Below are 70,305 nucleotides of genomic sequence, written 5' to 3'. Positions count from 1 at the left end.
AACCTCCTACAAAATTTTGTTGGAATTCAAGAATTCCATCACTGGACAATGGGAAGGGCCGGCAGAGGTGAAACTGACTGGTCAAGGTTATATGTGCTTACTTACAGGTACTAGAGTGCGTTGGGTACCAAGCAGATGGGTTCGACCATGGAAACAAACGCCTTTAAATGTGGATTCACAGTGATAATATTTCTGATACAAGTATTTGGTTTGGGAGATTGTACTGATTTATTTTATTTTAGGCTGATTCCACCAGATTTTAGTAGTAATAGTGTTTTGGTTTTTAAAGTTTTTGGTAGGTGTTGTTAAATTTTTCTCATATTGGTAAAGAGTACGATAGATTCATAAGAATGTTTTTCAGAGGCCGAGAAATGCTGCGGAGAGAAAGAAATTCCCCCCCCCGACTCTTTCCCCCGCGGCTGCTTTTCAACCCCCCTTCGTGTGCCTGGCGATTGCTGCCAGCAAGCTTGCTACAGCTGCAGGTGCTGCCTCTGCCCCCGCAGATACTGTAGCTGTGAGCCCTGCTGGGAGGGGGAGGAAAGGACACCACATAGCCTCATTAAAAAGACAAAAAAAGAAAAGTTTCTCTAATGCCTTCTGAAAGGTATGAAGCAGAAGTGGGAAATATTTTTACATAGTTCTGGGCATCAAATGTCCAGGCCTGAATTTTGGTAGGCAGTAACTTGAGGGTTACCTGCTACTCATGAAAGATACTGGTATTTTCTTTTCTTTGAAAGGAGATTTTCGCTATCCATGAAATAGAAATAATTTGGCTTCAATTAGGTTGCGTCACTACTCTGCTTTTATGCGAACTTCAGATATTTTAAAACAACCTACTTTGATGGGCACATTGGTTATAATTTGATCTATTATTTAGGAAAAGAATTTAAAAGATGCTCAAAGCCGCATTGTATACTGTATACTGTGCAAGGGTGTGGTGTGATCGAAAGAAATTTCTTCAAGTTTAGTTTGAAACCATTAGAATACATGATTCGATAATAAAACTATTTTCATTACAATAAAAAAAAAAAAAAAAAAAAAAAAAAAAAAAAAAAAGAAGGAAAGACAAGGGAAGAGCATATACCCCTATGAGAAGAAAAAAGAGCATGACCTCATGATGAGAGCACTAATGAGTTATCAATAACATTTGTGATCAAACTGGTCAATGCAACAATTAGGCCTAGAAAACAAGGGAAAGTTTGAAATTTGGGTTTCTTGCTGTTTCATTTGTATCACACATAGCAAGAGGAAAAGCCTTTGGTAAGAACTGATAAAAATCATAAAATATACCAGTTAGCTTGTTGGCTTACAGATTTAATTAGGCAAGGCTTATTAGTTATATATGTTATTATTGCTTTTATATTACTAGTATGTTATTATTGCTTTTGCATCAATATATATGTTATTATTGCTTTTGCATTATTGGTATGCTGGTTATGACAATATATCATTAGCATGTTATCTTATGTAACGAAATAAGTCAGAATTGCTCAAAAAACAAAAAGGGGAATATGTTGGGGAAACAGTTCAGAAATATACAGGTTGTGAGCAATCCTGACTTACTTCAACTTAGGCTACATTGGGTTAATACTTATTGAGGCCTAGTTAGAGGCTTTCTGAGAATGAGCTACTGGGAAAGAGATAACTTAATCGGCAACAGAGGAGGAAAATAATTATGTGGGAAGAAGGTCCCGTGAGAATGGTATGTGTGGTTGGAGTACAAGGCCACCTGCATGATAAGATGATGTAAACAAGGCTTCTCTATATAAAGTGAGTGCAAGCTGCTAATAAACGATTTTCCTGCAATCATATTGATGCGTACATGGAATCCTTAAGCCTCCGCAGATTGCTTTCCCACAACCGAGGGCTGGTATAGTCGAGGCTTTTTTAAAATGGAAAGATGTAGCCTGATTGTTGGTAGTGCTGTTGGTAGGGATCTATATGAGGGTCAGACCTAGAAAAAGCTTTCAGTGGTCTCTCTTTGCATTCTTTTGCCAGTTCCATTCATTTGAAGTTTTGGGAGCCCTAATTAAATAACAGTGGGAGAGTTGCTGCTGAGGGGTATTATTGTCGAGGTTTTTGGTAAAATGCAAACCTTTAGGCCAATTGTTGGTGGTGCTGTGGGCAGGGTTCTATAAGAGGGCTAGGGCTGGGAAATATTTCAGTGGTCACTCTGCATTTTTTTGCCTTTCCCATTTGTTCAGGTTTTTGGGAGCCCTACTGAACAACAGTGGGAGAGTGGATGCTGAGGGCTGGTATATTCGAGGTTTTTAGTAAAACGCAAACCCTTAGCCCGAATGTTGGTGGTGCTTTGGGTAGGGTTCCATGTGAGGGTTAGGGCCGGGAAAAGTTTTCAGTGGTTACTCTTTACATTTGTTTGCCAGTCCCGTTCATTCAGATTTGTTGGAGCCTTATTGAGCAACGGTGAGAGAGTGGCCACCAAGGGGTGGTATAGTCGAGATTTTTGGTAAAATGCAAACCTTTAGCCCAATTGTTGGTGGTGCTGTGGGTAGGGTTCCATGTGAGTGTTAGTGTGAGCAAAATTTCTGTGTGGTGACTCTTTTCATATTGTTTCAAGTCTTATTTGTTTGAAGTTTTGGGAGCCTTATTGAACAACAGAGGGAGAGTGACTGCTGAGAGGTGGTATAGTCGATGTATTTGGTAAAATGCATAACCAAAGCCCAGTTGTTGTGGTGCTGTGCGTAGGGTTTCATGTGAGGTTTAGGGCCAGCATAAATTTTCAGTGTTCAGTATTTGCATTTGTTTGCCAGTCCTATTTGTTTGACGTTAGTGGAATCCTACTGAGCATCAGTGAGAGACTTGCCGTCACAAGGTGGTATTGTCGAGGTTTTTGGTAAAATGCAAACCTGTTACTCCATTTTTGGTAGTGCTGTAGGTAGGGCTCCATGTGAGGGTTAGGGCCAGCAAAAGTTTTCAGTGGTCACTCTTTGCATTTTATTGCCAGCCCCATTTGTTTGGAGTTTTGGAAGCCCTATTGAGCAACAGTGGGAGAGTGGCTGCTGAGGGGTGGTATAATCGAGGTTTTTGTAAAATGCAAAGCCGTAGCCCAATTGTTAGTGGTGCTGTGGGCAGGGTTCCATGTGGTTTTTAGGGGCAGCAAAAGCTTACAATGGTCGCTTTGCTTTTTTTTTCCAGTGAAGATCCTGTGGAGTTCTGGGGGCCTTATTAAGCAACAATGGGAGAGTGTCCGACGAGGTGTGGTAAAGTCAAGGTTTTTGGTAAAATGCAAAGCCATAGCCCGATTGTTGGTGGTGCTATGGGTGGGTTCCATGTGAGGGTTAGGGCCAGCACAAGTTTTCAGTGGTCACGCTTTACATTTTTTTTCCAGTCCTGTTTGTTCAGAGTTTTAGGAGCCCTATTGAGCAAGAGTCAGAGAGTGGATGCTGAGGGGTGGTATAGTTGAGGTTTTTGGTAAAATTCAAACCTGTAGCCCAAATGTTGGTGGTGCTGTGGGTAGAGTTCCATGTGAGTGTTAGGGCCAGCAAAAGCTTACAATGATGACTCTGCAATTTTTTGCCAGTGAAGATCCTTCGGATTTTTGGGAGCTGTATCGAGCAACAGTGGGAGAGTGGCTGCCGAGGGGTTGTATATTTGAGATTTTTGGTAAAATGCAAACTGGAAGGCTGATTGTTGGTGGTTCAATGGGTAGGGTTCCATGTGAGGGTTAGGGCCAGAAAAGTTTTCAGTGGTCACTCTGCATTTTTTTTACCAGTGCCATTCGTTTGGAGTTTCGGAGCACTATTGAGCAACATTGGGAGAGTGCCGCCGAGGGCTGGTATAGTCAAGGTTTTCCATAAAATGCAAACCTGTAGCCCAATTGTTGGTGGTGCTGTTGGCAGTGTTCCATCTGAGGATTAGGGCCATCAAAAGCTTTCAGGGGTAACTCTTTGCATTTTTTTTCAGTCCCGTTCCTTCTGAGTTCTGGGAGCCCTAGTGACCAACAGTTGGAGAGCTGCAGCTGAGGACAAGTATTTTCAAGGTTTTTGGTAAAATGCTAAGCCGTAGCCCTATTATTGGTGGTTTTGTGGGTTGGGTTCTGTTGAGAGAGTTTTGGAAGGAAACGGACGTGTGAGCAATCCTGACTATTTAGCTTTAGCCAGAGTGAGCTAAGGGCCTTGAGGCCCAGATGTAAGATTATTAAAAGATCAGCTACGGGCAAAAGATAATGGAGTTGGTAGCAGAAAAGAAGAATAACAGGATAGGAAAGCATCACATAGACAGCACATAAACAATTGTATTTAACCAGTTAAATAGTGCCCTGTGGCATATGAAAAATGTGTTACCAATCAGCATTATGGTTAAATAATATTATCAGCCTGACTGTGTATAAAATGGCTGCTGCTACTCTCAATAAACGGCAATACTTTAATTATATTAATCTGCGTGTTGTCCACTAGTGCTCACCCTGACGAATGGTGGCCAAATGGGGACTCTGAATTGCTGGTAGTTGCTTCACACGACAGTTTATCTGGACATCGGGAAACACGGATGGGGTAGGCGCTGCTTGGAAGTTGCGGCAGGAGCTGGAAGTGAGCTGGCCACTCACCCCCGTAAGGTAGGCACTGCAAACCTGAGGGAAATGCAGGCAGAGGCAGCAGTGCCGTTACTAGGTAGTATACTCGCTAAGAGAGGGATTCCTAGTAATCTGAAACAGATCCAGGAGCTGTGCTTTAACCATATTGGTGTTTGCCACAGTCTCCATTTTTGTGCTCTTCCCGGCGAATCATCAGGAAACATGGATGGGAGTTGGCCCTGCCTGGCAATCACAGCAGGAGCTGGAAGTGAGTTGCCCACTCAGCCCCGTAAGTTATCGACAAATGCTCAAAATATGGACTCAACCTCTAAACAGTTATTTGAGACACCTAAAGAATTCAAGTAAAAAAGGGACCGAAAAGCAAAACCAAAAGTGACTGAGAACACAACCACAATCAACGGAGGGAGAGAAGCTGGAGAGTATGAGCATATCTCGGAATGCAGACCCACCCCCTCCTGCCCGCCTGCCATGGCTCCCGGCGGCTATGCCGCCACTGCCTTTCTCTCCACCTCCACTGCCTGATTTATCTTCTCGACCACCAGAAGATAAATCTTACCATCAAACTATCCTCTGCTTCACCTGTCAACACCAGCAATGCCTGCTATAGAGCAACAACCAGAGGAAGAACTGGAACTCAGACAAGCAACTAAGGGAACTGCTGAAAGAACTGAAAGAACTGGAGACCAAGGATGAGTATACCCCTGGAAAAACCCCTAATTTTTGCTCCAGGGAACATCCCAAACAACTCAGGAGCACTAATCCATTTTTACCCCCTGATCCGCTCCCTATTCCTGCTCCTACTTCCCTTAACCCTTTAACACCCACTGCTCCACCTCTTCCAGATCCAACATGGGGAGGGGAGGTTGGGGGTGGGGGTGGGAGTGTGGATCCAGTAACTAGATGGAAGGGAATTATTTGAAATGCTATAGGTGAAGGAAAAATGGTTCCCAACTTGGGTTCGATGGCTTTTCCAGTGACTGTGGTGTAGAGAAACAAGATAAACCAGGTGCCTCGAGTTGCCAAAGAGTGGGTGTGAGTCCACCTGTGCCTGGTTAGGGCAGGCCCCATATTGGGCATGAGCAAGACCAGGGGGCCAATAAAGGTGGGACCCACACATGCACAGAGAGAAGCTCACTCTTGTGTGAGGCAATGGAGAGGCCAGCAGCTTGTTGAGCCTCAGGAGCAAGAAAGGCTCCTCCCGCTACAATTGGTGGAGAATGCAGGCAACTTGCAGAAAACTTGAGTTGAGGAGCTGGCAACAGGAACTGTAACGGGAACATTCTCCCTGATTTGAAAAAAGTGCCTGGGCTAAGACTCTTCCTGAAAGGTATGACCAGCAAGCTCTTTGGATTGGAAACCCCTGAGCAGAGGGAAGCCAAGAGAAGAGCAGATACAGGAGGGAGAAGAACAACTTAAGTCGGAAAGGCAGAGACTTTGTGAAAAGTGCCTGGGCTGACATCGAACGGTTTGCCTGGGCTGCAGCAGTATGTTTGTAAGCTAGGGTTAAATCCCGTAAGCTATAATTGTATGTTTATGTATGTTTGTAAGCTATGACAAAGGGTTAAATCCCGTAAGAGAAAAAAAAAAAAGGGGGTGGGGGGGAGGGAATGTAGAGAGACAAGATAAACCAGGTGCCTCGAGTTGCCAAAGAGTGGGTGTGAGTCCACCTGTGCCTGGTTAGGGCAGGCCCCATATTGGGCATGAGCAAGACCAGGGGGCCAATAAAGGTGGGACCCACACATGCACAGAGAGAAGCTCACTCTTGTGTGAGGCAATGGAGAGGCCAGCAGCTCGTTGAGCCTCAGGAGTGAAGAAGAGAGTGGATCAGGCCAAACTGTTTATGTGAATTACTTAATGAAAAATTAAGACTTGTAATATATGCTAATGAATTTGTGTTCATAACTACTAATAATTCAGGGTTAAACTGAGAAAGAAGCTAACAAAGCAGCCGAGACATTTCACTTTCCCATACAAAGCAGCTGAGACATGTCATTTTTCTACTAGAACAATGTAACCAATACAAGGTCCTAACGGGATTAATTTCTAGCTAGCAAAATAATTAAAGTGTAAGTCTTTTTTTCTGTAACTCTTTTCTTAAAACAAGTCTTGTTCTAAAAGCAAGGTACTGCCAAGGCCAGCTGGACACTAAAGGATGTGAACATCCGCACAAGAAAGACTATAAAGATATCATCACCAACGGATAAGAAGAAATTATGGCTGGGGTCTTGTAACAATATTGCTTTGTAACAACCTAATGAAGTCAGCAAGAACTAAGAATGTAGTATTGTTGTAACCTCCCCCTTTTACTGTATAAATACCCTAACCCCTTTTCCCTTAACCCTTTGGAACTCTTTGTCCGGCGCAAGCTGGGGGGTTCCCCGGATCCGAAAATAAATACCTTTGCTGTTTAAAGACTTAAACTCTGTCTCTAAACAGTTTTGTTTGGCCTTTTTCGGCTTCAGGAGCAAGAAAGGCTCCTCCCGCTACACTGTGGGAGGAGGTTAATGGATTGCAAAAATGCTCATTAATACTCTGTTAACTCCTTCTCAACAGTTTCTATTTCATCATAAATGACAAATACTGTGTGAAAATGCAGCTGTGATTCCTAGACAGAACACCGATGTATTATACAGAGTGCAAGCACAAATGTTACTCAGTGCTTGCTCTTTTGTACATGCAGATTTGCAGGAATGCTTTCAAACTGAAATGTTAGAACTTTCACAAGACATGGCATATAAAGCTTTGCAAAATGTGCATGATCCTGCACAAGCAACACCCTCTTTTATGAATATTAAGCAGGGGGGAGCAGAGTCATATTCAAAATTTGTGGACCACTTATATTCAGCGATAACATCACATCCGGATTTGTCGGAAGAGATGAAAACAAGATTTTTTGATACGTTAGCATATGACAATGCTAATGAAAAAACTAAACATACATTAGGACTACTCCCAAAAGGTGCTACAGCAGCTCAATTGTTAGAAGCTTCTGAGCAAATGCTAGAAGCAGATAAAGCTGCTTAAGAACCATCATTGCAATATGGTCCTCAATATTGATATATATTGTGGTGCATGGTGCACTGGTGTTTCATACAGAGATAAAAAACTTGGTTGGTAATTACACTGCAGTTTTGGTTTGGAAGATTGTACCACTTCATCTTAATTTGGTCTGACTCCACCAGATTTTAGTAGCAATAGCATTTAATTTTTGAATCTTCTGGGGGGTGTTGTTAATTTTTCTCATATATTGGTGAGGAGTAAGACAAAAACCACAGTCATGAGAATGAGTATGCCTTTTTGGAGGCCAGGAGTTGCTGTTTGAAGGGTGAGAGCTGCCCCTGGTACAGAGAGCATCCCCACTCCTGCCTCCGCAGCCGCTTCTCGCCCACCCTCATGCAATGGCACAACTCAGATATGGCCGGTGAGCATTGCCAGTGTATCTGCTACAGATGCAGCTGCTGTCTGTACTCTCACAGACACTGATGCTGAACAGAAAGTAAGCCCTGCTGCAGACAACACAGCAGAGAAAAAAAAAAGAAAAAAAAAAAAAACAACCAACGGGGGGGGAAAGAGCATATACCCTCATGACCTCATGAGAGCACTAATAACTAAACATTTTCAATCAAAATGCTCAATAAAATTGGGCACAGATTGTAATGACAAACTTGAAATTTGGGGTACAGCAGAAAGGGTTCTTGCTGCTTCATTTGTACCACACGTAGCAGCAGGAAAAGCCCTTGGCAATAATTGAGAAAAATCACGAAATACACAAACTAGCCTGTTGCACTGCAAAGCAAATGAACTTCTGGTATTTTAACACAGATGCTAAAAGATGTTGATAGTGTCAGACATGCAGTTTTACAAAATTGTGCTGCCACTGGCTTTTTATTGTTAGCTTTTAGGTCATGTTTGTGAAGACTTTGATGGAATATGTTGCATGAACTTGTCCGATCATTCAGAGTCAATTCACAACCAAATACAATTAAGATAACATGAAAAAATTAACTGTTGCATATTCTGGGTTAGATGAATGCTTAAACTGCTTAGGGATATGGGGATAGCTTAGAGATTTAATTTAAAAAAGGCTTATCAATTATATTTGTTATTATTGCTTTGGTATTATTAGTATGTTGTTTATGGTAAGGTATCATTAGCATGTTATCTCGCATGATGAAGCAAGTCTGGATTGCTCAAAAAAAAAAAAGGAGGGATTGTGGGAGAATCTTTGGAAGAAAATGGACATGTGAGCAATCTTGACTAATTAGCTTTAGCCAGAGTGAGATCAGTGTAGTGAAATGAGGCAATCAGGTGCCACTAATTGCCAGGTAGTAGGCATGAGCTTGTGGGCATGAGCCAATAAAAGGCCCCTTAATCCTGCTCATGTACAGTTAGGGCCCGCCTTAATCAGGCACAGGTGGGCTTAACACAAGCTCATGCCCACTACAGATAGGTGCCTTGAGGCCCAGCTGCAAGGTTATTAAAAGATCAGCTATGGGCAAAAGATAAGGGAGTTGGCAGTAGAAAAGAAGAATAACATGACAGGAAACCATCTCATAGACAGCACATAAACAATTGTATTTAACCAGTTAGATAGTGCACCGTGGAATGTGACAAATGTGTTGTACTAATCAGCAATATGCTTATATTATGTTATCAGCCTGACTGTGCCCCTTATTTATTGTTGTTGTTGTTGTATATTTGAGGTTTTTGGTAAAATGCAAAGCGGAAGGCCGATTGTTTGTGGTTCAGTGTGTAGGGTTCCATGTGAGGGTAAGGGCCAGCAAAAGTTTTCAATCGTTACAACTTGCATTTTTTTGACAGTCCCATTTGTTTGGAGTTTTGGGTGCCCTATTGAGCAACAGTGAGAGAGAGACCTAAAATGGTGCTATATTCGAGATTTTGGTAAAATGCAAACCCGTTGCCTGATTGTTGGTATTGCTGTGGGTAGGGTTCCATGTGAGGGTTAGGGCCAGCAAAAGTTTTCCATAGTCAATCTTTGCGTTTATTAGCCAGTACCGTTCATTTGGAGCTTTGGGATCCGTAATGAGGAACAGTGGGAGAGTGAGGGCCGAGGGGTGGTATAGTCAAGGTTTTTGGTAAAATGAAAACCCGTATACCAATGATTGGTGATTCTGTGGGTAGGATTACATGTGAGGGTTAGGGCCAGTAAAAGTTTTCCATGGTAACTCTTTGCATTTTTTTGCCAATCCCATTCGTTCGGAATTTTGGGAGCTATATTAAGCAACAGTGGCAGAGTGGCCGCCTAGGGGTGGTATATTTGAGGTTTTGGTAAAATGCAAACCTGTAGCCTGATTGTTTGTGATGCTGCGGGTAGGGTTCCATGTGAGGGTTAGGGCCAGAAAAGCTTTCAGTGTTCACTCTTTCCATTATTTTGCCAGTCCCATTCATACAGAGCTTTTGGAACCATATTGAGCAACAGTGCAAGAGTGGCCACAGAGGAGTTGCATATTCGAGGTTTTTGGTAAAATGCAAAGCCGTAGGCCGATTGTTGGTGGTGCTGTGGGTAGGGTTCCATGTCTGTTTTCTTCCAAAAACTCTCCCAACACGTAGCCCAATTGTTGGTGGTGCTGTGGGTAGAGGTAAATGTGAGGGCTAGGGCCAGCACAAGCTTTCAGTGGTCACTCTGCATTTTTTTGCCAGTGCCGTTCGTACATAATTTTGGGAGCCCTATTGAGCAACTGTGGGAGAGTGGCCACTGAAGGGTATTATATTTGAGGTTTTTGGTAAAATGCAAACCCGTAGTCGGATTGTTGGTGGTGCTATGGGTAGGGTTCCATGTGAAGGTTAGGGCCAGCAGAAGTTTTCAGTTGTCACTCCTTGCATTTTTTTGCTAGTACTGTTTGTTCAGAGTTTTGGGAACCAATTTGAGCTATAGTGAAGTAGTGACCTCCAAACGGTGGTATATTTGGGGTTTTTGGTAAAATGCAAACCCGTAGTCCAATTGTTGGTGATGCTGTTTGTTGGGTTCCACGTGAGCCTAACAGCCAGGGAAATTTTTCAGTGGTCACTCTGCATTTTTTTCCAATCCTTTTCATATTGAGTTTTTGGAGCCCTATTGTGCAACAGTGGGAGTGTGGCTGCTGAAGGGTGGTATTTGTGGTATATTCGAGGTTTTTGGTACTAAAGCAAATCTGTAGCCTGATTGTTGGTGGTGCTGTGGGTACCGTTCTATGGGAGTGTTATGGCCAGCAAAATTTGTTTAGTGGTTACTCTTTTCCTGTGATATCCTGGTCTATTTGCATCGAATTTTGTTGTCAATGTATTAGACAGCCCACTTCCCACTGGGCTGCTCTACCTTTGTTGTGTAATTGACCTGCAAAATTTTATGTAATTTAGCCTAACTGCTAAGCACAAATAATGATCACCAAAACTCCATCTGGCCCTTATCTTCTCAGGGAACCCTATCCACAGAACCACCAACAATCAGGCTGTAAGCATGCTTTAGTACATAAAACCTGAAACGTTCAACCCCTTTTTTACTCTCCCACTTTTGTGGAATTTGTCTCCAAGTTTCCAAGAAAACAGGTGTGGCTCCCAAATGCATAGAGTGACCATCGAAAACTCCTTCTGGCCCTCATCTTGCCATGGAACCCTACCCACAGCAGCACCAGCAATTGGGCTTCGGGTTTGCTTTAGTACTTAAAACCTCAAATGTTCACCACCCCTCCCTCCCCAGCCTTGGTCACTCTCTCACTGTTGCTGAATTTGGCTGCAAAGTTCCAAACAAATTGGCCTGGAACCCAAATGCAAAGGGTGACCACCCAAAACTCCTACTGTCTCCAACCCTTCCAGAGAACCCTACTCTAAGCACCATCAATAGTCTGGCTAAGGGTTTGCTTTAGTACCTGAAACCTCAATAGTTCGACACCTCTCTCACTCTCCCACTTGTGGAGTTTGTTTCCAAAATTCCATGCAAATCGGCCTTGCTTCCAAACACAAAGAGTGACCATGAAAAATTCCTGTTGGCCCTCACCCTCCCATAGGGCTGTACCCACAGCACCACTAACAATTGGGCTACGGGTTTTCTTTAGTACCTAAAACCTCAAACATTCAACCCCTTGGCTGCTCTTCGACTTCCATGTAATTCAGCTCCAAAATTCCATGCAAACAGGCCTTGGTCCCAAAAGCAAAGAGTGATTACTGAAACCTTCTGCTGATCCTCACCCTCCCATGGAGCCCTACCCACAACACCAACAATTGGGCTATGCAGTTGCTTTAGTACATGAATCCTCAAATGTCCAACACACTCCCCACAACCTCAGCCACTCTCCCACTGTAAAGAAATTGAGCTCCAAATATTGCACACAAACAGGCCTGGCTCCAAAATACAAACAATGAACATCGAAGACTCCTGCTGACCCTCACCCATTAGGATGCATTTTATTTGCTTCAGCATAGGTAGCATTGTACTTTTTTTTTTTCTCTCAGCTGAATTTTTGATCTTTCTGCTTGTGTTCAGATTTTACACAAGCAAATTTTACGCCTGCAGAGCTCACATCTTGTGTCAGGAAGCTGGGAAGGCAAAGTTTAATGTTCAGCTTAGATAGCAATCTCATTTTTTTTGTGTTTGTGAGTGAACATCAGACTCCACTCTTAGCTGCTTCTGTAGAAAGCGTACTTTTTCTGCTGTGGGAAGAAGGAATGAATGGCTTTTGGTTAGAGCAGTTTCCACAAGCATGTCCTGGATAATGCCAATCTCCCTTTTTAATTCAGTGTTCTGAAAATAGCTCCTATCTGTGTACTTACACAGTTCAGCTTCATATCTTTCAGGCTATTCCTACTGTCCTTTCAAGGATCCACACTCTACAATAGTTCAGTGGCACTTTCATTTGATCTTCTTCCACCACCAGTGTCTGTTCAAGTATCTTGAGGGAAACAGAGGTGAAAACCTTGTCCTTCTGTCCTCAATGGTTTGTTTAACTTCTTGCTATTACTAGTGTAAACAAACTCTTACCACAGACTGTGAACCTGGGAGCAGTCATGGAGGTTTACTAGTGCTTGAAGGCTTAGAAGCTATTGCCTGGGTTTTTTGTGGTGGATTTTTTTTTTTTTTTTTTTTTTTTGTTTTGATTTTCTTTGGGGGGGGGGGCTTTGTTTGTTTTGGTGTGGGTTTTATTTTGTTTTGTTTTTTTTTTTTTATATTGCCAAGCACTCCATCATAGACTGAGCAATAATATTTACAACATAGATATCCCTAATTGCTTGCTATTTGTCAAAGTTGGCCACATATCACATGCATTTTTACCAAAAGTTTCATATAACTAAGATAAATGTGAGATGTGTTTCATAGCTCATAGAGAAGAAAGGAAAGGAAGGGAAAGGGACATACATACATGTATACATCACCTCCCGTCACCCTTAGAGAGCCTCTGCAGGCAATCTAAGCTCCCTCCCCATTTTGGCCAGCTTTTGTTTTCTTAGCTAATTAAATGGAAGTATGAAATTGCACCTGAATCAGTAGATCTTCACAGAGAGATCTCCACTGGCTCTCATTTTATTTTCATCTTCAATGTCAGAACTCTAGGCAGATCCAGGATGATGACGTAAAGCAGGTGAGTTTTGACATACTTTAGAAGAACAAGAGTTTGCTGATCAAATCTGCATAGAGAACCACACTGCTGCGTAGCATTTAAAAAAATTTTTGCTTCTGTTACTTTAAGGCAAGTGTTGTCGAGTAACTTCAGAAGAAATTTTAGGCTTTTTTTCTAAGCAACGACTTGTCACTCAACTTGGGAGAAGAAACCAGTCCCCACTTCGCTACAACCTCCTTTCAGGAGTTTCAGTTCTCCCCTCATCCTCCTTTTTTCCAGGCTGAACAACCCTAGTTCCCTCAGACACCCCACCAGCTCCCTAGCAGGGGGCACCCCCTTTGTCTCCAGCCCCACGCGGCGCCTGGTTCCCTTAGTCAAGATGGCTTCCCTGACGCTGCCGCCTCGCCATGCTTGGTAGGGTCACGCCACTTCCCCTTCTTCAGAACGGCGCCAGGGATGCCCTTAGCCGAGATGTCGGCAGAGCCTCACGGAGGGGGGCGGGGCGTGCGGGTGCTGCCATCTTGATTAAGGGCAGCTCCTACCGCTGAGCTGGCTCTGCCGGCCGCGCGGGGCCTGCCGGGAGAGAGCGGCGGAGGGGAGCGGCGCGGCGTGGGCAGGTGGGCGCTGCGGGGGACCCAGGGCCGTGCTCAGGGGGTTGCTGTCCCCTCTAGCGGGTCTTAGGGGTTGGGGGGGAGGTCAGTGGCGTCTCCTGTTGCGGGGGCTGGGTGGGGGATCAGTGGCGTCCCCTGTGAGGGGAAACCTGGGGAGGGGTCAGTGACGTTCCCTGTGAGGGGGGTGGGTGGTCGGTGGGGTCAGTGGTGCCGCCTATGAGCGGGGGTTGCGGGGGATCAGTGGTGTCCCCTGTGAGGCGGGGATGAGGAAGTCAGTGGCATTCCCTATGGAGGGGGCTGGGAGCCAGGGTCGATTGTATCCTCTACATCGGTGCTTGTCCCATAGAGCAGCGCAGGGGCTCAGTGGTGTCCGCCTGTGCCTTTTCCTGGGCAGAAGATCGGCAGGATCCCCCGGGACTGTGCTGAGGGTGCTTGGGCCTGGCGGCGTCCCACAGGGCAGGGCTTGCGTCCATCGTGTACCCCGGGACTGTGCTGGGAGTCGGTGCTTTGCCCTGTAGCAGTGCCGGGGATCAGTGGTGTAGGGGGCAGAGGTGAGCCCTATGGCCTCCCTAGTGATCTGTAGTGCCTCCTGCTGAAGGATCGGAGTCGTCTAAAGCTGTGCAGGGAGATCCGTGGCATTCCCTATGGGGAGCAGCAGCAGCGCCTATAGCTTTGTTGTGAGGGGTGGGTAGGTCAGCGTTGTTCCGGTTAGCAGATCCAATTCAGAAGCACTACTGTCACATATCTACAAAGGCTTCGGTGGGGTTTGTCCTGTCCTGGGCCAGGGGCTTTGGAACAACCCCACCGCTGGGGTGGGTCCTGGAAGTTGCTGCGAGACTGAGGCTGCAGGGTCCTGTGCTGGCGGAGGGCTGGTAGATTGGGCAGGCACAGGACCGTCAAGTGGCCCCTTCACGGGGGTGTCAGTGCCTCTTTTCCTGTCCTGAAGCCAAAGCCCAAGCCAAACCCAGCTTGGAAAACGGGACCCAGCCTGGGGCAGGGGAGTGGTGCTGGGCTGCAGCTGGAGGAACATGGGGAAAAGTCGCTCTGCGGGTTTACTGCATGCCTGAAATGCCAGGTGTTTGTCTTGCTGCTCTGATGTGTAGGATCTTTTACAGGGAGGCTGAGGTCAGACTTTCACCTTCACATATCCATTTGTGGTGGAGGTGTGTTACTGAGCCTATCCGTTTGTCCAGAGGTGGGGGTGGAAATAGAGGGCAGTGCTCATGAGCTTGCTTAAAATCCTTAATAGCAAGGATAAAGAAAATGGTGATGAGTTTGGAGGTCTGTAGGGAAGTGTTTGTTCCATGAAAATTTCTCCTCTTCTGGGGAATGTGATGCTTCTGATTTCACATTCCTATGGCCCTCCTGGTGCTGTGAGTTGCTGCCAATGCTGGGTGATGGTTGTGGGCTGGATTTGCCAAGTGAGTTTTTCAGTAGGCTTGTGTTTTCCTTTTTCAGAGAAATAAAAAGTGATGGTGGCCTGGGAGGTCTTAGTATCTTGCTCTGGCATCTTACTCTGAAAAGTTGAGTAAAACAATACAAAGAGTGATTTCTCTGGGGTGTTTGGGATATCCCTTCTTGAACAGAACATGTTCTGAAGTCTACTGGATTTTCAGTTCCTCCTTTACTGGGAGTGAGAAATTGTGCCATGCACAGAGGGTGTCTAAAATCACCAAAGTAATTTTTTGACCTGTTTGTTATGTGTGCCTCTTTATTTGTAAGTGGGGCAGCCTGGCAACTAGTTAAAATTTGTGGTGAGTGTTTTGTTTTGGTCTCAGATTTGGCCTCTTTTTCTCCCCCTGAGATTCTAGCCCAAAGACTTCAAATCTGACCTGTTTTTCTTTAGTGATTTGAGTTGGACAGGATTTGAGGCCAGCCTGAGGGTGATGGAGTATTGGGATGTTAAATGTGGATCACAAGAAAAAAATACTTGCATTCTGGCTTTGAGTGTCAGATTTTCTGGTTCCTTCATTGGGTTTCATGGGGGTTTAATTATTTGGGATGTTGATGAGAGCGCTGGACAGAAGAGATTAATGTAGTCACATGGTTCACTTGATAATATGATTAACTCATTATAATGTATTCGCTTTGCCCTGCTATGTTTTGCTCCTCATGTAGTTTATCTGCTGTTGTCCAAAAAGGAGACCACTCCCTGAACCTCTGTTGCTTATGTCCTTTCAGAGTTTCTGCAGTCCCATGGCAACGTACCTGGAGTTCATCCAGCAAAATGAGGAGCGTGATGGAGTCCGTTTCAGCTGGAATGTGTGGCCCTCCAGCAGGCTGGAGGCCACAAGGATGGTTGTCCCTCTGGCCTGTCTTCTGACCCCACTGAAGGAGCATCTTGACCTGCCACCAGTGCAGTATGAACCAGTGCTGTGTAGCAGGCCAACTTGCAAAGCTGTGCTCAACCCACTCTGGTATGAGTTTCCGGGCTGGAGACATTAAGAGAGGCTCGATAGTGTCTTGTTTTTATCTGAACTTCACCACTTCCTTATTTTCCTTTTTTTCTGCCCAGTGCCTGGCAGCCTCTTTCCTTTAGCTGCAGTGGGTTTGTTAAAATCCATGCATGTCTAATGAGAAATGTTGAATGCCAGTCCATTACTAGAGCTGCCAGAAACTGAGGAAAGAGGAGTGCCTCTGGGGAGGCTGTTGAGGCAGAGATGATGTGGAAATGGCCAGTTCTATTACCATCTCAGATAATTTTGTGGAGAATGATTCAACTTAAACAAAGGTGACAGTTATACTGATACTGTCCTCCAGGCTGTGATGTTCACCTGGTTTCCTGCTTCGTATACATCCCGCTACTTGTAGGCCAGTTCCAATAGGGGCATCAAAGTTTTCTTTAAAGTTTTGCTAAGAATTTAAGAGGAATAATTCGGGTCATCATGAAATCATGTGATCATCATACATAGTTGGAGAATAGCATTGGGCTGAGAAAAAACAGGGAAGGCCAATAAGAGGAAGTAAGAAGAGATCAAGCCCATGAAATCTGGTCAGGATTTACTGCACCAGCAGTATGAGGATGTTGTTATGGGCAAAGGAGAGTAAACATTTTGGGGTAGGGAACAGTGTTTGTTCAGTGTTTGAACAGGATGTGGATGAATGGCTCAGTGCTTTGTGACTGGAGCACTTGTTTGCTACAGTTGTACAAACAATAAGACAAGTCAGGTAAGTTCAAGTGTAGTGAAAGAATTATTAGACCCAAGTCTTTGTCTGCCAGAGGCTAAGGTCCAGAGAGCTGACAGTGGTCTCTCATGTTGACAAGGTTAGAAGTGGTAGAGCTCAATGGTTTAATGGACTTTCTGGCAATAGAACAAGAGTCTGAAACTCAAATCCCTAAAACTCTTGTTATTCAGGTTGGAGTGTCTGATGTCCTCTTTCTTTCTTGGTGCTGTGAACCAGCATAGATAATGATGAAGCTGTGCTGTAAAATTGTTCCTATAGTTATATCAATGCCATATTTTTCCCTTTCAGCCAAGTTGACTATCGGGCCAAGCTCTGGGCTTGTAATTTCTGTTTTCAGAGAAATCAGGTAAGTTGGAAAAAGCACCAGTCTTTCCATCTTTAGAGTGGACGTTTTATTGATGGACTCCCCTGGCAAAGGATGTTAAGCCTAGATTCCACTTTTCTAGATTCCACTTTTCTAGATTCCACTTTTCTAGATTCCACTTTTCTAGATTCCACTTTTCTAGATTCCACTTTTCTAGATTCCACTTTTCTAGATTCCACTTTTCTAGATTCCACTTTTCTACATTCCTTCCCTTGGCCCTTTTCTTTTTCTGAACCCAGACCAGATTATTTCTTAATTGGTCTGTTTTACATGACATCTTGACTATTTTTGGTTCAATTTTGCCAGTGATTTTACCAGCATGCAGGGCATAGGAGGGAGATAAGAATGCTGTTTTGTCTCATGTGTTTCCAATGTGGTTATTGCACTTGACATTTACTGCTGTTTCTAAGTATGAATTTCATTAGATTTGAGTAAACATTTGCCATTCAAAATTGTTATGAGGATAAATGAATTTCAGCTAATGCATAGTACCTGCTTTATACCTATCTTTTATTTACTGTGTGTTGAGTAGCTGTCTGTACTACTGGCCACTTGTCTGTTGCTTAGGAAAACAGCAGCACAGGTCCCTAGTCATGAATTAATCAGCTGGTGTGCTGGCAGTGTTGAATAATCACATAATGAGAAGGACAGCTGCAGAGGAGGGTCCTACGTTTCTGTCCTGCAACTTTGTTGTCCTAATTTTTTATTCTCTTTTTTCAGTTCCCTCCAGCATATGCAGGTATATCTGAAGTCAATCAACCAGCCGAGCTTATGCCTCAGTTTTCAACAATTGAATATATAGTGCAGGTAAAAAAAAACATGGCCAATTTTGAAGACCCCAGAATTGACTTGGTTGTGACAGCTTATGTATGTATTAGATTTGCTTGCGATAATGCAAATAGATTACATTTCTGCAAGGTGCTTACAACAGGACTCATTTTATTCCTTGGCAAGAGCTGTTATGAAGCGTTATCTGTCTTTTGCACGTGTCTACTAAAAGTTGATCTCTTTCCACATTAGCGTGGTCCGCAGACACCGTTGATCTTCCTTTATGTTGTTGACACGTGCTTGGAAGAAGAGGACTTGCAGGCGCTGAAGGAGTCCCTACAGATGTCCCTAAGTCTGCTGCCAGGTGATGCTCTGGTGGGGCTTATCACATTTGGCAGAATGGTCCAGGTTCATGAGCTGAGCTGTGAAGGAATTTCCAAGAGCTATGTGTTTAGGGGCACAAAAGACCTGACAGCTAAGCAAATACAGGTATGTTCAGCTATATCTTAAGCAAGTGGCCTGTTCCTGTTACCTCTGTTGACACCACTGCTGAGCTTTCAAGCACTGCACTTTTGGGTTATTCCTGTCAATATCCTTCCTGTCTTTATGCTTTCATAAATTCCTTGGAAGCTTCTCCAAAATAGAGTTTGTGTATCTTCCATGATGGACCTGTTTGCCAATTCCAAATGAATTGACAATCTGTAAAATTATTAATCTTTGGTGTCTTTGATTCTTGAGTATTGCAGGCCTTAGGGTATATTGCTTTAAGATTCATTTCTTCTACCTTCTCTTTAATGTTCTCTAGGATATGCTGGGGCTTTCAAGGCCAGTTGTCCCAGTTCAACAGGGAAGACCGCCTCACACTCCAGACCAACCTATTATTTCAAGCAGGTAAGCAGCACAGCAGAAGAACAGGGCAGATGTTTTATGCTCCTTTGAGGTGATGCTTCTAAACCTTGGTTTCCCAAGGGTAGTCTTTGTAAGAAGATTTAAATGGTATTGTCTTGGTCACAGTTATTTCTCTACTTCAAATAGATGAGATTTACTAGAGCTGCAGGCAATGTGTTGGTCTTCTGTAGTATCTTGGTTTTGCAGTTGCAAGAACATGATTGCCATTCGAGCTAGATTTCTACTTGAAAAACAGAAAGTAGCTGTCCTTGGAAAGGTCTTACTTAGGAGTTGTTTGGAGCAATGGCTCTGTATTTTTGATTAACTAGTCAATGGGGGATCAGGTCTACACATAACAATCCTGTGTGCTGCCTCCTAACCCCTTGACCTAGCAAGTGATCATTGAACAATAAAGCTGTATTTTCCTCTGTTGAGTAGAGTTTTATAATTTTCAGCTCTTTTTCCAGGGCAGCTCAGATGCTTTTTGGTAGACTAAATCACTATTGAAGTTCTTTATGTGACTTTTCCTTCTTGTCAGTTTCTGATGTCTTGCTTTGTTTTTTTGTTTGGTTTTTTTTTATTTATTTATTTTGCACAGGCTTGTTATCATGGAAAGTTTGTATAGAAAAAAAAGAACATGCAACCTGATTTTTCGCTTCTGATAACTATCTCAGTGCAATGTATGTGTGTGACTACCAAAGAGGCACTTTCTTTCTTCTCTAAACTGAAGGGACTTATAAGCAGGAAAACAATTCATTTTATTTTTTGCAGGTTTCTGCAGCCAGTACACAAGATTGACATGAATCTAACAGATCTGCTTGGAGAACTGCAAAGGGACCCATGGCCAGTGACCCAGGGAAAGAGGCCTTTACGTTCTACTGGTGTAGCTCTTTCAATTGCTGTTGGCTTACTGGAGGTACTCTGGGTGCTGTTGTTTATATTGCTGTGTGAGGGTGATACTCTGCACTGGGGTTATCTGTGGATCGTCTAGGATATAAGTAAAAAGAAGAGAAACTGCCTGCTTCCTGTTGTGAGGTCATCAATCTTGACACAGTTTGAGTCTAAACTTGGGAGTGCTGTGACTGTCAGGAAGTGCATCACTTTTTATCATGGAGGTGACATCTAATGATGTGACACCTAATGAGATTGCACAAACATATGCAGATGCCTCTGAAGAAAGTCTTTTGCAATTTAATCAGTCTTTCCTCCTTTATTCCCCCCTTGTTCTCTTTCTCTCTAATATAAGTCTTTATTTTTATTTTAGTGCACATTTCCAAACACAGGGGCCAGAATAATGCTGTTTACAGGTGGGCCACCAACACAAGGACCAGGCATGGTGGTAGGAGATGAACTGAAGACACCCATTCGTTCTTGGCATGATATAGAGAAGGACAACGTGAGGTTCATGAAGAAGGCCACCAAAGTAGGTTCTATTGCCTACTGGGTGTGTTTAAAAACAAAAACTAAATATTGTGTCATAACACTAAATGAAGGGAAAGGACAGTACAAATATACATAGACTGCTCTGTTGACAGCTGCCCAGTGTCTTCCTTAAGGGGACAAGTATACTTCATTCTCTTGATGAGGGAACAGTATGTCCAGTTATTGCATGGTTCTCCTGGAAGTGCCTGAGCCTCTTGTGTATGTTTAACTGTGAGAAAGGTCAAGGGAAAGGTAAAAAGGACATCCTCCTAGTTACTTCTCCAGCACAATCTTGTGTTGTAATGTTTCAATGTTGCTTCTTAACTGGAGAGTTAGTGTTGATTCATCAACATCATTGCCTCTCCTGGGGAGGAATATTCCTGTCTTCCAAGAACTGATTACTTCCCAAAAGCCTCCTTTATCTTCTTGGTGTATGAAGCAGCAGCTAAAGTGTTGGGCCTGAAATGTGCCTGTCAGCATACAGAAAGAACTGTGGCACCTGTTCTCTTAACTATCCCCAGGAAGCCTTTGGGTTTGCACTGAATTATCACAGACAAAGATCTCATGCAGTCCATTCACTCTGTATTTGTGACATGCAGCACAAGCTCATCCAAGTGCAAGTGTCTTAGGCAGTAGAAGTGTGCTTCAGCAGAGAAGAGCAAACGGCTGTTTAGTTACTACAGCACTGATAAGGACTTTATTGTGCTTTGTGTTTCGCATGCTGGCTTCAGTTGGAGCGCAGTAGAAAAATTGCCCACTGTTGCAGCCTAAACACTGTGTGTTTTCCCCAGCACTATGAGACTCTGGCTAATCGCACTGCAGCCAATGGTCATTGCATTGACATTTATGCCTGTGCCCTGGACCAGACTGGACTACTAGAGATGAAGTGTTGTGCAAACATCACTGGGTATGTTTGTAGCAGGAGACCACAAAGTTGGCACCTGTTCTTTTTTTTTGGTTTGGTTTGGGTTTTTTGTTTTTGTTTTGAGGGGAGAATGGTTCACAAGGGAGTTAAGTTTACTGTCAGGGCAGAAGGGTGAGATTTCTGTTATTCTGTTCTAAAGTGTGGTTTGAATTTGTCAGGAATTATATGGCAAACCTCCAGTCCATATTTCTGAAGTCTCAAAACAGCTTGTGAATTAGCACTGCTGGCAGAATATGTGATGCCCTGCTTTGAGAAAGGTATTCTAAAGCATGGTGCAACATGTCTTTTGCAAATGCTTTCTACCTCATTGTGAGAGAGCAAGTATTCTTTCCAGAATATATGGGATAGTGATGCTGTTCTTTGTGGTGTTTGCATGACTGAAGCACCATCAGCAGAGCATCAGGTGCGGTGAGTAGAAGCTTTCCTTGTGTGGGCCTGATTTTCTCTGCTTAACAGCTCACTTGCACTTCTCCAGGGATTCTTGGTTCCCCTGGATCTCGTTTTAAGTAACATCTTTAAGGGGTAAATGTCTGAGTTCCAAACTGCTGAGAACTTCATGGTTTCCGCAAGAAAGACTGTGTGGTAACAAGGCCTTTTGGCATGTCTGATTAATTGGCCATTTAAAATCTGCTGTGTCTAGGGAGTCCAGGGATGGTTTGAGCAATCATAGAATGGCTAGGGTTGGAAGGGACCTAAAAGTTCATCTAATTCCAACTCTGCGATGGGAGCAAATGCAAGGTATTTGTAAATAGTCACATAATATTCAGTGAGCAGAAGAGACATTGTTTAATCCTTTGGTCGCATGGTTAAGCTTGGTATGTTCAGGCCTGGATTTGCCAAGACATTTGGGGGAGGCACAGCACAGACCTATCCTTATGCTACTGCAGTGCAGCCATCCTGTCTATAGCGTGGGTGATTCCAGCCGTGCTTGGGGAAACCAGGCTGAGCAAAGCCCTTTTCTGGGTTGAGATATTTCTAACTGATGGAACATAAGCATTTTGAAGGCAGCTGAAAGGATGGCAAGAAATAGAGTTGTGAAATTGAGCTGGCAAAGATGGAGTGTGAACTTGTCTGGCTTTGGAGGAGGTGTCCATGCATCTGCATTCCCTGATGTGAATTCTACCTATGCGAAGGCATGGTTCAAAATAGTTTCTGCATGTGTTTGCATGCATGAGAACTGGAGAGATATATCCTTTGTTCTTTATTTCTAGTTCCCAGTTCCTTCAGTTCCCTTGTGTATAATTTTTTCTTTCCCAGAGGGCATATGGTGATGGGAGACTCCTTCAACACTTCTCTCTTCAAGCAGACCTTCCAGCGGGTGTTTAACAAAGGGTTCAGTGGGGAGTTTCGAATGGCGTTTGGCGCAATCTTGGATGTCAAGGTGAGAGATCAGTTTCACTGGGTGACATTAGCTGGGAAATACAAGTGCTGTTCATTCAAAAGGCAGTCATGTATCTGGGGTGTAGAAAATTCTATATGCTTGAGATCAGCTGTCATGCCTGTTTTTGGGAGAAGCACTGTACTGGAGTGAGTGGAGGGATTTTTGTTTGAAAACTTATTAACTTTATTTAAAAAAAAAAAAAAAAAAAAAAAAAAAACGACACCAAAACTAAACAGCTGAACTCAACTTCTCATTCAGCAGGAACATTTCATGCTTTCTTGTGGTCACTATAAATATGTCTTATTTATTAAAATGTCACTGTTGCTAATCTTTATGATCACATAGTGCAAACACTAATTGTAGCAGTAGATGATCTGGGAAGGTACTCAGATGTTTTCTGTGACAGCCATGTGTATGCATCAAAGCTGAGCAGTTGATTTAGTCTGTGGATATTCTGTTTGACTGACTTGTTTTTTGGTTGTTGTTTTTAGGGTTTTTTTTTTTTTAAAAACCACAACACAAAACCTCTGCAAAACAACAAAAAAACCCCCACAACTTTTTTTGCCTTGTTCTAGACCTCTAGGGAGCTGAAAATTGCAGGAGCTATTGGACCATGTGTATCCCTGAATGCTAAAGGGCCGTGTGTCTCTGAAAATGTAAGTTTCTGACATGTAAAAAGTCTTTAATAAAGGAGTAAATAAACAGTGGAGGGTTTCTGTCTGGCACTACAGCTCAGATAGAATGTCATTTCATGAAGGACAACTTGGAAGCATCCTTAGGAAAAGATGGGTCTTCCCTAGACTAAATTCTTGTCCTGTGAGGCTTTCTTTTAACTCTTATGTCCTTCATTAACTTCATTCACACCCAAAAGATAAGATATCTGTAGTGCCTGCTGTAACTTGTACCTCTAATTGGAATTGAACAAGCTTGTCTTGTGTTCTGCTAGAGACAAAAATGCTTCTTTCTTTTCAATTCTGTGCAGGAGCTTGGAATTGGAGGAACATCACAATGGAAAATTTGTAGTCTGGATCCCAGCACAACTCTGGCCATTTACTTTGAAGTGGTAAATCAGGTCAGTTCTGGCTTTTTTTTTTCACCCCCTCATCTTTTTATGCACACCAAACTCTTTATTTGGAACAAGGCTAGAAAATGCAATGACATCCTGTGTTGCAGATAGATGGTTGCAAAGCAACCAAGTATTTTATTCCAAAGATAATAGTCTCAGAGGTTGTTTTCATATGCATAAATTGCATTGTAGTTTTGTTCTGTACAAAACTTGCATTGTTTCCTTGTCTTCTTCCTACAGTATTTAATAAAGAAGAAACGTTTTGCCAGTAGGCACTATGAAGAGTAAAACCTTTAAATTCGTGGAGAGCTGGTCCTCACAGTTTTAATAGTTTGTTAGCTCAGAAGCAACTTCTGGCTGTGGAAGCTTTTAAGCATGTGGAAACTGGAAGCTAGGAAGGTCACCCTGAAAGAATTCTGTTCCATCTGTCTTTGCTGTGTGGGCTTGTTAATCTTGGGAATAGGATGATGGACTTGCAGTACCTTTGCTTAGGCCTTGTACTGCCATCCTGCTCTTCATTGCTATAGAAAGTATAAGTTGCTGCTGTCCTTGAAGGGACAAGCTAAGGAAGTGTCATGCACAGTATTAAATGGGGCTACCACTGCTTGTCTCTGTCGAGGCCTTGAGGGCTGTTGGAAACCAACACTGTGTCCATCATCTCTGGTCCACCAGATGCTTGCACTTAATCTGTGATTGCTCAGATGATGCTCTGGAGTTCTCCGTAGTGTTCTAGAAAAAAAAAAGCCAGCCTGTTTTGAAGGCTTACTTTTTTTTATTTGCAGCACAATGCACCAATACCTCAAGGAGGCAGAGGAGCAGTGCAGTTTGTCACTCAGTATCAACACTCCAGTATGCTGAAACGCATTCGTGTCACCACCATAGCCAGGAAGTGAGTATTTCATGTCAGTTCTGTGGCAGAAACTTAAACTTCAGTCTGTGTCAGAATTGTTCTAGCTTTTTGTTGCATGCATTGGCTGTGGAGTATTTAGCACTGGGAGGCTGAATCTGGTTGGGTTTTGCTGAAGGCGAATGTGTATAGCACTAACCCTTTACTAACCCTCTAGTTGGGCAGATGCACAGAGTCAGCTCCAGCACATAGAAGCTGCGTTTGACCAGGAAGCAGCTGCTGTGCTGATGGCACGGCTGGGTGTGTACAGAGCTGAATCTGAGGAGGGACCCGATGTTCTGCGATGGCTGGATAGGCAGCTGATCAGACTGGTAAGAGCAACACACTGCAGTTGGGCATGTTCTTGATTTTGGTAAAAACGGTGTCTGGAAATAAAAACACCGTTTTTTCTTCAGACTGACTTCCTTCATTTGTGCTCTGATTACAGTCCTATAGTTTTAGTATGGATTAGCTCAGAAGCCACTATGATCAGGGTAGGTAAACATCCCATTGTGCTGAAAGGGTTAAACCTGTGAGTAAAGAATTGATAGTGAAACAGAGTATAATGCAGGTGGGAAGGGACCTCTGGAGGTCTCTGGTTCAACCTCTCTGCTCATAATAGAGTCAGCTTTGAATTTAGAGCAGTTTGCTTCAGGTCTTGTTCAGTTAAGTTTTGAAGATCTCTGGAGTTTCTCTTGCTTCTCTTGACAGCCTGTGCCAACGTTTGATCACAGTCACTGTGATTTTTTTATTTACTTTTCTTCCACCCCCATCAGAATTTCTATTTCTCCAGTCAGGTAGCTGTAGATGGTGATATGACTCTCAGATCCCCCCACTCTTTACCAGAGTGAACAAACTCAGCTTCTTCAACCTCTCTTTCTGCAATAGGTGCTCGAGCCCCATACCTGATGACCTCTACTAAACTCACTCCAGTATATCCATGTCAGTCTTGCACTAGGGAGCCAAAAACTGGACACAGCATTCAGATACGGATTCACTGGTGTGAAGTTCAAGGCAGTAATCACTTCTGCAGCTTCATAGTATCTCTTTTTGAATTTCGCAAACCTGAATTGCCTAAATTGGCTCTGGCTTTGTCCAGACACCCATGTGGAGCTGATACTAACAATTGTGGTATATCAGTCAGTGAAAAAAGAGGGCCAGTATCAAATAGAAATTTGAGGACCAAAACACACATGGGCATGCTGCCTGCTGAAATGATTGTGGAGTAATTTATGCTTAAATTGCAAAAACTATTGATCCTTCTTATTTACCTTGAAGCAGTTAGTGAAATGCCAGTCTGCTGCTGCTCTAGAAGGAAGCAGAGTTGCTGCAGAAGTGTTTTATATTGTTCAAAGTGGTTTAGGTCTAACAAAGTATCTCTGACTTAATGGAAAAAATTGGGTAGTACTAGAAGCACTATTTCAGTCTTAGATAATTTCAAATAATTATTAAAAATATATATATAGTTAAATAGATCAAATCATTATTCTCATTCCCATACAACACAGAAACCACTGACTTAAAGAAAAATAACCTGTACATTTTACATCACTTGTTACTGTCACATTCATGTCTTGGTTGCTGTGTTTAAAAACAACCAAAGGAACAGCCTCCTGAAAAAGAAGTCTTAAAAAAAAATTACTAAAAAGAGACAAATAACTAAAGTATCGGTTTTACTTCCAACAGTGTCAGAAATTTGGACAGTACAACAAAGATGATCCCAACTCTTTCAGATTGTCAGAATCCTTTTCTTTGTATCCTCAGGTAAGAACTTCACTTCCTACAGCTCTAGGAAAAGTGTCCAAAGGTCTGTGACAGTGATGATAAAATATCTTACCAGATTCAAGAGGGGAGGAACAGATGATTTGTTAATTTTGTGGGCTGCTTCTGCAGTTCAGTGCTGCAAATGACTGATAAGGGAAGAACTCTTAGGAGCTAATAAGGTGTAGACTTTTCAAAGCATTTGCTGTTCAGAAATAGTGGACTTGGGTGTAAAGGTTTTGGCAGTTTGCTGACATTTTCTTCTTATTTATCTTTCTGCTGCAGTTCATGTTCCACCTGCGACGCTCCCCATTCCTACAGGTTTTCAATAACAGTCCAGATGAGTCTTCTTATTACCGCCATCACTTTGCTAGGCAAGATCTGACCCAGTCTCTTATTATGATCCAGCCCATCCTTTATGCTTATTCCTTCCATGGACCTCCTGAGGTGAGTCCCTGTTCAACAGAAAGAGGTGGATCAAGCCAAACTAATGAGTTTTCAGTCAGAGTAATACTGTTTCAGTAAAAAGGTTCCTATATATTTTTTGTATATCTAGGTAATAATTGAAGGATGAGATGGGGCAGTGTAAAATATGAATTGTGTTTTCAGTAAGCTTACAGCTTTGATTAAAAAAAACCCAAAATAAAAACCACCACACCCACCACTAAAAAACCCAACCTCCTCAATCTGCTCTTCCTGCCAAGCCACAGCCCCTGCCCTTCAGCATCTGGTGAATATTACAGCTGTCAGTATCACTTTTGCTTCTCTGCCAGAGGCTGCCATCTCCACTGCATAAGTCAGAAAGTGTCAGCCCTTTCAGGTCATAATCTCTCACCAGCTGCTTATTTTCAGTTGTTTATGCAGCAGTGTTTGTGCAAGTGTTCAGTGGACAGACTGATTGCCTTATACTGACAGCTTCCTTGCAAGTAGTGTGTCTGGCAGGAAAGTAATGCAGGAGCTGCTGTAGTAGTACTTGGCAGCATTTTCCAAAGTCCACATGTCATTCCGTATTGTTCTTGAGATATTTTTGCTCAAGATCTGTTCAGATTAACCTTGGATAGCCATAGAAATTGCTCTCTCCCATCCTGCGCTTTAGACAGTAGCTGATAACTTGCTACTCCCTTTAGTGATGCTGCAGGTCGCTGACTGAGTTCTGCAAGGTCTTCAGATGGACTGAGCATCCCTTGGTGCAGTTGTATCTATATGAGCAGGGCAGAGAAAGCTGCTTGGCCAACCATGAAGGTTAATACAGTTCTGAGACTTAGTGGTGCCTGACTTTCTTCTTTATTTTCCCCAGCCCGTGCTTTTGGACAGCAGCAGTATTCTTCCTGACAGAATCCTACTGATGGATACTTTCTTCCAGATAGTTATCTACCTTGGTGAGGTACAGTGAAATATGTTGTCTTTCTCTGCACTCCCTCCCTTCTGCTGCGCATGCAGACAGCGTCACTGTTAGTATAAAAAGAGCTGCCGACAAAGCCTGTGGTAGCATAACATTGTATACATGCTGCTAGTTTTAGTACTTGATTTAATAAAAAAATCCTATTGGAGTTGCTAAGGACATGTTCTGCACTGAGGAATAACTGTCATGTTAGCTTGGTCCCTTACCATGCCTGGAAAGGGACAAAGAAACGAAGCAGAGCAGACAGCTGCAGTTTGATTTTTCTGTTATGTGATATACTTGTTTGCTGGGTTTTGACACTTAAACACTGCTGCTCTTAAAGAAATCTCTTGCAGTTTTTGCTTTTAAATACTGGACATTTTTGACAGTTGCTCCTATATTCCTTCCATTGTGACTGAGGTTACTCTGGCCACTTTAGGTACTGGCCACTTCTGAAGATCTAGATTTAACCTGTATGCAGAGCCTTGGCTTTCCAGTGTCTGTTCAGTATGCAGACCTGTAGATCTGTATTTCAGTCCCGTCAGGTTTTGTAAGAGGCTGGAATGCTACTCTTGCTGCAGAACAGAAATATCTCTCACCCTAAAATACTTACGTGGTAAGGGATGAAAAGGAAGCTGGCTTTCCATTTTTTTCTCTCGAAATCTCTCTCTTCTTTGTGTTTCCCCCTCTAATATCCATGATAGTCCTGCCTGGGGAGCAGCCCTCATCCAGTTTCTTCTACCTAAACATGGCATCTGATTGGAGTAGTTTAAATAAACTCATCTTGCTTTATTGTCAAGCATTCCTATTAGTGAGAAGTTTTGGTGAGACATTTTAACTATTTCGTTTGTTTGTGAATGAAGCTACTTCATTTAAAGACTGCTATTAGAATGCTTGAGGTTTGGCACCATAGTTTGTAACAGCTCCATTCTTAGGTCCCAGCTGCACTCCATATAGGATTTGTTCCCTTTGAGAAGTGAGCAGGATACCTGATCAATGTGGACAGGAGTTGAATGCTTGAGTCAACAGTAACAGTAAATCTTCCCAAGTTACTTTAAACAGTTTCTGTCTTGCAGAGCAAGACACTCAGCAACTGGGTAAGTTTTAGACAAGGGAAGTGGGTGATCTGCACATGTACAGAGCAATTATTAGGTACCTATTGTTAGGTACCTTGAAAATACTGTAGTGAAATACTTAATTTAAGACAGACTCAAAATAGCAGTGATTTATAAATGCTTTGTGTTTCTGTGTTGGTACAGACTGAAACATGAAGGTTTGAAGAACATTTTGAACAAATTGCTCTTGCACTGTGCAAACTGCTGCAATCTTTTGTGTTGAGTGGCTGTGAACAGACACTAACTAAATAATGTTATTGCCAGAGTAGTGAAAGCGTGCATTTGCCCTGTGCTCTGTAAGAAGAACATGTAATGTTCTGTTGCCATAAGATACGCATATTAAAAAGGGAGAGACTTTCACCCATTTTCACTATTGTTTTCATTTCCTGTCAATAGACTATTGCACAGTGGCAGAAAGCTGGTTACCAAGACATGCCTGAATATGAAAATTTCAAGCACCTACTGCAAGCCCCACTGGATGATGCCCAGGATATCTTGCAGACTAGATTCCCGATGCCTCGTTATATCCACACTGAGCATGGGGGCAGTCAGGTAAGGAGGTTTACTCATGAGCTCTTCTTCTAGTGTTAAATAGAGCAAATACAGAACCATCTTTTTAGTAAAGCAGGAAATGAGGCAAGTTAAATACAGTGGAAATGTAAATCTTCAAAGTACAGAGCTTGCACGTTTTCTCATGAGCTCTTACTACGCTGCCTTTTAATCAGTCAGTCCGTGGCTGGATATGCTTTTGAAATCTAAGAATGGAAAAACCCCAACCAACTGACCCCCCAAAAGCCACTATTTTATTCCCCAGAGAGATGAGAATGAAATGATTGGCTACATATCTAAACATAGCCAAGACAGGGAGTGCAGTTCAGTTGCTAGGATAGTAAGTTAGGCTGAATGATTGACAGTCTGTTCCTTAACTCTCAGATGCTGAATGAGGATATAAAATAGTTTGGTATTGTCCTTCCAGGAATTGCAGATATGCTGTGTTTGTCTGTGTGTGGCTTGCTTGTAGCAACGATGAGGCAGGAACTGATGCTCCAAAGCAAACATTTGGTATCAATTTCTGAAGTTACCATATGCTTCATTGACCTCTTTTCTGAAGAGCAGGTGGGGATATGTGAGGGAGAGTGCTGGTAACATGCCCGTGTTGCATGGAAGCAGAGCTGCTGTGCCAGGCAAACATTTCTTGCTGTAGCAGAGCCCTTAGAGATGAATCACCTGTGGAGCCAGGCTGTATGTGGTCTTGAAACCTGCTTAAGTTAAATTAGTACCTTCCTTGCAAGAGTGGAGGGACATCATTAGTCATGTATCTAAGGTCTTGGGGGAGCTGACAAGTCTGCCATTTCACATAACTACCTCTCTAATGTTTTGTTGTAACAGGCCCGGTTCCTCTTGTCTAAAGTGAACCCTTCTCAGACCCACAATAACCTCTATGCGTGGGGACAGGTAAGCAATGGAAGAGGCACTTGTGTTTGGGAGTGCTATAAAACATAAATTTCCGTGTTTGTCTGCATAGCAGCCATCCTGTTTCACCACATGGCCACAAGCCATGAGCTGGTTATGTCTGTCCTCTGTTTCCTACCTAAGCTTTTTGCAGGCATATGTTACTGTTTGTAAATCTTATAGTGCCTTGCAGTGCAAGGGATGAAGGTTACTTCTCTGTACCAGAGGATCTCATAGTGGAATTACCAGCTGATACTGCAATTAGCATTTTAAAAGACTCAACTGATTGATTAGGTTTGTCTTTAAAGCTTAGGCAGGGTAAATTATTATTCAACCTGTATATCGAGTCCATGATTGTTAAGATAAACAGTACTGGTGGGGAGCACTAGATGACAAGAAGATCGTAACAGTTTTCAAGTTTGGCTGACTAAATTTGTGTTCCTGTTCTTGTAGTGAATCTCCCCAGATTTCAGCAAAATCCAGTAGATTTTGAGGTTTTTTTCTCAATGGCTGGTAACACCAGTGATGCAGTATGCACAAGGAGTATTCTGGTTCTCTTATCTCCCTTCCTATATCCCAGCTATAGGTGGGGCACAGGCAGACCAGTTAGTTTTCTGTGCTGGCTGAAAGAAACAGCTGATTTGATGTAGACTGTGTTCTTACAGGTTTCCGATAATCTGATACAGAAATTTGTCTTCACCCTTCCCTACAAATTTAATTTAAAACTCAGGTTACAGTGTATTTAGTATTCTAGAAAAAATAACTAGCATATGAATACATTGTAATTTATCTGAGAATACTGCACTGTTTTATCCTGTTTCTTTATCTTGTTTGCATAGAGCTTTGGGCAGCAAAATTCCTGATGCTGTAGAAAGAAGAGACTTGTTTTTTTCCAGTATTTCAGATTGCACTAGAAGATAGTGTCAGTGCTGCTGCTGAAGAGTAGCATCTTTCCATATGTCCTGCAGGAAAAAAGGTGGCTGATTTAACAGGCAATTAATTCACAGTGTTGACATCCAGTTTGTTTTCAACTAGTTCCTAGTTTTAACGACACTATTTTAGGCTCATTAATTCTTTATTTTTCTGCAGGAGACAGGAGCTCCAATCCTGACAGATGATGTTAGTCTCCAGGTATTCATGGACCATCTGAAGAAGCTGGCAGTTTCAAGCGCATCATGATTCTGTTTCAAGAAGCACGAAGAGTTACATAGATCATGTTAATGACAGAAGTTGAACATTTTATTTACATTTCTTTTTCTTTAGTCTTAAGTTTTAAAATGAAATAAACATTCCAGAAGAGTTTTGTACTTGGCCCTTCTAGATATTAATTTATTTGTATTCCTTTTTGTCAATACTGTTTACCCTACATTTTTCATACACTGTAATTAAAACTGAAAAGTATTTTAGCTGATACAGATTTTAACAGTCTTTAGCTTTGAGTTTTTAATGTTGTGTGTTCTTAAAAGGTGTATTTTAGCAACCTGGGACTGCATTAATGAAAAATAAAACTGGGTGAGAGCATTACTATCCAGTGCTATCCCTTATTCAGCTTAATGCTTGAGTACATACACACTACTGAAAATAATTTCGTGGAGCTCTTGAAGGTGAAACAGTGCAGAACAACAACGGTGGAGAAAGGGAGACACAAAACACTTGCTTTGAGAAGGCGGTGTGCTGAATTCTTGCCTCGGAGTCACCGTGCCTATGGGCCTGAACGTCTATACCTCCCTTTGCTCACTTTAGAACAGGCTTGAAAACCGCCAACGCAGCTGTTGCCACCGCGCCCCCAATGCCTGCTCAGGGTCGGGATGCATCGCCTCAGCCCCTCCGCGGTCTCAGTCCCGTAGCTCTCGCCCAGGTTCTACCTGCCCGTAAATGATTGCCGCTGCCGCGCTACCCGCTGGTTCCGCTTCCTGCTCTGACCCGCACACGGCTGTCACCGGGGATCACGGCTTCCTGTTGGTGTCAGCAACAGGCAGCCCCGCCCCCCACTTTCCCATCGCTGCCGCCACGGCGCCTGCGCGCACGGTTTGGGATTTCTTTTTTTTTTTTTTTTTTTTTTTTTTCCCTCCCCAGCGTGTCCCTCCCTCCCCATTGGCCCGCCAATGAGCGAGGACGTTGCTGGTGGGTGGGAGACGATGCGGGCGGCGGTATGGAAAGCCCGAGCGGCGCTGCTGTACTCGGTGGGCGGATGGACCATGCTGGGGGCCATGATCCACTACACCAACACCACAGGCAGAGAAGCCGCCAGTGCCGATGGGCCCGGTATGGGCTAACGGGGTCCTGACTCCGGGGACGCCGCTGGGGGCGGGGGTCACCTCCGCCGTGTCTGGTGGCGGAGGCTGCGGTATGCGGCGGAGGGCGGGCCCGGGCGGGGCTTGGTGGGGAGAGGCGGGGTTCGGCTGGGGCGAGGCTGCAGGGCTCAGGGTCAGGCTTTAACGGACTTGGGGTGACTCCGGGCACCGGTTCCGGATGTTCTCTCGGCCGAGCAAAGCAGGGCCCTAGCTTGTATCAGAACCAGTGTGGCCGGCAGGACCGGGGAAGTGATCGTCCCCCTTGTACTCAGCACTGGTGCGGCCACACCTCCAATAGTGTGTTTATTTCTCAGTAATACGGAGTGGGCCCCTCACTACAAGGACAAAGGGGTGCTGGAGCGTGTCCAGAGAAAAGCAAAAAAAATGGAGTGTGTTCTAGAGCACAGGTGTTACGAGGGGCACCTGAGGAAACCTGGGATATTTAGCCTGTAGCAAAGGACGCCAAGGAGAGACCTGATCACTACAGCTACCTGAGGTTGTAGTGAGGAGAGGAACAAGAGGAAATGGCCTCAAGTTGCACCAGGGGAGGTTTAGATTTAATATTAGGAAAAAGTTCTCCACTGAAGGGGTTGTAAGGCACTGGAAATGGCTGCCCTGGGAAGTGGTGGAGTCACCATCCCTGGAGGTATTTCAAAGATGTGTAGAGGTGGTGTTCAGGGAAATGGTTTAGTTGTGGACTTGGCAGTATTGGGTTAATGGTTGGTTGGCCTTTAAGTTATTTTCCAACCAAAATGATTCTATGGGATGGGTGAGCTGGCAGAGGCAGGGCAGGCTCCTACAGGCTGGGTGTATGTGCAGCACATCTTGAGAAAGTTCACTCTGAAGGAAAAATCCCATGGTGATGGGAGAAGCATGGGCTTTGCCCCTAATGGACAGTAACAGGGTCCAGGCCTTTTTCAAATTGTTGCTTTTATTTATATTGTTGGAATGGTCAAAGCTGTACCACCGAGGTTCAGACTGGACATTAGGAATAATTTCATTACCAAGAGGGTGGTCAAACACTGCAGCAGGCTTTCTATAGAGATTATCAATGCCCTAAGCCTATCAAGCATCTAAAAGGCATATGGACAATGCCCTTAGCATGTTTCAACTTTGGTCAGCCCTGAATTGTTCAAAGCTGGACTAGATGATTGCTGTAGGAACCTTCCAACTGGAACTATTGTCTTCTCTTCCATTCCATGGAATTCTCTGTTCCTCTGTTCCTTTTCCTCTTCCTCAATACTGTCCTGCTTATTAAAGTATAGTATCATGCAGCTAGCTGTGATATGATTAACTTGGAAGCCAGTTGTTATTGCTGCTGCTGTAGTACTGATACAACTCCAGCAACCTTACCATAGTAAATCACTTTTTCTGTCTACAGTCACCAGATTTTTGCTATCTATTTGAACAGAATTTGAGAAAAAGCAAAAAAGAAGACCAAATGCCAGTGTGGCTGCTGTTTTGCCATGATGAACAGATGAAACCATTTTATTGTTGTGCACTTATGCTTTTTTCTTCCTTCTGTTCTTTAGAGAATGAAAGAGATCATCAGGAAAACCAAGGACCCCGCAAGGAAGTATTTGTTACAGAAACACCTTTAGGATTTAATATTACTACAACAGTAACATATAAGGAGGTTCAACCTCCTCTTACTCGACTGCTAAGGCGTGTGAAATCATACTTTGATCCTGATGATGAGCCTCCTTCTAAAAATTGAGTGATCAGGAAGCTCAGAACTTTGTGCCAGTGCTGCCTCGTCCAAGAAGTTGTCCTGGTATGACAAACTTCTTGCATTGCTGAAATGACATCTCCATCTCTGACACAACTTCATGGGACTTGCACACCTTCTCATCTGCTGGGAGTGCCACTGTCCATTGCGTGTGTATTCATGTCATTAAATGCAAAAACTAGATTGTGAGATGTAAGTGAATCTGCGGGCCGCCAGGTGTCCCATGTCTGACAGTCTAGGCAGGGGGCCTTTGTGGCTGCTTTGGCAAGTTGCTTTCCCAACTGGTGTGCAGGACGTACCTGGGTGATCTGCAGTCTCCTCCTCAGCTGGTGGGCTCTTGAACAGATCTGTTCAGAATGATTATGTTGTGTAATCTTTAGGGTATGAGTTGTTAATTGCCTTTCAAATAAAAGCTTAGAAGAGATGAATTACATGTGCAGAAATACGGCTATAAGCTGGAAACTCACAAACATTTTGCTCTGGGCCCTTGTTTCTATAGGATCCGATCCTTAAACATACTGCCTCCCCTTGTCAGGTACTGCCTCTGAGCTGTTGTGGCTGTAACTGTCATTCTGTAGAATTTTCCAAGTTCTTGTGCACATCACCATAGCTGCTCCTGGCCACTGTTTTCTGTAGATGTTTCCCCCAGCTTCTCTTGCTGCTGACCCCCATTGTTATAGGGGGGTCTTTTTTTTTCCCTGTAGGTACCACTTGCACTTCTAGAAGGCTGCCTCCAGCCTCTGCTTTCTACAAGAGGTTCCCCCAGTCTCTAGAGACACTAACTCCCTTTAGAGGAAGCAGATCCCAACCCCTTTCTTTCTGCACACCTTCATTTCTGTAGGTGCTTTCTCCTACCTCTGCAGGCAGCTCCTTGATTCTGTAGGGGCTGCCAGCTGTCCCTATAGCATTCTGTAGCATACTCTGGCCACTGGTCTCTAAGGTCTCCTGCAGACACTGCCTTGCTGTATGAAAAGCTGTTTCCAGCCCTTCTGCCCAACTTCTATAGGAGTTTTTATACCGTGAGCTCCACCCTGTGCATATGCAGACCCACCCTTCGGTATGGGCTCCTGTGGTCCCTTACAGCCACCATCTCCTTTTCCAGAGGGCTCTTCCCAGCCATTAACTCCTGTGGGCATTCCCCTATGCCCCTGCAGGCATTTTTGTGGTGGATGCTGTCACAACCCAGGTAGGGCACCCAGGGAGACATAGATCAGACCCCCCCTGCTTTATAACTCAGGAAGGAGCTTAGGTGCAGCTGGATCCCACCTTAGAGTGTCACACCTGGCTCTCCCAGGGAGAGTGACTAAAATGTTCCAGTCTGAGGGAATGCTTGACCCATCAGATACCCCTTGATTGGATTAAGGTGAGGTGGCACTCAAGGTCTGTATTTGAACATAAGATTTAATTAGAACTATGGAAAGAATTAGTCATAAAAGCTGCCACTTTGATTATTATACACATCAGGGCCATGCAGTCATAGAGGCTGACTATTTTGATCAAATGTCCAATCTGTACAACCTGGGAAAAGTACTGAGGTAAGCTTTGTGTTTCTTAATGATTTTAGGACAGAGAGAAAGCGAGAGAATCCGAGAAGAAAAGTTAAGAGAGGTAGATAACAGAGAACCACCAGTTCTGGATCCAGCACTGGCCCAACCAGCAGAGGAAGGTTGGTGTCAATGAAACTCCCCAAAATCACCAATGCATCCCTTAATTTTATAGGCCTATCTAATTTGCTTCACAAGGACTAAGTGTGATGGAGTTACCATGGCTGAGCAGCTGGGATGGGCTTCAGCCCCTTCTGCCTCTCTTAATTATTACACTGAGCATTATCACGATATGCAGCACCTAGGCCGTATGCAGACCCATGTCGAATCCTCTCCCTTTGGAGTGCTAACGAGGGTCTGAGGGATGACAGTGGTCCCTGTGGGTCAGTCCCTTCTTACAGGTGCCACTGTTATCTGTATTTGCTCCTTTCTGTGGGCACCGACCCTTTCAAAGACCCTGTAGGCACCACCTCCCTTCAGAGGAAGGGAGCCCCTCCACATTTAATAAATTTGTAGACACCTCAACTTCGTCTCCGTACGCAGTCACCCTCCCTGTAGCGGCTTCCTATAGGGTGCTCCGCTATAGGAGGGCTGTACTGCCCTATACTGTCCGCCGCGGACGTACAGCGCCAGTCGCTGGGAGGCTGCAGTAGGACCCCCGTCTCGCCAGGGGGAACTGTGAGCGGCGCGGGCTGACAAACAGCGACCACCTCCTTCCTTCACACCTGCCCCGCCACACACCGGCGCCGGGCCTACGCTACTCCGCCCCGCCGCCATGAAGGCCATCGTCCAGCGGGTGGCCCAGGCCAGTGTCACAGGTCAGTGGGCCGCCACCGGGAGGGCCGGACGGGGTAAAAGGGGGAGGGGGGGACGGGCGCCTCCCCCTATTACCCCGTCCGGGCCTCGTTTCCCCGCCTCCCTTCCCCACCACCCTTATTCGCCGGGGCCTCCACAGGTCCCTCAGCGTCTTCCCCTCCGTGCCGTCCCCACCTCTCCTTTCCTCTGTGTGGGCAGCGGCATCTCCCTCCCTTTGTTTCTCAGCAGGCGTGAGTGGGCGGTTGTCCTGTGTTCTTCCTCCCCCCTCCCGCCCACTCCTAGTTCCCCTGCGGGGGTTTGGTGTGGGTCGGCTCGTTTGCTGACGGCGGTGCCGTGCCGTGCCTTGTCTCCTCCAGGCATTGCTGGTGTGTGTCGGCAGTGCAGCTGCAGTCGCCTTCTTGCACGGGTTGCATGTGCTGCCACTGCCTTAGCAGTCATTTTGCATTGCTTGTGTGTAGTAGTAGTGCCGTCCCAGTTGCCTTTGCTCGTGGTTTGCATGTGTTGGCTCTATAATGGGAGTCGCCTCCTTGCGTGGAGGCTGAAAAAGTAGTTGTTCAGCCTGGAGAAGTACCCAGGGAGACATCATAGCGGCCTTCCAGTACCTGAAGGGGGCCTACAGGAAAGTTTGGGAGGGACTTTTTAAAAGGGCGTGGAGAAAGAGTGTAGGAGGGAATGGCTGTAAACTGAAAGAAGGAAGATTTAGGTTAGACATTAGGAAGAAATTCTTCATCGTGAGGGTGGTGAGATACTGGCCCATGTTGCCCGGGGAAGTTGTGGATGCCTTATCCCTGGAAGTGTTCAGGGTCAGGTTCGACAGGACTTTGGGCAGTGTGGTCTGGTGGGGGGTGTCCCTGCCTACGAAGGGGGGTTGAAACTAGATGATCTTTAAGGTCTCTTCCAACCCAAACCGTTCTTTGATTCTGTGGCATGCATGCCTTGGCATTATAATCACAGTTACCTTCTTGCAGTGATTGCTTCTTTTTGCAGGGCTGACTCTGTTGCTGTTGCATATGGCCCCTATGTGTCAGTGGAGCCACCTCGGTTGCCTCTTTCGCATGGCTTGCACATGCTGGCATTGTGGTCACAGCTGACTCTGCTTGTGTGTGTTGGCAGTGCAGTTGTAACCACCTTCTCATACAGCTTGAATAAAGTGGCACTATAATCACAGTGTAATCCACGTGTTGCCTTGTGTGCAGTGGCAGTAGCATCCCACTTGCCTTCTCATATGGCTTTAATTCATTGATATTACAATCACAGGCTGCTTTTTGAATGCAAGTGTGTTGGCTGTGCAGCCTGACTTGCCTTTTCTCGTTGCTTGCGTGTGTCTGCAGTGCTGTCCCAGCTGCCACCATGCATTGCTTACATGGGTCAAAGAAATCACTGATAGCCCTGGTGCTTGCTTAACTTCTGGTAGGAATGGTGTGTCCTGCTGCTATGTCCCTGTTATTGCTCTGGTGAGACAGTGTTCAAGATGGTCTCAAATTCCCAAGTTTACATGTCAGGTACTAAGCATGTCTGCTGTGGGGCCCAGTGTTGGTGTGGTGTGCAGCAGGATAGCCTGCGTGTAAAATAAACAGTTTCTACTGGTGTGTGGCTGGTAAGCACTGGAAGAGCATGCCTATGAAAAAGTAAGGAGCACAATTTTTGAGCACAGCTGGTACTGTGAGTGCAGTAGAGATCAGACCCTGACAGAACTGCTATCGTGGCTGACTTATTGCCTGGGTATTAATGAGTTTGAGATATCCCTGTGTGAGGGAAATAGTGCTCTGCTGGCACATGTGACCAGATGATAAATTTCTGGGCTGATCATGCCCAAATCAGGTGGAAAGAAAGTTCTTCAGGTAAGCTTTTCCCCTGATTTGCTTCTGCCCATGGGAAGTAGTCTAGCTCTAACCACTGGCCTACAGACACAAGCCTTCAGCTTTCACTGGAGGCCTGCTCTCCTTTCATTTTACAGGATGTATGGTGCTTTTTTTTTCTCAGATACCTGAGCCTGGATGCAGTTTTAACAGCTGGGTAGCTGGTGCTTATCTCAGTTTTAAGACCTCAGTTAGATCTTGCAACAGTCATTGCAAGCTCAACCATATTAAGATAATTTAAATTAAGGTAAAGTAGTTAAATTAGGATAATTTAAAGTATTAGGAAAACATTGTGGATCTAGGGTCATTATATTTTAGTATCAATGCCAATAAAGAGGTTGTGCCTCTGACTAGGAAGGCAGAATTTGCAGGTTGTTCGAAGTCATGTTTCAAAAGATCCATGACTATAACAAATAGAAATCACCTTTTTATAAATAATGCAAAATATGTTGAGAGTAGTGGACTAGAGAAATTGAGCACACTTACTGTGAATATGGTGGATAATTTTTACAAGCACTGGAGTGAATTCTGCCACCTTTTTTGTTAGTACTGCTGCTTAAGTTGTAGTAAAAAAATCTTCACACAGTGTTTTTATATTACGGAGTAAGCATCTTCAGCTAGTCCCTCACATGTGAGTTGTGATGTTTGGGAGACTTCTGAAGAGGGCTTTTTTGTGATCTTTACTCTCTAACAAACTTAAGACAGAGAAGTGTTTAGAATGTTTTCTTTGGTGGTTGTACTGTTGCTATCTGAAGTTAGTACTAACCTGTGTCATAAAACAAGACAGTGTGCTTAGCCTTACTTTTCTTTTTCCCTCCTTCCCCAGTGGGTGGTGAACAAATAAGTTCAATAGGACGAGGCCTCTGTGTGCTGCTGGGCATTTCTTTAGAAGATACACAAAGAGAGATGGAGCACATGTAAGTCAGATATTTCCTTTTGTCTTGTACTCTCTTATTTGTGTGTTTCTAACACTGAATCACTGATATTTATGCAGTAGCCAAACAAACAAGGCACTCCTGTTGGGAAACTCAGATTTGCCTATGGGGTCCTTGTCAGTTTCTTTCTTGAGTAAGTGTTCTTAGAGTTTTCTTTTTATGTTCCATTAAGAAAAGTATGTTGCCATTCCACGTCTATGTTGTTTGTTTGCTTCCTAATCAAGAACAGACTCAAAAAGGAAGAATCCATATGTTGGGTTTTTCTTATGTCCCTTTTTAAAATGTCTGTCTTTTTCACTGTGTGAGTTTACTAGGAAGGACTCCATCCTTCAAGGATGGGATGTATCAGAAACCTCAAAGTCATTTTAGCTTGCACATTAGAAGTTTTGTTCTTCCAAAAGGCCAGATAGTCTCATAAATTATTTTCTTTAAAAGTGAATCAGTTTTGGCAGTCTGAAGGGCTGGCTCTTGCCATCTATTCTGTCACTACAAAATATTTTGATTCAGCCAGCAAAAACATGCAAAAGAGTTCTTTGGGGGCTTCTTCTTTGTCTTTTGGACTGTTCATTGTTGTAGGGCTGACCTCAGCTCTTATGAAGGCAAATAAGAAACAGGTAATAGAGCAAGTGATCTCAAGAAGAGGAAGAGCTCAAGCAGTAAAAAGACTGTAAATGAGAGTGAAAAGAACCCTTAGCAGATGCAGGAGAGTAGAGAATGGGGACCCCTACTAACAATGACCAAAGATCTCACAGAAACATGTGACACTTGTGGAGAATTACAGTAAAGCTGAAGATACTTTTCCATTATGACATGCTCCATTGGTTTGCCTTATCGTTTGCCTCTTCAGTGTGTGACATTTGCTGTATTGTTGTTTCTCATTCCTTCCTTGATAAATATGAGAGGTGCTTCTGAGTATTTCAAGTGGGTGATCCATAGCAGCTATGCCCTCAGCACTAGATTCCGAAGTTGACTGACACAGGAAAAGTGGGAAGCCAGCATCTGTTAAAAAAACAAGTGAAAGAAATCAGCTTAACCAGGCTCTTCAAGTCCTATTAAAGGAAACTTGAGTAATCCTGTAGATGAACTAACAGACATTGTTAAAGCACAGCAGTGACCATGATTTAAGGCTATGTGCTGGGGCCTTCCCTATCTTTTAAGCATCTGCTTCATTCAGGAGTCAGTTCTGTTTGTCTTTGACATGCACAAATTGGCAAGGATGTTTTTTGGGGCTGTGCCTCAGAGGGGCTGGGCTAGAATAACCTTTAAAGGTCCCTTCCCATCCAAACTGTTCTATGATTCTACTCTGTGGCCATAACAGTCTCAGCATTATTTTATACTAGCTGCCTCACCACAGGTGCAGTGTAAAATCTCTGGCTGATGACTGCAGTTGAAATGCTTTGCACTTGATATGCTCCCTTGCTTCTAGATACTGTAGACTTGTAGAAGCTAAGAGAAGAAACTAAAGATAGGACAGCGGCATGTATGCAGTCTTGGTATCAGTCCAACCAGAGGCTGGATCGTAAGTCTAACTGCAATTTCAGGATCCCTTTCAGAAAGTCTCTCGGTCCTCTCTCGGTATTCAAACCAGCTAGTTCCGCCCCCTAGCACCGAACGTTGGCCCTAACACAAGTATAAGGAAGGCTCAGTCACCGCTTTGCTGCCACCTGTAGTTCTGCACTCTTGCCTGCCTTCCTGCTCTCATCCTGACAAAAAGTGCTGTCTTCTGGCTTGGGGGTGAGTGGATTTGGGAAGAGTGCTAGGAGGTGACAAAGCTGGAGGTATATATGAGTCATGTTTGGCAACAACCATAGATTAGGATGCTCTCATTTCATACTCCCAGTATGGTGGGAGGATTAAAATTCCCAAAGCTATTCACATGTTAAATAATGTTGTGACACATAAAATCAGATAGCAGACAGTAAGCAGTCTTACTTCATATGCCATCCTTATGCCTCTTTGTAACGTGCAATTATTCTGTCCTGATCTCATGCTCTGTAAAATGATGATGTTAATTAATGGTCTGTTAATGCTACTTATGTGTGTAAGGGCTTTCTTTATCATGGCTCTCCCTAATGTGATGAGATTCCTGTTTTAGGAAGGAAGGGATGAATGCACATCTGCCTTTCTTTTCTCTCATCCTGCATGATAGGTATAGCCTGCATGTTGTTTACCCTGCATGGCACAATTTAGGAGTTTTCTTTTTCTTCTCTTAGGGTTCGAAAGATCTTGAACTTGCGAGTATTTGAAGATGAAAGTGGGAAGCACTGGTCCAAAAGTGTGATGGATAAACAGTATGAAGTGTTGTGTGTGAGCCAATTTACTCTACAGTGCATCCTGAAAGGAAACAAGCCTGATTACCACATGGCAATGCCCACAGAGCAGGCAGAGTGTTTTTATAACAACTTCCTAGAGCAGCTAAGAAAAGCCTACAAGCCAGAGCTTATTAAAGGTAAGGGCAAAAGGTTGGTAAGGTCTTTGATGTAACCTGCTCTTTCCTGTACCTGTTTGTACCTGCTCTTTCCTGATTATTTTCTTCTTCTGCAATTTTCTGTCTGTGTTGCAAAGGAGCTGTCTTTACATAGCAGTAGGTGAGGGAATATTAAGGTATTTTGACAAGCAGCCTGTCGGGGTAGTTACTCCAGTTTTCCTCTAGCCAAGCTGTTTCCTGGTGTCCTTCTGGAATAGCTTCACATGTAGGTGTAGATATCTTGTATTTGTTATTGGCTGTGCAGCATGAACAATGACAGCATAACCTAGAGAGACTGCAGCCATGAGAACAAGCTATGAGGTCAGGCTCTCCCAAAGGCTGGATGTTTTGAGGTGTGTAGCTAAATCTAGCTAACCCAGGAGGAGCATTTTCTCTGAGGCATATGTGGTTAGACTTGAAGGTGTCATCAATGTGTAGTGGACAGCATAGACCTGCTACTTTAGTTCTGTATTCTGTTAAAATGCTCATGATGACATTGAGAGGTGTAATGTGCTACTTGAGAACAGCATTTGATTTAGACTCTTAATTCTATGCAACAGTTTTCTCTTTATCAGAAAATTCCTTACTTCCCTTTGTGTTTATGCACTTTCCACCCTTAATCGGCTTTTGTGTTTGCTTTGTGGCCATTTTCATATTATTACTTGTTTTTTTTATGATACACTTACTCAGAAGCAATGGTCAACCTTACTTTCCTTATGAGCAAAGAAATGAGAAAAAGGCAGAAAATTGGTATCTCAGGAAAGATTTAGAGGCTAATCTCTGTCTTTACTGTAGATGGAGTTAATTATCCCACTGCTCTCCAAGGAGAGACAGTGAAATGCACACATAAAATATCCATCTTATGTCAGCTTCCCAGTAGCTTCCTTTGTTCTTCCAATCATTTTTTGATGGCAAGGAAGGTATTTCTGATACCTCTTCCCCGCATCTCTTTCAGTCTGTAACACAGAAAACTTATCTTCTAATGAATTCAAAGTATCTTTATCTTTTGTGAGTTGTGACTAAATTAGGACCCATTCTTGTACCTCTGAAACTGGTAACAGAACTTCCTTGTCAGTGGAAATAAGATTTGTTCTGGCTAAGGTCTGATTGAGTTGTATATACTCTTAAGTCCTGGTAAAAATCAAGTATGGACTTTCTTCTTTCACTTAAATAAGGTGTGGAAAAACTGATATATCTCTGTTTATCCACATCTTTGTCCTTAGATTTTGGAAAGTAATCTGTTTATATTTTGATAACAGATGTTTTAACCTCTCTTTTCAGTGAATAACAGTTATATAGCTGGCATGAATATCTACCGTTGTTGAAGTGCTCATATTTTTGACACCTGTTTCCCAGTGCTTCCTGTAAAAAGCTTTCACTTTACACATTTTTTGTTTTCATGCTGAAAACATAGATTTAGAAATCCAAGAGTGACTGCATGTGCTGTTGTGGCAGATAACACGTGCATCTGAAACTTATATCAGCAGTGGAACCATCTGTTAATTTATAATTTTGCTTTCTTTTTGGAGCTGCTGTTCCATGTTGTGCTGCACCCAAGTCTATTAGATTCTTATGATGGAATTTTCTGTTGTGCCAGTTGCTTTGACAGTGTTTTTTTGTCTGCTTGCTTGCTTGTTTTATCAATTTATTTTTGCGTGTGCAAAGTTTCTGAAGCTTGGCAGTTTTATGTATAGCAGGCTACCTGTGGTTGCATCAGCAGAATTTACAGTTTCCCTGAGCTGAGGTGGATTAGAACACAGACTTTACACACTGGAAGGTTGCATGTCAGCCTGCTTGAGTGCAAGTGTCACCTTGTGCGACTGTAACGTGGACTTTGATGTAGTGTGGTGTACAAACACACTTGAGTTCTGCCCTGAAAAAGTCCTAAGGAAATCATAACCTGACCTGCTGGTGGATGCTGCCCTACATGCTACTGTGTTACAAAGTGTGATGGGAGTAGCCTGGGAAGGAGCTCTGGTGAAGGAGATGCTGGACAGGCTTAATCCAGTTTAGTGTATCAGTGTGAAGCTTTACCTTCTGTCTTCAAAATCTGCACTCATGTATTTCCCCTACGCATACACTTATGGACACACAGTTGTGGTTGTAGGGAGATTAGAGTTTGATTCTCTGTATTGCGGTAGGTGCCCTTCCCTTTGATCTTACAAATTGCTTAATGCATTTTGGAGGAATAATTTAATAATTTAAAGTGGAATTTGTGTAGCTAAATCAAAGACAGGTCAAGAAATGTATTGCCATATTGTCTAGCGGCCTTGTGTTTTCTTGTCCCTTTTTTTTGTTTTTTGTCAGTAGACCAGTTTGGTTGTTGCAAGTTGAGCTGCTATTTATGCCACGGATGTAGGTGCTGGTCAGGCAGCTCCTCTGTGTAGTATCTGGTCTGTCTGGAGCTTGGAGCTCAGAATGGCAAATGTTCCCCAAAGAGAAGCACAAACCATTCTTTCACACCCAGCACAGGGGGTTGTTTGCCAGACAAAATCTTGGTGAAGGCTCAGAGCCCTAGTTCCTAGTTTAGCTCGGATTTCTTAAGACTGCAGATGGATGCCCATGTCTAGGAAAGAGATTGTGTCAGAAATCTTTGCTTGTCTTGCTTCAGTGCTTTTCCATGAAATTCTTAATCACCTTGTTCTACTCCAAAGAGCAGAGCTGGTAAATTTGCATCTGGGTCCTCTATTATGCAAGCCAATATAAAAAAAACTAGGCCTACCAAGGATTCTGCTTATGTGTCAGGACCTTTGCACTCTTATCTTGAATATAGATGTAGTCTTCCGGGGCAGTAAGTATTAGCATTGGCAGAGTGTGAAATATCTCACTCTCTTAGCAGCAATATCTGTGGATATGCAAGAGTACTATTCCACAAGGAGGAGTTTAATTCACATTAAGGTTTGGTGCAAGCTGGAAGCAGAATTATTCTCTCCCATTAGTTCCCTTTGTGGGCATCTTCACTTTGAAATAAGTGCTCTTATTCTGGAGCAAGAATACCTGCGTGGAGTTAGTTAGGAATAACTTTCCAAATAGACAATCTTAGAAGTACCTTCTGAATAGAACCAGTGTAATGTTTCTAGGTCATGAGGCTTGAGATACATCCCCAAATATTCTGAAAATAAATTGTCTCATTTTCACGGCTTTATGTCTCAGATGTGGCTTGTCTGCCTCACCTCAGATAAAGATCTTCGCTTCAGAGGAAGGCATGCATGCCAGCCTCTAAGGGTAAAGGAATTTAAAGAGTCGAGTGTCCAGCAGAATAAACTTGTCACTTTAATTACACTTGTAGGATGCTACTTCATTGCAGAGGATTTTGGAAAGAGGTGACTTGATCAGTAAGAAGTCTTCATGTGGGCAAGTTATTTACTACATATGGAGAGCTCTGTTGTATAAAAAGCAGGTAAAAAAATACTTCTTCAGGATAAGTTGCTGGGTGTCTCCCATGGACAATAGAAGGTCATGTGATAAATTTACCCAAAGTTTGGGGGTAGCAAGCAACACGCAAGGAGTTTGGATTCTTTCTCATTTTTCCCTTCTGACTGTAAAATAAAAATCAGTCCAAACAGACTCTTGGGACAGAGAGATGGAAAAGATGATGTCTTCAGTTTCTTTACAGTCCTTTTCAAAAGAGGGATTTGTCGCTTCAGAGTCTGAGGAGTTGCTTTCAAGGGCAGAACAATCAACTCCTTTGCAGCCTGTCTGCCCGAGTGTCACAGAGGTGATGTGTTCCATCAGTGTGTTCCTAGATAGATGCAAAATGCAGTGGCACCACAGATGTCAGTCTGTTCTAGGGGAGTCAGGCTTGTCTCTCAACTTACCTCTTCAGGAATGAATAACACACAAATTAAAAATGCCTTCTCTTTATATGTATGAATTGCCATATCCTTGCATGTTTTTCAGGCACGCAGCCAAAATTGGGCAAGATTCTGCTGAAAAAGCATCTCTTCCTAAGGAGGGATTAGGCATTGATTTAAGAAGCTGTGAAACTAGGTTTTAGCTTTCTGTTGTTCTTTCAGGCAACACCAGAGTGTGAAGCTCCAGAGAAAAAAGCTGTGTACATGGAGACCACTTCTTGAAAAGAGCTATGAGGACCACTAAAACCCTTTGGTTTTGTTGTATAATGGAGCTGCCAGCAAAAATATCCAGAAGTGTCCCATGAGGAAAGAGTATACTGTGCTGGTACTATAGTCTCTGAAACTACTGGACGCATCACTTTGTGATAAGGGAGGGTGACAGCTGTTTCTGACATCAGTAGCTTGGAAAACTTGAAGATGAGAGTGTGTAGTGGTCCACAAGATGTTTTGGATGAAGGCAACTAAATAGATTTTGAAATGTGCGAAGAAAGTCTCCCTCTGTTGGCTTTTTAAATCCTTTGAGAGAATTAGATTGCAGAGACTGAAACCTCCACTGCCTTTCATATTGTGGTAGCAGGGTGCTGAGATCGAGGAAGGTCTGAAAGTGAGAGGTTATAGAAGAAGGCACCATTAGTAGACATTTCTGTTTTAAGTACTGTTTCCACTAGCTCTAAATCTTACACTTCTTGAGCTGTGATATACCTTTATCTGCTGTGACCTTGGGTCAAAACACTGGAAGTTTAAGTATGAGGACAGTGGGACAGAGCTGTTATAGAAAGATGTTCCTTCGCAGTAGTTCTTGTGCTGGAACAGGATAGAAAGTACTTGTGACATGGGAGTTCCTTGAGTGTTCTGGTAAAGGTGGGTGCTTATCTGACCACTTTCTCAGCCTGGGGTTCACTAAGTTTACAGGGTTTTCTAAGGTGCATACATGTAGGGGAAATGCAAAGCAGTCCTTTTCTGTGAGTAATGTATAGTAAAGGGTTGATATTATATGATATTTTAAATTTTGTGCTCCCTGTAATGAAGTATTTCATATGTATTGTTTTGTTAAATAAAGTTTCATTGTTTTTGAGTGGTTTATGTGATCAGAGTATAGGTACATCTCTTTCCATTTATATATATATTATATATATATATGTTATATATGTAAATGTAACAACCTTTTTAAGAGCAACAGCTCAAGTAGTTCCTGCTTGATCTTCCTAAAGAAGCAGTATAAGCACTTATTAAACATCTCAGTGGATCCTTCTCTCATGGTCTGCATGAAGCTATAGAATCTTGTTTTATTGTGCTTGCCAGATGCAGAAACTCCTTCTGTGCAGAAGATAATTGTGTGAGATTCCTGCGCTGTACGCTGTGTTTGTTGTCAAAGGCACTCTTAACCCATTTCGGTAGCTAGACTTCTGATATGAACATACAGCTAACCAAAAGCAGCAAACATTTTACAAGCTTTTTTTTTTCAGCTAAGTACAGAGTCATTTATAGGCATCTCTGAAAATGTGTGTGTATGTGCTCTTGTGCAGTGTTGTAGTTTTCGGCCATGCCAGAGCTGCAGTCTGTAAGTCGTGGCATGGCTTATGGCTTGCAGCCTTTGAAAAAGCAGCTGGGCAGCAGATCCATTTTGATAATGGCCCTTAAGTGTTGGACAGGACTGAACATGCCTTTTCTTTTTCCTTTTAAGCAAATACCAGCCTTCTGTCTGGCTTACACGATGTGACAGGGAAAAACTGAAAACTCTTCCAGAGCAATTTGTCCCAAGTAACATGTTCGTGAAGAATCAGGACAGTTTGGTTTGACTTCTGTTCAGTCAGGGACATAGCATGCTGCTATGATGTGGAAAGTAGCTATACAAAGTCTCATATAAATATTCCCAAGTGGGTGGTTGCTTCACTTAGGATTGGGCCTGTGGCTCTCAGCATGTTCTTGATCACTGTCTGAGGTAGTACTGGAAGTAGTTTTGGTTGTATTGCTGAGCAGGTTCCAGGCCTGCCTTCTCAGAAAGTGAGAATGTTTCAGTCTTTGGGCAGCTGCTATCTGCTTGCTGCAGTACACATTTTTCTGTTCCATGCAATTGTATTGACATAGTACTGTGTATTGATATGGTAGCTCTCTATAACTACCTTAAATGAGATTGTAAAAAGGTGAGGATCAATCTGTTCAATAAAGTTACAAGTGGTAAGACAAGAGGTAATGGCCTCAAGCTGCATCAAGGGAGGTTTAGATTGGGTGTTAAGAAGAATCTCTTCACTAGGAGTGTTATCAGACATTGCAACGAGCTGCCCAGGGTGCAGTGATGGATTTGCCATCCCCGGACATATTTAAGAGTCATATAGACATAGTACTTAATGAAATGGCGTTGTTAGGGTCTTGTCAGTGTTAGGTTAATGCTTGGACTCAATGATCTTGAAGGTCTTTTCCAGCCAAGGTAATTCTGTGATTCCGCGTGCTCTTGTTGCTGTCCCTACAGGAGGGTCTGGAAATGCTACTTAGGTGTGTGGGACAGAAGAGAATATGTGGAACTGAGCAGTCAATAGGATCAGCCAGGGGTGGGGTGAGTTTGAGGAGTAGAAAACTGGACTAGAAAAAATGGAGCAAGGAAGTCTGCACAAAGAAAAATGAGATGTAAGGAGAAAACAACATACAATGAGGTGTTTTTTGTAGCCTGTACAGGATAAAAAGGTCATAGGTCTGTTGTGATGGAAACTTCTCAAATGCTTACCAAAACTGTCTGTGCCTCAGCTTGTGTGGTAATAAATGCTATTGATGACAAATAACATAAATATTTCTGATTTCAAAAGTGTATTCCTGTGAAAAAGGCAGGGTTGAGGGAGTAGATACTGTCTCTTTTTTCCCCTTTTGCCAAAGTCTGTCAAAGAACAGCCTAGACCGCAAACAAGATTGTAGAAATTTCTGTAGCAGATTGGGACTGAGCTACACACCAATGTCCCCTGCTCTAGAGTGTTCAATGTCAAATGTATCAGAGTAGTCCCTGGGTGTTTTTATCTTCTGCTTATACATAAGAATTCTTCAAACCATCAACTGTTTAGCTGGACTAGATCCCTGGACTTAGCTGTTACATCCTTTAGAAATTTGTCTCCTGCCTGTGAGAACTATTCTGCCTATCCTGAACTGTGAGCACCTTGACTATCCATAGACATGGATTATTTTGTGGACTTTTCTGTAGTTTGTTACCTATTTTTATCTCTGAATATCAGACCACATAGCTGGATGCACAAAGACTGTTTCTTTCTTAGCAGCTTTCTGCAGTTTGTCATTTGGCTGTCCTTTTATGTACCTTTTTTTTTGTCTTTTTAGCACATTTTTAAACATTATGGTGTGTGTTATCCTTCCAAAAGCCCTTAGCACTTATCTCTTCCATTTTCAGATGGCAAGTTTGGTGCCTACATGCAGGTACACATCCAGAATGATGGTCCTGTAACAATAGAACTGGAGTCCCCAGCTGCCACTGTTGACCCTAAACAGGTGAGCAAGCCACAAGATCTGTCTGGAAAGGATGTATCTACAGGCCGTGCCACCTCTGTGGATTTGTGAGGTTCCTGTTATGAAGCAGTACAGCTTTCCTTAAGCATGAGGGCCTCGTGCTTCCTGTGCAGCCTCTCACCTGTTGATAGCTGGCTGCCGTCCTGGTAAAGGTCATGCATGTGTGAGGTAAAGAGCTGTTTACAGTTTATTCTTGCTCTTCATTGAAGCTGCTGTTTAATCATGACTCATTAACTATGTTTTTAATGTGTCTGGACCCCCCTTTTAAAAAAAATTATGTTTCTTGACATCTAGGAACTTTTGCAAGTGGATGGCTGGATGGCGTTTAAGAGCTGCTTTTTTGTCAGGAACAAGCGAACAGCAAATTTAAGTCCTAAATTTAAGCGTGGAGTGGAGAGTCAGCTCTGCTGAGCAACAGCACAAGCTATGCTGAAAACCAAATGCAGTGATGAGGTTTTCTCATCCTCTAAACACAACAATGACCTACTTTTCCAGGATGAGAAGGGGGAGGGATTGTTATTACCAAATGTGCTTCAGCAAGGCCAGATCAACCCTATTAAGTATTCATTAAACCTTGTTAAAATTGTTACTGGAGTTTATAAGGGCATGAGAAAAGAACCAGAGTACTACAAACCTGTTAATCTAACCTGGGTACTTGGAAAAACTTGGAGAAGATTATACTGGGTGCTACTGAAAGTCACTTAAAGGACAATGCAATCATCAGGCGCAGACAGCACCGTTTCACGAGTGAACCTGTGAACTAACTAAAAAATCCTGTATAACTGATTTCATATCATGGTATGATAAGGTCATCTGCCTAGTGGATGAGGGAAGGAGGTGGATGTTATTTTTCTGGATTTTAGTAAGGCTTTTGGTACTGTTCCTCACAGCATCCTTCTAGACATTATGTCCAGATGCTGAATGAGGAGGTTCACATTGATCTTCAGCCAGGTCTTCACCCAGCACAGAGCTCAAAGAGTTGTAGTGCATGGGGCTACATCTGGCTGGCAATGAGTCAGTAGTGTTCTTCCTCAAGTCTTAATTCTAGGACCAGTTCTGTTCAATACAACTATCAGTGGTTTGGATGCTGGAGCAAGTTTGCTGATAAGACTGAACTGGGAGCTGCTGCTGATTCCCTTGAAAGACAAGGGGCCTTGCAGAGGAATCTGAATAGACTGAAGCATTGGACGATGATTAGTAGGATGAAATGTAACAAGAACAAATGCCAGGTTCTGCACCTGGGATGAACTAACACTGCACACAAGTACAGATTGGGAAAGGAGTGGCTGGAGAGCAGCCCTGCAGAAAGGGATCGAAGGGTGCTGGTTAGTACCAGGCTCAGTGCGAGTCAGCTGTGTGCTCTGGAAGCCATGAGGGCAAACCACATCCTGGGGTGTATCAAACACAGCACAACCAGCCAGTCAAAAGAGGTAATTATCCTACTGTAATCGGTGTTGGTGTGGCTTCACCTCAAGCACTGTGTGCACTTCTGAGTCCCACAATTTAAGCATGATGTGAAGTTCTGGGTCCTTGAATACATCCAAAGGAGGGCAACAAAACTGAGGAAAGGGCTGGAAGGAATGTCATAGAATCGTAGAATTGTTTTGCTTTGGAACAGACCTTTAAGAACAAGTTCAGCCATTAACCCAGCACTGCTAAGTCCACCAGTAAGTCATGTCCCTAAATACCACATCTGCATATCCACCATTTCACAGGGCAGCCTGTTCCAGTGCCTGACAGCCCTTTCCTTGTCATAAAAGGAGCAGCTAAGGATTTTGGGTTTGTCTAGTTTGGAAAAAAAGGAAGCTGAGGGGTGACCTCATTGCTCTGCACAGGTTCCAGAGGAGGAGAGTTGGAGAGGGAGATGCTGAGCTCTTCTCCCTGGTGTCCAGTGGTAGGATGCAGGGAGATGGTTCAAAGCTGTCAAGGGAAGTATAAGATTTGACATAAGGAAACATTACTGAGGGAGAGGCCAAATACTCTTAACAGCTTTCCTAGAGAGTTGGTCAATACCCCAAGCCTTTTTAAGAAGCCTTTGTACAATGCCTTTAACAGTATGGTTTAATGGAGCTATTATGTTTGTTCTGTTCTGTTCTAGCTGCAGTTTATCCTGTGTAATCCCACCAAATTACCTGACCAGCAAAATTACCAAATTACCAGTTGACCAGCAAGATAAAATTACTTTGATTCTGTCCTTGAGTTGCAATCTGACCATTGCTCTGTTGAATTGAAAATCAGATATTTTGACTTTTCAGCCAAACCCTAGTAAGCAGGGGAAGCTACTACACTATAGGTTTTTTTTAACTCTTTAGTTCCATTGTCATTGTTTTCATAGTAAGCACAGTAATTGAAAGTGTGAAGTCAATCAGAAGATTCTTACACCAGCAGTAGTTAGTTACTGCTGGGCATTTTCTGAACACTTGTGATTATTTTGATATTTGGACATGTGAATGGAATAATAGAAAAGAAAATTAGCTGGCATTAAATTGAGCTCCTAAAATGCCTTTTTGGTAATTCTGATATACAAGAAGTTTTGCGTGAAAGGCAAAAATAAAACCAAGATTAGAAAATGGATAAGAAATATGAAACAGAACAGCATAAAACAGGAGATGGTTTAATTTTGAAAGCATTGTGGATAATTGTGAAATTCAGATTGGTAATACTCTGTGTATTTTTATTTCTCTTGTGACAGGGAGTGGTATGGCAGTTTCAGTATTGAATGCATGTATACTGATTAGACTCTGAACTGACCTCTGTGGGTCCATTTGTTCCATTACTGTCCATGAAATAAACTACGTTTTAATTTAAACCATGTTTTGGAACCAGACACTATAGTGGGAGGGGTAAGAGGAATAAAAGCATCAGAGAAGATCTTTGTTAATGAACCTGCTCGTATCTGTACTGTAAAGCAGCATATACACACTTCATTGATATGAACCATAAATACTAACAATAGTTTATTATTATTGTGGAAATGTGTTTTGAATGAGAGAGAAACTTCTCACGACTGAGATTTAAGTAAATGGAAATGGATTATAGAAAATTTATTAAATAAATTCCACATAAATATTCTATTATTAATATTCATAAATATTCTATTATTTGTGCCTTAAACTTCTTCTAATGGTGCAGCCAAAAGTGATTGCTGAATGTGGAGAAAACCCAAATCTGGTATTTTAAGTTTTCTGTCCCTTTTCATGTAGAATAATTTCATATAATGTAGCTGGAGGTGTTTTCAATTCCTCAAGTCTAATGTTGCTTCAGCTTGCATTTTCATTTGAGGAAGAGCTGAGGACTGTATTGGAACAATCCATTTGTACTGTGTGATCAGTAGCACAGTCCTTGTCACAGTCCTGCCAGATCTTTTGTGGTATTAAGCTAGGATAAATCTCTGTGAGGGTCTCTATCTGTAGTGAATGGATTTTTCCCATTGTGTTTGATTTTTTTTTTTGTCACCTAGTTTTTTATCCCACATGAATGTGTGCACTGTTCTGAAAAATAAACTACAGTCCTTTCCTCAACCCCGTCAGCTGAGATTTCTTTTCTCAGTCCTGTGTTGCCAGTGTTGAAGTTTCTTTTCTTCCAACTGCACCATTTTTGTTCTTACTTTGAAGAAACAAATCATTTAACAAGTTAATTTTTTTGTACTAAAAGTTTTGGTGAAGAAAATGAACCAAAGGGAGCTCAACTCTTTATGTATATTAGTGGTCATAAAGAGTGCTTGAGGAAAATGAGTTGGGAAGCGATGCAGCTGATAAGCTGCTTGGATAGGAAATTTTTCCAAGCCTGAGCAGTGAGTTGGACCAGGATAACTGATGAGGGGCTGGTAGCACTTTTCTTTCCTTAGGCTTTGGGCCAATGTAGAGTAACTTCATTGTGTGCTGCTCATGTTTCTTCCAGGAACTAAACTAAGTATATAATTCCTTGCATGATAGGATTCCTTGGCCAGAAGAGTTGTGTGCTCTTCTCAAAGAGAAGAAAATTCCTAATAACGCTTCTGTCATAAGTCTAGATGTCATAAGTATAGATGTGTGGATAAGAAAATGAATAAGTGAGATGATCTTCCTTAACAAATTGTGATGACTGCCCTTCTTCTCTCATGACCTTTCCACTAATTTATTTGTGCAGTAGACTTCCGATAATAATTTTATCTCAATGGTATAAAATAATCTATTCTGGGGTATTAGTAGTAAGTGCTATTAGTGTTAACAGCTAGATTTGTAATGGCCTATGGCAGTTTAAAGTATTGGTTTCTTCTTGAAATGGAACCTGTCCTTAAAGTTGTTGTGATCTTTATTATTTTCTATTGTTTCTGATTTGAAATTTTCACAGCTTGGTACACCACTAATGAAATTTAAAACATACCCCTGCAGATTTTATTTTGGCTTGAGGTTCCAGAAATATGAACACTGCCGCTGATTTTCAAGCAGATTGCTAACAAATAATTCTCTTGGTGTCATTGACTTCTTCCAAATGTTATTCGTGGCTTTTGCAAAAGTTAAAAGCTGTCTCTGAGTGGCAATCAACCTCTGCACACACTGATCACAGAGGAAAAGGTAAACGAAGGATGTGTTTCTGTATTCAAGAAAGCAGAACTTCAAGGAAGGCTGATATTAAGGGATTTCTGAATGTGGGAAAGTATTCGGCAAAACGAACAGTCTGGAGAATTATTAGCATTTTAAGTGGAGTAATTGGTGTACCTGTTTGTGTATTTTTCTATAGCACATTGATTGCAAAAGTGATGTGACAGTATTAGAGCTGACATAATGGCAGACATTTCTGCCTTGCTGAAACCTTTTAGAGTGCAGTCTAGGTTTTGACTGTAATAACTCAATTTTTAGAATTTTGTGTCTGTGGTGTACTGTTAAATTGCAGCACGATAGAATTTGTCAAAGAAACTGTCAACCCAAATGTAAATTTTGACCTTTTCCAAACTATTACTCTCTATGTTGGTCAGTCTGTTGGGGATGAAACAGTGTCCACATAGTTTGAGATTTTTATTTCATTGGTAGTGTCTTCGTAGTGTAAAACATCTGTATTACAATGGGAGAAAAGTTGCCTTCTGTGGACTGGAGGACTCCTGCATTTTTGTGCGTGGTCACAGAGGAGGTGCTCTTAAACACTTGAGATATTTCAGGACTTTTTTGACTTATTGCATGCTTCAGAAATTCAGCAGTTGGGTCAGACCAGGTATTGATCACCAAAGCAGATTTTGACTTCTGGCAAGGGGGAAAAAACAACTTCTGAGCAGCCAGTTTGTTTGTGGGTTTTAGTTCTGGCCAAAGTCGTAACACAAAGTGGTTCCAGGATACTATGTGATTTTTCCATGAGAATTTTCAGACTTAGCTACTCTTATTACGTCTGTAATTAGGACTGCCCTGATGGACTGAGAGACACTGATTCTAATCTTGCGCACAAATCTTTAGCAGTATGCAGCATGTCATACACAGGATGTCCAGTCTTGTGTTACAAACATGAACATTTCTGTGCTGCTGCAGATGTAGCAGCTACATATACACTGCTGACCAGCCTAGCATTGCATCTTGGGCAGACACTGTACATTTACCATAAGGCAGCGCTGCTCCTGCTGTAAGATGCTCATACTTTGAATGCTTAGGAGGCTTCCAAGATGTCTCAGAAAAGTAAGAATTTTGGTTTATAGATGTAAAGCTGAATTAGACACACTGTACAAGTGCACTGTCTCCACAGCTAGCCAACAAACATCGTAAGGCTGTAACCACAAACAACTCATTATGTTTCTGCAGATGACATGATGAGTATAGAGCACATTCTGTGCTTCTGTAGAAAGCATTAAACAAAAATGTTTCATTGAACCTCGTGTGTCTGAAGTTTTAATCACTATAATACCAAACAGTTAATTGTAACTTTTCATCTTCCTGGCAGGTCTTTTGCGTACTCCTATAGCACATCCTTCTGATTTACTTCAGTGCCCTATAGTCACAGAAATATGTAATACATACATAATATGTAATATTACATGAGTAATGTAATACTCATATGAGATATGTAATACTTTTGTTGCCTGTGTAATAATGAGACTGTATTTTGAGGACAAAAAAATGCATTTTAATATATATCTGAACTTTGGTTCATGGATCAATCATGATGTATTCACAGATTGAAAAGTATGCATATGCATGCTTATATACATAGATACACACAAATCTGATCTATTTCGTTATTATTTGAGTTTTAGATGGTTGAAAGAGTTAATTATTAACTTTACCTTTAATCTGTTTTGGTGGGTTTTTTTTTTTGTTTTTTTTTTTTTAAAGTAAATCCTGTTCATATGGGACATGGATAAATACAGCTTATCAAATTATCCTCTCACCTCATCTAAATGAACTTTTTGTTCATTTTCTTTGAGCTGGGTGAATACTACTGTCAGATCATGACAACCTGTCAGTTGTTCTAAATATTCCAAGGTTACTCCTGCTTCTCTTCTTTCTCTGTTAGAAATGTTGGTCTTTGAGGAAGAGATGTAGTTGAGTAGTCATAAGTAGAGGTTTGGGTTTGCTGCAGAGCAATGTCTGAAGATGGATCTGGATTTATTTCTGTTTATCAGCTGATTTGTTTGCCCTCTGCACTACATTGTTCTCAAACTTCTTACTTACAGAACTAGTTAACTTATGAGGTCCTTCTTGATAAATTCACATCACAATTTTGGAGACCATCTGTTGCATACTGTTTACTCAAGGGTGTGAGTGCTGCTCCTGTTTCTACAGACAGTGCAGTCCCTTGGTACATCAGACTATATGTATATATGCATATGTATTTATAAAACTGTATATTACTGTCTATGCTTCAGATGTCTTAGTGAGCATGCTATTTGCCCCATAGATGGGGGGAGAATGACCAGTATAGGCATGTTTGAAATGGTGGTATCACATGATATCATATATCAAGCCATTTCTTCCTCTATATGTAAATTATATATAAACAAATATATAGTCTGGATGTGGATTCTGTATTGCAGAACCCAAGGTTCACAGTGTGAATACACTACTGGTTTTCATGCTTTGAAAATCCAGGGCTAGCTTTATTTGTTTAGCTCACAGCCTTCTCTAAGATAAAGGTGACTCAAATTATCAGCATCATGTGTCTTAGGTTTTTTCTTCTTTTGAGTAATAGGAAAGACTTGCTGGAAAAGAGGGGTATCATGTCATTCAGTTATCATGTTTACAGGAACAATGACATTTCATGGAGTAACAAGTTACAGAACAATGAGGTAATGGAAATTTTTTTTCAGCCTTATTACTGTTGAGTCACTGCTAGGAGTCTCAATGCTGTAGTAAACAAAAGTGGTACATCTTGCTACAGCTGTTTGTAGGTTTGTTGCAGCAGGTTTGTCTGTGGCTCAGTGTAGGGGGGTAACTTTGCAATTACTGACTGCAAGGTTGAAGGCTGGTGAGGAATGATGGATATGCACTTCATGCTCACATAGTTATTTAAATGCATAAAAATTTGTATTTTGAAACCTGTGTTTTTGGGTCTCTACAGCCTGCAGCTAATGTAGTGTGCCTGCCCTCTTCTGGTACATTTTTCTACCATGAAGGTCACTGAAACTCCAATTCTGATTTTAGCAGCTGAGTGACCTCTGTACCATTTTGAAAAATAAAGCCCAGCTGCATAGACACCATGAAAGTACTGTTAATTAAAACTGAGTACCTTTAATACTAGGGGCTCACAAACTTTTGTTTCTCTTTCTACAGATGCACTCACTTTCTTGATTACCTTTAACGTTCATGTGTTCTGTATATGGGCTTCTTGACAGACAAGTAACATGCATGTTTTCATACATAAGCATTAAAATGCTGCCTGTATCATGCCTGACACTCGTTACATCTTTGCATGTGACTTGAGGACTGGATCCTGTTAGATAGATTTGTCACACTCTGTCACTTGACGTAGTAAAAATAAACTATTTTTAGTTTTTAAATAGCCAGCTAAGAATATTCTGTGTTAGGCTAGAAGTCCATATCTGTAGGTGTTCAACAAGGATGTATATCTGGGGTAAGGTACAAGGGTGCATCCTCCCAAGGCTCTGCAGTCTGTGCTCTTAGCTCTTCTTTGTATGCATCTTCCATGAGCCCATCTAATTCATAATTGATACACATTTTATTTTATTCTGTGAAGATTTCACCTCAGAACAGATTTTCTGGCCATGAAATTACAATTTATGACTTTTTACGGGGGAAATTGTGAAAGCACTAGAGAAAATCAGTACATTACAGAAATGACCCAAATGGATAAACTGCACAAAGCATAGTGCTTTAAATAGCTATCAATATGTAGTGTCCTCAAAACTTGTTGCAGCCTGCACCTCTGAAAAATGGGAGATGTAGAAGTGACAGCTATGTGCATCTTAGTTTGACTCTTAGTAGCACTGAAAGAATTTTAACTGAGAGGTGACAAGGCAGTGCTGATTTGAAATGGTTATACTATATCCCAGGTGATGCTAAGGGTCATCTATCTCTTTTTCTAGATAAAGAACAAAATAAATTTATTATGGCGTGCTGGGTGACCAAACATATAATACAAGTGTTGTTAGCAACTTTGAAACTGCAAAATGGCCACTCAAGACCCAAAACAAACGGGGAATTTGGTGGAATGGGTCTCCCCATTTTGGTCCTTTTGTTTTATTCTTTTCCATTTACAGATTGTTTTGGGTGGACAAGGAGTCCTGCAAAGTGGAGAGCAGTCCTTTGACTATGTGCACATCTCTTATACTCAGGGAGAGGTCATGTTAGTGTATGAAGATAATTCACTGTCTTCTCCAAGTTTCTGAAAATCTAAGCCTTGATATTTTTTTTCTCCTGTTTTATTTATATATGTATTGGTGTTGAGAAACTGAATTTCAAGTTCTATACAAATGCTCACATTTACGATTTTTCAGAAATAGTCTTCTGAAATTATTTCATTCCATGAAGTGTTTTCTCACTCTCCTTCCTTTGTAAATAGCTGACAAAACTTGAAAAGCAGCAACAAAGAAAAGAGAAGACCAGAACCAAGGTACCCTCTGAGTCAAGTAGAGAAAGAAATGCTCCTCGAAGCAAGGATGACCCCAGCGCAAGCAGTGGAGCAGAAGGAGATGTGTCTTCGGAAAGAGAGCCTTAGGTCATCTAAAATAGGTCTCAGGTTTGGCTTTTCCACTTCTCTGTAAAGCTGTATTCCCTGGCTTGCTAGTGTCTAATCCTGAATGTTTCATTGAAGCAGCAGATGCAGAGAGTTGCATTAGAAGCGATGAAAGGCGGAATTCTGATAATCTTGCTGGCTGGTAACCTCTGATTCTGTGCAGTCTTGAGCACTATAATGTGGAAGTGGATGAAAACCTTTTCCCAGCTGTGTGCTTGGCTGGAGGTGTCTATGTGTGAGTCTGGCCCAACACAACTGTTTCCACAATGACCTCAGGAAATCTAAAATTTTGGTCTTTTAAGCAGAAGTGTCCTAACTTAAAATAGTGCTTTGGATTCTTCAGAGCAGAAATAGATGGCTGAGTTTCTTTCTCTGTCTTTACCTAGCACACAGGTCACTCTGAAACAGCCCCTGCCATTTGTAATACCCAGATAACACAGTCTCCAGCAATGGAAGTGGGAAATATTTCATAAGTTAGAGACAGAGCAGAAGTGCAGCTTGGTATCATGGTTCCTACTCCTTTGTCTTCAGGTTGTTCTTTCTCTGGAGAACTTGATAACAGGCTATTTTATTTATCTTTGTCATCTAATGAGAATGTAAGGCCAAGCATTAAGGGCCAGACTTGCTGCTTGAATACAGAATGAGAGCTGGGATTTCCTCTCCCTTTGTGCTCTTGACCTGCAGGACATGCCTGTACATGAGTGAATGGAATTAGACTGAATATAGACTCCAAATCCTTTTTCATAGATTACCTTGATATGTAGTTATGTATTTATCATACTAGTTTTAAGTCTGGAGTGCAAAGCTTTTATTGCCTTCTTTCCCCTCCTCACCTTCCCACTTTGTCCCCCCCTGGCTCCTTGCAAATTCTTGATTTTGAACTTTCAAGCATGTCTAAGCTCTCAAGAAAGTTATTATTTCCCTCATCTGTACACTGAAGCCCTGAGCTGGCTCTGCAGTTTAATTATTAACAGCTCTGCCAAGTTAAGGTCTAACCTTTCTCTCATTTTCCTGTCCCTAGGATTCAGTCTGGCTTGTGATTTATAGAATTCAATATCATGGTTTGCTCAGAAAGTGGCTTTAAAATTTTTTTTTAAATCCATTGATTTCCCTGGTGATCAGACATTGGGGGATTATTTGTGTTTTATAGAATTTTGTATTATCTATTGGTACTATACACAAATGAATTTGCATAATGCATTGAATAGGTTTCTGGAAATAGGCTATTTTGTTTTGGATTGATCTGGAACTGGAAAATGAATCAAGCTTTCAAGTCCAAAACCTCCTTTTTTTTTTTTTTTTATTTTTCTGGCCTCATGGAGAGGAATTTCAAGACTGGTGTGAAATGGTTCTGTTCATTACTTGGATTGAAATCAAAAGTGGATTGTAACACAACAGCTGGAATCACACAAGTTCTGGTCTCCAGATTTATGCTCTGTGCACCTTCCTTTTTTAATACTGGAGATGAGCAGGCACAATGGGAAGCAAAATGTGTTCTTAGAAAATAAAGTGGGAGTGTACCATTTCTCATTAATTGTTGACCTTGCTGTTATGCCACAGTGATACAAAGTTTTCCCCCGTTTCTGGGTTGTGTGAACATTTTAGACAGCACGACTTGGTAGGGATTCCAGAGTGCTATAGTCAGTCTGACCTTTTCAACAGCATTTGAGATTTAGATAGCTGAACATTTCCAAAATGTGATACACTGATAACCTAGGATTAATTTTCATGCTCTGAGTAAGTAAAGATACTTTTTTTCTATGGGATTTGAAGGAATCATTCTCTATTTTGACTCACAGTAATGTTCCTGTTTGTTTGTTTTCCACAGCTTCTCATACAAAAGCTACACTGGATTCCTGAAGAGAGACCCAATGGACATTCACCTCAGCACCACTCTTCAATAACTTTGGAAAAAAATGGAAAATGGGAAATCAGAACTAAGACATTAGAAACTTGTATTATTCTGTATTCAAACAACCAAAGCAATGCTGTCAGATTCAGTTGTTAATGTGTAGTATCAGTAGTAAAAAGGACTTGAAAAATTTTTGTGTATGTGTTTTCACATGACTGATGAATAAAGGGTGAGTGTAGGCAGACTGTAGGAGAACATTCACTATCAGTCCATAAGATCCATTTCAAGAATAAATCAGGGTTTTTCCTTAAACTTACACTTGAATTCTGAAAATTACCCAAGCAGGCTTGTATTTTGATTCTCACTTTGTGGTGTCATGTGGTACCTGTTTCCATGGCAGCATGTAGATCTGTGTATATTTTGGTGTATTGTTCAGCTGCTGTGTAACACCAAGTTGGGCAGTCCGGTCTTTCTGCATGGATTAAGTCATTAAAAGGGAAGATCAGCTGCTAGTTGTTAATCATGTGGAACACATCTGTCTTGTAAACTTTTTTAAAAACAGAAAAGACTTAATTAAACAAATGATGCTAGCTGAGTGCCTACTGGTGTTTGTGTATTGCATTCCCTCAGATATAGGCATGTTAGTAACACTGACTGACACGGAGGAAAAGTAAGCCAAGAAGCACCTACTAATGTCACCTCTCCTTTGAAAGTTTAGAAGTCAGGTTGCTGTCCTGAAATCTTTTTCCAACACATCTAAGTCCTTTAGGTACTTTATAGTGGCTATCAAAATGCCACAGCAGCTGCTCCACATACTGCATCATGTGCCTTCTGACATTTCTGTTAGATTCATCAGAGGCAGTACGGCATCTGAAAGCTGACAGCAGATGACAGGAGTGGAGAGGCAGCTGCAAAACTGCTCTCCTATGGATTTTAAAGCTGAGGAAGTTTCAAGGGAAATGCAAACCTGCAGATAGTTACACCTTTGGCTTCTTTCAGAGGTGGTGGCAATACCTTCTAGATAGAATATTCCTCAGGCCTGCCTTGGCCTTGTGGTTTTCATTAGCCATCTGCCACAGTCACCATCAGATCCAGGGTGCTTACTGTGTGATTGTAACCTGATTATATGGCTAACTCACCAATGATAATTGTGCTTAGCCCAAAGGCATGTATTTGCAGTGCTCCAGAGGGTGCAAGCACTGTGTTGTTTTGTTTTAAACTCTTCCCTTGTAGGTTTTTGCTTGAGGGCTACTTGTAGCAGTAAAGTATCAGCCAAACCAATACAGGAGAGTTTCAGTACCTGATATGACTTTTTAAAATAAGATTAAGTAAGGTTTTGGCAAGCCACACAGCTAACTAGCATCTAAACAAGAATGGTGAAAAGCCAGGAGAGGTTGAAATGTAATGCTGTGTCTTGCCTTTAATAACTATGTAATTTTTCACGAGGCAATTGATTATGCAGTTTAGGTTGCCTGAAGTCACAACTCTGGCACAAGCAGTGCTTTCTCATCTTCAGATATATGGGTTGTGCCTTATCCTTTCAGAGTCTCCCTCATTTGGGCCCACAGCCTGATAAACTGTTGTCAGATTATTGCTTAATTGGCTACAGGGGACAAATGCTGTCAGGAAGATAGCAAAGTGCAAACTTCTCAGGCCGTGATGTGGCTCAGACCTACCTCATCTAGTGTGAATGACCTGCTTGCTCCAGCATGTTTGAAATACTGTATTCTACTTTGCAACTTGAAGAAAGTCCAGTGGCCTCTTTGCACCCTGAAAGGTAATTTGGTATAAGTTAAACTACAAATAATCAAGGTTGAAAAGAAGTATCATAAATATGTCTAAGGGGAGGCAAGAGGTAATAAAGCAGCTGATTCAAAGATCCTGCAATGTCTGATCTCCAGCTGGATGCTGCCTGCCCTTGGGTTAAAATCCTTCAGGCAGAACTTACAGAGTGGACATTTTGGGGAGTGCCCCCAAATCAAATGTGCTTTGACTCTTTGTGATAATACTTCAAGGGTGCTGGTTGAGCCTTACAGATTCCTTTCTGCTTCCTTCTGCACTTGTGTCTCTTTTTCTTGCATGGTCCTGTGAACTCAGGCAACAATCATCCTCTTCAGGGAAATGCCTGGGGAATTTTGCATGCCATTAAAATAATGAACATGGCAAGTGAGGGTCAGTATGACAGTCCTTAATCAAAGAAACCTTGTTAGTACTTTGTTTCATTGTGGCTTCAGTTATTGACAATTCAATGTATTTTTTACAGTCTCTATACACACCTGTGGTGTGATCAACAAGCAACTCTGCCTTTAAAAAAAAAAAAAGGACAAAATTACAGCAAATATTCCTGGTATGCAAATACCTTGTGGTATTTGTATGTGAATGAGGCCTGCAAGAAGGTCATGTTGGGTTTTCCCATTTGGAATTCCCAGCAGGTATGTGGGAGACAATCCAAATCCAAACGTATTTTCTATAACTACTGTTTAAAGTACTAGCTAAAAAGGTAGTGTCTGCACATCATTCTGTATCAAAATTCTCACGCAGGCACTCCACTGCCAGTCCTGTTTTTCTTCCAGCTTTATATTTCCAACCAAAGACTCTCCAAGGAAATTTCCCTGGTAAACAGAAATTATACTAGGACTTCTTTTACTGCTAATTTTCCATTGACTGCTATAACCAGAGAAGACAATAATTATAACAGTAAAAAATTGTTTTGTATGTGTTTTGCAAACATCTCCATTCAGATACTGAATCTATGGACTACATTGCTTTGAAAAGAGGGATTTTAAGAATGGAACATTTAGAATAAGGGATGTTCCCACTTAGCTATTTGGAAAAATGACTAGATTGTTTTAATTTGGTGTGTGCATACAAAAGAATTAAAGGCAAAATCACTTTCCAAAGGTGAAGGGTAATGATTTCAAATGGAAAGAGTGTAGATTTAGGTCAGACATTAGGAAGAAAGTCTTCACTGTGAGGGTGTGAGACACTGCTACAGGTTACAAGGGAAATTGTGGCTTACCTATCCCCAGAAGTTTTCAAGGTGAGGTTGGATACAGCTTTGAGCAAGCTGTTCTAGTGGAGGGTATTCCTTTCCATGTCCCCTGCCCATGCAGGGGGTCTGGAACTAGATGATATTTAAGGTTGCTTCCAACCGAAAAGATTCTATGAATCTATACACTAGTATGGACAATGAATTAAACCTGATCTGATACACAGAAAAGCTAGTTCCTGGAGAATCCTTGTTTGAACATGGTGGTGGTGGCTCCCTCTCTCTGCTCTGATCTAATGTCTGTGTGATGATAGGTTTCACTCTCAAAATCATTTACTGCACTTTGCTAAAATATACCTTCCTATGGTTCTTCCACAGGAATGTGGAGATTTCATTACATTGCAAAGCACTTTTCAGTAGCATACCAAAAATTAAATTTAGCATGTCTGAATAGTGGTGCAGGGGAAAAGTCTCAGGTACATTCAGGGGCTTGCAATTAAAGCAGATCTCCAATTCTTTCAGCAATCAGAGTGCAGTTCTCATAACTGGAAGAGAAGCAAAAGTATCTTTTCATAGTGCTGTATGGAAAAGCACAGTGCTCTAAGAAAAAAGGGAAACCTACTCTGCTGGCAGCCTGACTGTTCTCGTTTGCTACTTTGCACCCCTTTTCTGATGAGTGGACTTTCCATTGTGTAGCACTTGTCCAGCAAAGGGGAGCCAAACCTCCTGGAGCAGATTTTCAGCTGGTGCAAGGTTTCTGCTCTTCCCTAGCTGTTGGTTCATACCAAGCATTCCTACACTGTCATTAGAACTGCCCTTTTTTGTTAATTTTGCTCTTGTGTAATTAAAAATATGCAACTGTCAGCTCAGCTGCATGTACCTATGGACTGCATAAAGGTTAGGTGACAATTGAAAAGGAGCCTCCTAAACTTCTTGCATGTATCTGATTTTCAATGAAAGGGAGACAGCAGACCCATGGCAGGAAACCGAGCATATTGTGTGACAGTAAAAAGTAGTTGTCTGAAATGAAGCATGAAATCCTAGGGATGGTCACCTGTCTATTCTGGAGTACCCACTCTGTTTTATCACAAATAATGCTGTTGCCAGTGCCATAAGAGGAGAGTATGCTGTCTCCATGGTTTGCTAGGCTAAATAAGCAGTATCCTAATTCTTTCTATGGAAAAAAGCCTCCTGTTCTCATATTCACCTTGGCATGAATATCTCCAGGCTGAAGACTTGGGTGTCAAAAGCAGGTCAGTGGTGCTGGCACTGCTCCCCTGCCTATCCCTGCACTGCATTTCCAGGGGAAGAAATCAGGAGAGCAGAATGTCTTTGTCAGTGTGTTCTTCACAATTCTCTGATGACTTTTGATCTCTGATTGGAGTATGCTCCACATGTATTATCGTTAATCTACTAAACTTTATTAAAGGCATGCCTGTTAATGGCAATTAGCACCAGGTTCTTACACAAACCAGGCTGGACATTATTATTCTACATTATTCTTTATTCTACAGGCAGCTGGTGGTTGTCTCAAAATCGTCATCCCTTGTTCTTGTGGGCGACTTTAACCTGCCAGACATCTGCTGGGAACTCCACACCACAGAGAGGAAGCAATCTAGGAGATTCCTGGAGTGTATAGAGGATAATTTCCTGCTCCAGCTAGTAAATGAGCCCACCAGGTATGGAGCCTCGCTTGACCTTCTTTTCACAAACAGAGAGGGGCTGGTGGGAGATGTGGTAGTCGGTGGACGCCTGGGACTCAGCAGTCATGAAATAATAAAGTTTTCAATATTCAGGGATACAAGGAGGGTCATAAATAAAACCTCTACATTGGACTTCCGGAGGGCAGATTTTGGCCTATTTAGAAGACTTGTTCAGAGTATACCGTGGGAAACAGCCCTTGAAAACAGAGGGGTTCAAGAGGGATGGTTGTACTTCAAGGAGCAAGTTTTGAAAGCACAGGAGCAGGCTGTCCCAGTGTGCCGAAAGGCGAGCCGGCGGGGAAGGAGACCAGTCTGGCTGAATTGGGAGACGCTGAAAGAAATTAGGGTTAAGAAGAGGGCCTACCAATTATGGAAAAAAGGGCTAACTACTCAGGAGGAATTTAGGAATATAGTTAAGTCATGTAGAAAGAAAATCAGAGAGACAAAGGCACAATGTGAACAGAATCTCGCCACCTCTGTGAAGGATAACAAAAAGTCCTTCTACAGATACATCAGCAGCAAAAGAAGGGGCAAGGAAAACATTCATTCTTTACTGGACACGGGTGGGAATATAGTTGTCAAAGATGAAGAAAAGGCTGAGGTATTTAACACCTTCTTTACCTCAGTTTTCAACAGAAAGACAGGTTACCCTGAAGACAGATGGCTTCTGGAGCTTATAGAAGGTGACAAGAATCTAAACAGCCCCCCTGTAATCCTGAAGGACACAGTCAGTTTGATCAACCATTGGAATGGGCTGCCCAGGGAAGTAGTGGATTCTCCATCCCTGGAGATATTTAAAAAGAGACTGGATGTGGCACTCAGTGCCATGGTCTAGCAACCGCAACAGTGGTTCAAGGGTTGGACTCGATGATCTCTGAGGTCCCTTCCAACCCAGCCAATTCTATGATTCTATGACCAAGAAACAGTCCTGGGATTGCATTGTCAAGAGATTTTTAAAAAGGAAAATGTGTGGTCAGGTTTTCTAGGCTGTAGAATGTCTCTGTGCTGGACTTGGAGTGCTAGGAGCCAGGGGTGTTTGCTGTGTGAGCAGGTGCACTTGGGTTCTGGAAATGACAAGGGTGGATGGTCAACAACATTTGCCTTCCCACAAGAAATGTATCTTGGTGGATTAGCTCATAGCAAAACTCTGAGGATGAATCAGGATGTTGCAGGAGAAATGTCAATAAATGTGGTAATGAAAAAATTAGTGTACATGTGATAAAGTAAATCTGATCTTGGTGTTTAAAACAAGCTTTATAAATAATGTCAAGAGTTGCTCATGAACCCTTCTAGAGCTGGTCTCAATTAGACTGCTGAATTTGAAGTGCCTGTTGTGTGCCAGTTTTGTGGTCTGAGATGTGTTGTTGAGGATCAAACAAAAATACTTTGCAGATGTCCTTAGAAATATGTATTGAATTAATGTTTTACTGAAGGCACTTGTGTACCAAGTAAATATTTTTCAAAAATATTCACATATATTATTTTTCCATTCTAATTCATTTCAAAGAGCTCCCCTGATTTAATACTTTAATTCTTGCAGTCAACATCATACCCACAACATTTTAGAGTTGGAATATTTTTTGTCAATGCAACAAATGGAGCAAATATTCCTGTTGATATAGTAAATTTATATTAGTGCCAGTGTACAGGGAATGTGTCTCAGCTGTGACATAAGGAGAGGAGATTTGCCCTTTGGCTAAGGGAGTACTTTGCTGTCTGTGTCTATTTAGTTTCTTTTTCCTCATGTGTTTAAGTTTTCTGGGGGATGCTAACCATTGACAGCTAAGGTATGATGAAAACTTGTTTTTCCTCTGAAGAACTGGGATTCATTTCATATGGGTGGTTGAAAAGATTGTGGCTCTGTGGACTGACTGTATCTTTTCATTAATCCTATTGCAACAACGGAAGCGTATACAGAAGACCGAAGAAATTCTGGGTGCATCGTTCATATGGTAGATGTTGCTGCATCAAGGCTGACCCTGTAGAAGAATTCCATGGAAGCTCTTCTAAAACTGAGTAAAATTGTCTTGCAGTATTAGAAATGGCAAATCTCCACTTAGAGGTTCCGGTAAGATGTGTCTGGGGGAGTAGGAGCACGGCTGATATTGCTGTAAGACTCTTCTCCATTGTGCCACCAGGTGTCACTAAAAGCTCAGAAACATAAATCCACCGCAGGCGGTTTTTGATTACCATCTTCCTCAAAGAAAAAAAAACCCCCAATCATTTGATTAAAGATACTCTTTAGGGTGCATGTATTTGCCTGTAAGTGGGATCTATGTCCTTCTTCAGATAGTTGCTCTGTTCAAAACCGTGGAATCTTTTTGGTTTGTTTTTTTTTGTTTGTTTTTCATGAGACCATCTGCATTGCATTTGGGCAAACCCCTCAGCCGTGCAGGAAAATGGCAGGGAGAGTGAGCGCTTGTTGCTCTCCCTTACCATAATTTACACAGCCTTGATGCTGCCACCGGTATTTTCTCTGCTGCCGTTATGGAAGCCTTAGACTCTTGGTTTGAAGCATTCATCAAGATAGACAACAGCATTTTGGCACCCCCATATATAAGGATGGCAAGGCTTTAAAGGCAGGAGGTGGTTTACCTGTGATAAATTCAATGCTTTACAAATGCCTTAACCACTCTACAACTGACAAATTATCTGCCTCATGGGAATAGGAGTGTGCCTTTAAAAAAAATAATCATAAAATAATCATAGAGTTAAGGACTGTAATCAAATACATGTGTACAAGTTCTCTTTTAGGGTAGGAGGTTGCTTTTTGCTCTGGTAATCTTTTTGGACATTTTATTTTCCCTCTGCTTATGCAGATACATTGCAGTTTACATTAGGCTATGAATGTATCTTTCATTATCTCTTGAGAGCTTGTTTCTTTGAGATGTCTGTGCTATTCAGTAGCCAGACACCATTTGTCAAACAACAAATTTTTTCAGATGTATGTATAGATAATATGACTTGCAGTAGCTACAAATAAGTTTTTCTCTAAGTGCTTTTTGTTTGTTTGTTTCACCTGGGTTAAAAGGATACAAGATAAGAATGTAAAGAGCAAACACATTTGTTGTTAATCCTAAAATACATTTTAAGAGTTGCAGTTTCAGGATAGTACTACAAAAAAGCAATGAGATGAAATAGTTCTCTCTCAAGTGAACTGGTTGCTGTGTTTTTTGGCATGATTTGCATGGTTCAACACCTTTGGGATTTCCTATTTCTGGAGCAGGCACAACAAACTATCAACTGGGTCATGTTTTCTGGTGGGCCTTAGGGCAATGGAGCAGCATAGGCAACAACCTTGTCAAACCTGGCCCAGACAAGGAACTTCCTGACCAGAGTGGAAACTTTGAAAGAAGTTGATAAATGCTCTCAAAGAATCAACCTGACCAAAAAGCCCTAAATATGCAAGAATAATTTCTGATATGCTAATGCATCATGAGGACTCCATGAAAGCGAAGGGAGACTTGAACAATGGGAATGTCTACTATTTATTATTGAATAAAAAGAATAACCATCAAAAGTTTAACTTTTAGGCGATTTGTTGAAACATATCTAGTGGGCCTATAAATTCAGGTCTCCATTGCAATCACTAAGTTGTCCATCTGCCTGTTTTGAGGCGAAGCGGAGATGAGAAACTCACTTTTATTTTCTGTTAGTTTAATACGGGTATATTTTCAACATGTCTAACTGAATATTTTATGGCTAAATTTCCATCTTCCCACTCCTTTTTTGGGGGAAATCCATGTTGCTCTGTGGTAAAAAGTGATTAGAATTATTACTGATGTTGGGGAAAATTCTATATTTTTCATAATGCGTCTTTGTTAAAAGTATATTGAGCTAACTAGAATGTTCCTACAAATTACAGAGAAATATAATGCATTATTGATTAAAAATCCATAAAGAAAAATGATCAGAGTATTCATCTTCAGACTACTGTCCTCTGCTTGAGAGAAACTGTCATTGAGAAGTTTGTGGAGAATGTAGATGTGTGCTGATAAGAAAACCATCTTGATGAGCAGCACAGTTCTTTTTTGCACGAATAAAAATGTTAACACTAAAGCTGAAACTGATTATGTTGTACATGGTTTAGGAAACAGGTTTCAAAATTAGGCCAAAAGTTTTAGCTACAACCTCTTAACTTCAAAACCTTTTTGTTGTCTGCATTGGTGTTAAAACTGTGCTCTACATTCAGGAGATTTTATTTATTTCTTCACCTGTACCAACTTTAGAAACCTTTCAGAGTGAGTAGGATCTCAGGCCAGAAGCAGTGCTGCTCTTGATGTAAGCTGCTTATCGTCTGATCTACACTGTAGAAGGCAGAAATATTTTACATATCTTAATATGAAGGCAAGACAACAATTTTTTTTTTCAAGTAGAATCACAGTATCAATTTTGGTTTAAAAAGACTTTAAGATTATCAAGTCCAGTCAATCAAATTAACCCAGCACTGCCAAGTCTAACACTAACCCAGATCCCTAAGCACCACATCTATATATCTTTTAAATACCTCCAGAGATGGTGACTCCACCCACTTCTCTGGGCACTGTTCCAGCGCCTGACAACCCTTATGGTGAACAATTTTTTCCTAATATCCAACATAAACTTGCCCTGGCACAAGCGGAGGCCATTTCCTACTTGAAATAATTCTATTTTAAAGATAGACACAGAATACCTTTACTTTCTTTTTTTACATCTGGTGCCTCATGGGGAAGGTCCCAGATACACTGATTATGAACACACTTTATCTTGCCTTTCAGCATCTCTTCCTTTCCCCATCACTCCCCATCACTCTGATCAGCTTCTGCTCCTTTGTAGAGCCACATCTATTGCAATCCTACACTTAAAGGTGGAACCATCCCACTAGGGCTCCCATGTAGGCACAATTTCTAGCACAGCTTGCAAAGTGGATTTTGTGTTAGGTTTTGGAAATGTTTAGGATATAAAAGAAGTATAAAAGGTGCTATGAAGGAACAACACCTGCTTACCTGTGCAGTTATGGGTCATTTTGATGCCCCAGTAGAGTAATGGACAGTAAGGGGTCAAAGGAAGCAGCTGGAAATTTGAGTGGTATCTGACATTTTTCTTTGGAGGGAATAAACTGGAGTAAAAGATGCCTCGTGCGAACTTAATGTTTCTAGACTTATGGCAGCATGCCCAGTTTTGCCAAGCGTAAATCCTACAGGAGATGAATTAAATGCACTATAATAGTGTTCCCAGAATGGCTGCTGTAAATAAAGTATAAAATACATTGAAGAACTCTGAGGTAGGGTCTATAGGCTGACCATCTGCT

The 70,305-nt window shown here is 42.2% G+C and overlaps 3 protein-coding genes across 7 annotated transcripts; all 3 read left to right on the top strand.

Moving 5' to 3' along the window:
* The first annotated feature begins 13,501 nt into the window (after nt 1–13,501).
* On the top strand, nt 13,502–31,633 carry SEC23B (SEC23 homolog B, coat complex II component). Of its 4 annotated transcripts, none has more exons than XM_030447679.1 (20): nt 13,502–13,521; nt 15,900–16,135; nt 17,193–17,250; nt 17,989–18,075; nt 18,289–18,525; nt 18,842–18,927; nt 19,696–19,840; nt 20,189–20,347; nt 21,138–21,253; nt 22,529–22,652; nt 23,228–23,308; nt 23,635–23,724; nt 24,501–24,607; nt 24,783–24,936; nt 26,291–26,368; nt 26,651–26,812; nt 27,663–27,749; nt 29,258–29,413; nt 30,251–30,316; nt 31,403–31,633. In XM_030447679.1, the coding sequence occupies exons 2-20, from the start codon at nt 15,915–15,917 to the stop codon at nt 31,490–31,492; spliced, it is 2,304 nt and encodes a 767-aa protein (XP_030303539.1). In that variant the 5' UTR covers nt 13,502–13,521; nt 15,900–15,914; the 3' UTR covers nt 31,493–31,633. The 4 variants fall into 4 exon arrangements, with proteins under 4 accessions (XP_030303539.1, XP_030303537.1, XP_030303540.1 ...); XM_030447677.1 differs by lacking the exon at nt 13,502–13,521 and adding an exon at nt 13,657–13,724; XM_030447680.1 differs by lacking the exons at nt 13,502–13,521; nt 31,403–31,633 and adding an exon at nt 31,153–31,354 and having other exon boundaries at nt 15,744–16,135.
* Nucleotides 31,634–32,413: 780 nt separating this feature from the next.
* On the top strand, nt 32,414–34,764 carry SMIM26 (small integral membrane protein 26). Its single transcript, XM_030447932.1, has 2 exons — nt 32,414–32,578; nt 34,140–34,764. Exons 1-2 carry the CDS (start codon nt 32,419–32,421, stop codon nt 34,322–34,324), a joined length of 345 nt encoding a protein of 114 aa, XP_030303792.1. The 5' UTR covers nt 32,414–32,418; the 3' UTR covers nt 34,325–34,764.
* Nucleotides 34,765–36,595: 1,831 nt separating this feature from the next.
* On the top strand, nt 36,596–60,918 carry DTD1 (D-aminoacyl-tRNA deacylase 1). Of its 2 annotated transcripts, none has more exons than XM_030447931.1 (6): nt 36,596–36,698; nt 39,382–39,472; nt 41,704–41,939; nt 49,200–49,297; nt 58,298–58,467; nt 60,300–60,918. In XM_030447931.1, the coding sequence occupies exons 1-5, from the start codon at nt 36,656–36,658 to the stop codon at nt 58,451–58,453; spliced, it is 624 nt and encodes a 207-aa protein (XP_030303791.1). In that variant the 5' UTR covers nt 36,596–36,655; the 3' UTR covers nt 58,454–58,467; nt 60,300–60,918. The 2 variants fall into 2 exon arrangements, with proteins under 2 accessions (XP_030303791.1, XP_030303790.1); XM_030447930.1 differs by having other exon boundaries at nt 58,298–58,474.
* Nucleotides 60,919–70,305: the final 9,387 nt, after the last annotated feature.

This window comes from Calypte anna, chromosome 3, assembly GCF_003957555.1.
Source record: "Calypte anna isolate BGI_N300 chromosome 3, bCalAnn1_v1.p, whole genome shotgun sequence".
NCBI classification, from domain to species: Eukaryota; Metazoa; Chordata; class Aves; order Apodiformes; family Trochilidae; genus Calypte; species Calypte anna.
The sequence above is the reverse complement of the archived record's forward strand: the minus strand, read 5'-3'. Positions and strand labels throughout refer to the sequence as shown.

Bases quoted from the DNA above. Each gene is read 5' to 3' on its own strand.
- SEC23B (XM_008501142.2), top strand. From the start codon at position 15,888: ATGTCCTTTCAGAGTTTCTGCAGTCCCATGGCAACGTACCTGGAGTTC. The intron at 19,841-20,188 runs GTACTCTGGGTG...TTTTTATTTTAG, and splicing joins TTGCTGTTGGCTTACTGGAG to TGCACATTTCCAAACACAGG. The intron at 29,414-30,250 runs GTAAGGAGGTTT...TTGTTGTAACAG, and splicing joins CTGAGCATGGGGGCAGTCAG to GCCCGGTTCCTCTTGTCTAA.
- SMIM26 (XM_030447932.1), top strand. From the start codon at position 32,419: ATGAGCGAGGACGTTGCTGGTGGGTGGGAGACGATGCGGGCGGCGGTA. The intron at 32,579-34,139 runs GTATGGGCTAAC...TCTGTTCTTTAG, and splicing joins CGCCAGTGCCGATGGGCCCG to AGAATGAAAGAGATCATCAG.
- DTD1 (XM_030447931.1), top strand. From the start codon at position 36,656: ATGAAGGCCATCGTCCAGCGGGTGGCCCAGGCCAGTGTCACAG. The intron at 36,699-39,381 runs GTCAGTGGGCCG...CTCCTTCCCCAG, and splicing joins GGCCCAGGCCAGTGTCACAG to TGGGTGGTGAACAAATAAGT. The intron at 41,940-49,199 runs GTAAGGGCAAAA...TTCCATTTTCAG, and splicing joins CAAGCCAGAGCTTATTAAAG to ATGGCAAGTTTGGTGCCTAC.